At 36.9% G+C, this 60,948-nt stretch overlaps 1 protein-coding gene and 1 long non-coding RNA gene across 3 annotated transcripts; both read left to right on the top strand.

The window, feature by feature from the left end:
- Positions 1–18,211: 18,211 nt before the first annotated feature.
- On the top strand, positions 18,212–21,360 carry LOC117305582 (tripartite motif-containing protein 2-like). Its single transcript, XM_033790462.1, has 2 exons — positions 18,212–19,484; positions 20,747–21,360. Exons 1-2 carry the CDS (start codon positions 18,212–18,214, stop codon positions 21,358–21,360), a joined length of 1,887 nt encoding a protein of 628 aa, XP_033646353.1.
- Positions 21,361–32,553: 11,193 nt separating this feature from the next.
- LOC117305561 lies at positions 32,554–53,294 on the top strand. Of its 2 annotated transcripts, none has more exons than XR_004520697.1 (3): positions 32,554–32,636; positions 51,178–51,425; positions 52,749–53,294. It is a non-coding gene; the product is annotated as an uncharacterized LOC117305561 (long non-coding RNA). The 2 variants fall into 2 exon arrangements; XR_004520696.1 differs by lacking the exon at positions 32,554–32,636 and adding an exon at positions 46,133–46,182.
- Positions 53,295–60,948: the final 7,654 nt, after the last annotated feature.

Raw genomic sequence — 60,948 nt, forward strand, 5'->3', positions numbered from 1 at the left:
GTGTGATTTTGATGGAAGAGTTTTTTAATAGAACTAGCTTGCGCCTTGAACACCCAGCAGGGTGGATACGTGCACATTACAAGTCTTATTATTATTTATTATTATTATTATTATCAGGGATGCCAGTGGCTCTTTCCTTCAGAGCCTGAAATTCTTTTGGTGAAGGAAAAGGGGTCACCGCCCCCCCCCCTCCCTCAGACCAAAAAACTATAAAAAACATAACAGCACTTTTTAAATAAAACATAAAGAAAGAGAAATATCTGACCCCCCCCCCAGCTTTGCTCAAGGCAGTCGCATTAATTGCTCTGAAAAGACGCCGCTGTAAACCCACCCGTATACCCTGTGCATGGTGCGTGCAATCACACCGCATGACCCACCCGTATACACACTGTTACATCGTTACTACAAATGTTTGAAATGATGTAAATAATATTGTGCACAGAATTGTAAATAAGAATACCATGAAACTAAACTGAAATGTTTATTTCCTTTTGTTGCAAGAAGAACAGTGTAGACTAAAATAGACCCACATGTTAGGGCATTAGGCAACGCTAGTCAGTAAAATAACAAAATATCCTGACAATAACGATAGTAGAAAGCTTCCCTTAAAACATTAATTGCTGAGGTGCTGTATTTTTTTAAAATGAGTAAAAACAAGTCAAAAAAAGCACACAGACCCTTTAACCACTTATCAATAATGATGCAATCAATTGCTAAAATTGAAGGAACCCGACTAGTAATTATGAGATCAAGTGTGAGCGCCTCAACAACGACAATCATCGATCGAGAAAATTCACACTCAAAATTCACTTGGGGAAAGTTTGCACCACTTTTAAATAAATAAATAGTAAGAATAATCTAATTTATGAGAAATTCCTTTTTGTTAAAATAGGTGAAAAAGTGGTGGCGCCATACGGAAAGTTATCCAAAATGACTTCTACTCTCTGAATGAAGGGATTCAACTTATTTTATTTTTATCGACACGGGAATGATCCTCAACACACCGATAGCGGGCGCATGTCTACTTTCGTGCCAGACAGCCATGCTTGCAGAGAATGTTTCAGAAATGGAAAGTTTTTACTTTTGTAGCTAACTTTTACGGATAAAACCTGTCACAATTACAGCTTGAATACAGAATGTCAGAGTTTGTTATGTTTTCATGCAATATAAACTGATACAAACATCTATAAATTATAAAGAAAAAATGTGCTTACTTTTCCAGATTTAAGGATTTAGTCGCCATCTTGAAAAGGCCTGGGCCTTAGTGCGCAGGCGCCTTGTGACGTATTGAATTGCGTGACGTCACTGGTTGGAAGTCCATTCAACCATGGAGGAAGAATTTTGGAACTAACTTGGCCTAACTTAGTGATGCATTTATAGAATGATTCTCCATATACAGGTGATGTCGCAAGAACTGGCTACCCGAGGGCATCTTGAGACCTTTGAGGGGGTGTCTTATGGTTTGAGGATGCAAGTTTCCAGGTAAGATGATTTAAGAAAGTAAAATACAGTATATATTGGTCATTTTCTTCCCCAATGGATTCAACAGCGTAGCCACACTATGCTCAAAACTAGGCTACATGCGATTTCCAAGTCTTCTCATGACTATTGAAATGAAAAGTGGAACTTGGCAATAATTGTACCCAGGCAGCGAAATTCACCCAATGCTATTGATAATTTCAATAGTTGTAAAGAAAAAACAAATCTTTGGTAAAGTTTTCCAAATCCAACAGTGCTCCAATCCAACCCATCTCGCCTCTCTCAGTCTCAGGGTCCAATAATTATGACAAAAAGCTGCTGAGCCAAAAAAATTTGCTTTACAGAATTTGATGTTACAAAAAGGAACTTTTTCTGTGTTAAAGATTTCCGGGAGGATTAGCTATAAAAGCTTAGTTCGCAAGACTAACCAATTGTTTCTCCAGTCAGTGCCCATCACAAAGCCGCTAAGCAGAAAAGTTTTGCTTAACAGAATGAGCCCTAACTCTCTTACCACTAGAGCTACCTTCATTTACTGTGATTGTTGTCAAACATGATTCACAACTTAGAGAATAGTTATCTTTGTTTCCCAACATGCAGTGACTGACATTGAGAACCTGGGATGGAGTCCTTCTCATCTACATGCTCTCTCATGACAGACCCTGCAACCACTTTAATCCCGTGGTATTACGGCACAGAGGGATTACGTCCACCTTAAAGGTATATTATTATCACCATTTATTCACTCTAACATCAAACCTGCACCAAACTGCATGATTCAAGCTCACTCCCATCACACCATCACATTAAAATCTACTAAGCTAATTTCCATGCTTGCATGTTACATCTTAACAATCAGGGGTTCGTTATACGAAAGCGAAAACGTACCTCATCTATAACTCCACACCATCCGTTATCAGTCACTTGTCATGTAACAACCACTCACACCATTTATATGCACCTGAAATATTCCCAAACTAAATGGAATAATTCTGTTTGGAGGTGCATTTTCTGAATGTATGTATTTTCTGTCTTTTATTTACTGCAATGGTGAAATGCGGAACCAACTGTCATTGGAATACGTTTTACGGAGTCCATGGAAACTGCGGATTCCAGAGCCATGAAGACATCATCGGAGGTATGCTGTGAGGAAAACAACACTTACACATTTTAAAGTTCAGGAATAGAGCCTGAAGGCAAGTTTATTTTCAGGATGTTAGTAGTTTGAAAGTTCATGCAGGACCGTAATTTGATAAGAATTGTCCTGAATTGATAAAATGTTGTTGATTTTTGTTAATTAAAGAGGGGCTCCCGCAAAGTTCAAATTGAATTGCAATCCTCTATTTTTAAAATTGATAGTAAAATGCTTTCTTTGGGGGGAAAAAGTGTGTCTGACTTCATACACTAATGGCGTAAACTGCCATTATGTATGATGCCCTTTTGTAGAAATAAAAAATTTTGGATGATGTCATATTTTTAAATACATAGTCAATAAATTGTTGTACATAAATTGTTCATTTCATTTTGAAACTCTGATCATTCAATCCAAAGGGCATTACATCTGAGTTAATTTGACTGAAACAGAAATTCCTCTTGGGAATGAACAGACACATTTTATCTGTCGGGTGATTTCATGTTACATTAACTCAATGATTGAGCTAATTTTGTGGTTTGAATGCAGTTATTGAATGATTCTCCATATACAGGTGATGTCACAAGGATAATGGCTACCAAGGATCATGGAAGGAGGACGAGGGTGTCTTATGGTCTGAGGATGCAAGTTTCCAGGTAAGACGACTTAAGAAAGTAAAATACAGTATAAGTTATTACTGTCTGAATGTATCTATTTTTTGTCTTTTATTTACTGCAATGGTGAAATGCGAAACCAACTGCCTGTGAAGTACGGAGTCCAATGAAAACTGCACATCAATGGCGTCTGCGTTCGTGCTGGTGACGTCCATCCGCCGATGACCAAGAAGACAACCGCTGGTTGCCTGGCTTCATAGAGGAGTGTTCCTGTCTCCCTGGTGGATGAGAGAATGCATTGCAGTCTGATGGATCAACAACAGATGTAATAATGGCAACTATATTTGTTTTGACATGAAACTAATTCAGATTTTACACATGTAATAACATAACTTTAAAGGATTGCGCAGAAAGTTTGTTGCGTCAATCTTTTTACAACAATCGATGTCTTTGAGATGACAGAAATAGTTCAAACTTGTTGTTGAAAAGCAGCGACTGAACTCAATTTTTGAACTAACTTAATGATGCAGTTATTGAATGATTCTCCATATACAGGTGATGTCACAAGGATAATGGCTACCAAGGATCATGGAAGGAGGACGAGGGTGTCTTATGGTCTGAGGATGCAAGTTTCCAGGTAAGATGACTTAAGAAAATAAAATACAGTTTTAGTAATTTCGGTCATAAAAAGTGCTTTTGAAAAGTTCATGTGGCTTTTTTTGAAAGCCTGAACAAAACTAGCTCAATAAAACCATGCAGTAAATCCTTGACAAAACATGAACATTCCTTTCTTTCCTCTGGATTGTGTTTATTAAAGTTTAATGAAAAATTCACAAGTTGTTGATGGTTTGTTAAATGCAAACAAATGAGTTGATGAGAAATATTTGACTCTCTACAAATTCAGAGAAAGAAACCCTCACAAATTATGATCGTAAAACTCACCAACCCACTTATTGTGCACTTGAAATATTCCCCAACTAAATGGAATAACTCTATTTGGAAGTGCATTTTCTGAATGTATCTGTTTTTGTCTTTTATTCTGCAATGGTGAACTGCGGAACCATCTGCCTATGAGATATGGAGTCCAATACAGGGCTATGACGACTTCAATGGCGTCTGCGTATGTGCTGATGACATCTATCTGCCGATATCCAAGGGCCTAGATGACAACAGATGGATGCCTGGCTACACAGCAAAGTGTTCCTGTCTCCCTGGTGGATGAAAGAATGCATTGCAGTCTAATGGATCAACAACAGATGTAATAATGGCAACTATACTTGTCTTCACAAGAAACTAAAACAGTTTTTACACATGGAATAACATAACTTGAAAGAATTGTGCAGAGAGTTTGTTGCGCCAATCTTTTTTCAACAGTCTGTGACTTTGAGATGACAGAAACTTAGAAAAGTAGTGATTGAACTCAATTTTTGAGCTAATTTTGTGATTTGATTTTGAAGCAGTAGTCCAGTGTTGTCCATCAGATGATTACATTATATTAGTCTCTACATGGTTTGTACTGATGTGATTACAACTTTCTTTCAGATGGCGCTCCCCTAGTAGTCATTCTTTCTCTTCAGTCTGGTGGTGCAAATTGTGCTGATCTTGATGCAGCTCAAGAAAGAGCGCTAGATGGCGTCTATACAAGAATGCTACCAATGGCCCTTGATGTAAACTTGGAAGACCATCTATGCCCAACATCCAGCTCTTTGATGCCCAACCAAGAGTATCTGTCAAGATCAGGAAACTGAGAATGAGGCTGGCTGGCCACTGTGTCCGCCATCTAGAGCTAGCTGTGAGCCCCTAGTTCTCTTGGAACCCATCGATGGAAACAGGAGCAAGGGTAGGGGGAGACTAACATTCGTAGATCAGCTGAAGAAGGACGCACCACACAACCAGAAACAACTGAGCTTAAGATGCTGATGCTGGACGGGGCGTGGAAGGCTGCCATCAGAGGTTCCCGAGATGGCGTCAGCTAAAGGCAACCTGTCACTCAACTACTACTTACATACAGGTTATCGTGACTTTTCTGCCAACCTGTCAACAGGGACCATGAAGATGTGACATCACAACATAAAGAGAGATACATCAAGTATTTCTACACCTACTTATCAGGATCCTTGAAGGTAAAAGATCTCTTTAAGCTAAAGTGCTATTCACGTGACAGCAACTTAAATGGGGTCTCTTGCTTAATTTTAGCCTGGTTGTAAAATGTAGAAATGTTTGACAAGATTTTGCAAGAGAACTTGGACAGAAGAAAAACATGGTTGTCCTTTCACACAAGGAACATTTTGTTAAGTTTTACCACCAGGCTACAATTTAGCAAGGGACCCTTGCTAAAGTGCTCTTGTGTGAAAGGACTATAAGCTTGCTTTGATATTTGAGAAATCCACTAAGTGCAGAAATTAAACTTTGCTTATACACAAAAATTTTACTTATAAATCTTTTTTCTTTTCCGTTTTGTTTTATATCATATTACAGGATGAACAGAGTGGAACTAAGAGTTGGTCACGTCAAGATGCTAGCCACATTATGCAGCACCAATAAAACTGTTGCTTCAACACAGTCTTTGTAAAGGAGGACTGTTTCTTCATGATGACTGCCCTCATCTAAGGTTGTATCCAAATTGGTGGTACCAGCTTCGACTGTTACTAAGGATGTACTTCGACCATTGAGTAGACGTTCCAAGAGCATGAACAACATTGAACAAATCTTCCAATGGATCTTGATATTACAGCATGATCATCCGGATTCATCTGCAGATTGAACTCACTAAGACAAAGTTTTCTTATTGTGGAACAATGACTTGAATATTAGTATTGTTTGAAGCTTTGCATGGTGTGGATAAATATGAAGAAACTATAAGTATTATAGTAAACTTGCGTGTACAACAATGTGTAAATCTCGTTTGTGTTAGTGTTGACTCTGAAAAGAGCCTGTGTGGTCTTGACATTATGAAACAGTAGACTCTGCTTGTCTTCAGGAGAAAGCTGGAGTAGTAGTGGTGGTGGAGTTTATAAGTAGCACTGGAGGGATGCACAATTGGGCGGAAGGATCCAAGCTGTTCTTGACCTGTGATGCCAGTGAGTTGGAGTGTGAATTGTTGTGGTGAGCTGCTGCTGAAAGGGTTGGCTTGAGTATGGGTAATCAGATGTCGTTGATGAAAAACCTGATGTCTTGTGGAACTGTGTGATGTGCTTGTATCTCAATGGCGTCCCTGACTCTGCATCGGTGCACAACTGGACTGGTGCGATGTGGATATGAATGAAGTTCCTGCTTCAAGCTGCCTATTGGTCAACTTACTTGTAATGATCGTACTTCATTACAAGTTTGTAGACAGAATACATAATAACTTGTAATGATATAATTCCTTACAAGTTAATGTATTGACATAAAAGATTGCATGTTTGTAATGAGGTACTTTATTACACTCATGCAATTATAACATACTTGCAATAAAGTACCTTATTGCAAGTATGTCAAAGTTTCAAGTGCTTAATGAACTACTGCATTACAAGAATGAAACAAGTTAAGTAAATTTGTAATGCAATTGCTCATTACAATTATGAAACAACTTTGTAAAGAGAGGTAACTCATTACAAATATGAAGACAACAAGCTTGTCAGGAAGTGTAGATGATTGGTTTAACATTACAAACTAATAAAGTTAAGTTTTACTGACTTTGAATATTGTAATGAATGGTAACTTTTGTGTGTCACTCTGTTTTTCCATTATTCATCCAAACAATATTATAAGTGTTCTTGGGGTACCCCCACATGGTGGCCACCATGTTCTTTTTATTAGTTATTATTTAAGGACATGTATATTGTGACACACATAAGGTTCAGTAACTCTTATTGAGGTTTTTTATGGTCATGACATTGTATGTATTTGAGTCATCATTCATATGCTAATTAATTACAATGGTCATGACATTGTCTGTTGTATATTGAGTGAATTTGGACCTCATTAATATGCTAATTAATGACAATGGTCATGACATTGTATGTGTACAATGGTGACATTATTTATATTATCTGATGGTAATTATGATGCATTAATGTAACATTTGGATCGGTAATTGTTATACCATGCAAGTTCTATAGTTGAGAGTGCTCGTTATAATGAGGGTATTATTTTTAATACAAAGAACATGCGATTAGTTTATTATCTGGTGTTAATTATTTGGCAAAATGTCACACTAAGATTGGTAATTGATATACCATTCACAACAGTTTTAAAGTTGAGAGTACTTGTTAACCAGGTTTTTTTATTTACAAAAAGTGATGACAAGTTTGATATCTGCCTAGCTATTTCATGCTAATATCAGGGTTTTCAAGAGTACTTTCTCACAAGAGTGTTTCTTCACTCTGCAGACAAAGGGAGCTAGCCAAGTAGTCAAGACTTCAGATACAGGATATTAATTGAAATAAAGTGTATCTTATCTTAAACAAAGGAAAGTAATTAGTTGGTTTTACTGCAAGAAAACGGTATATACAATTTTCTTTAACCGCATAATCATGGTCAACAACTTTAATTGAACAATTGAAAGCATTTCTTAAGTCATAGTTATTATAGATAAGTTTAAGTGGGGTTTTCCAGAGTATTTGTTATCTCTGGTTTTTCACTCCGTAGGCTAGGTATCAAAGGGGGGTAACATTTCAAAGAAGCAATTGTTGTAATGGTTACAAACTTGGATGTATTATGATCCCTTTAACTGTTGTGGGGTGGAAGATGACAACCTTCACGTGGTCCACCCTGTTGTTAACTAATGTCATCAAAGACCTTTTCGCAAGCCCTCACTGTTGAATGAGGTGCATGCTGATCCAGCTCACAATCAAACTTGATCGCTATGCATGCGTACCAAGTATTTGCGATGAGGTCAAAACCAATCTATGTAGCAACTCCTTGTTTTCATACTGGTGTTGTCTTCTAACCTAATTATTCTCAGTAGGCCCTATTAATGCCTATTACCATAACTATCAATCACTTTACTTTGAAATGTTGTTCGCCCGTTACGTGTATAGAAAGTTTAAAATGTTCATTTTATTTTGCCAGGTTTTATGTCCATGGCTTTAGTGTGAAATAAATACCCTGATCATGTGAAACAAGAAACAACTGTGTGATATAGAATTAAAATAGTCAAATATTAAAATTACCCCTGTAAAAGACATTGCATTGTTTTGCCATTAGTGAAACATTTCTCAAAACACATTGTACTTTAACCCAAAACTGCTGTACTTCTTTATCACCAAAACTATAAGAATAATCCTTAGAGGAAGACACAGTCTGAGAAGTGTTACGGCGGTAACGCTTCTTATACTTCTTTTGATTATTGCCAAAACTCTTATCCAGGAAATTTGTTATTGGCATTAAGGAATTTTTTTTTTACACCGCAGTGAGGGGTTTTGTACTGAAACACTACCAAAACCTTTCTTGAGATGAGACTAAAATATTGATGAAGCCCCCATACACATTGTTCAAAAGAGTTGTAGCGTAGTCTGCTACTCGAAACACGGCGACAGCGGCTGCACCCACCCGGCGTTGTTAGTTCTTCTATGAGGGCGCTATATACATTTAGTGGTCGATTTCTGATAATACTGCAACCACTACCAATTGCTGTCTTGAGACGAGACTAAAATGTTGGTGACGCCCCTATACACATGTTCAAAAGAGTTGTATCGTAGTCTGCTACTCAAAACACGGCGACAGCGGCTGCACCCACCTCCGGCGTTGTTAGTTCTTTTATGAGGGCGCTATATAATTTTAGTGGTAAATTTTTAATGCAACGATAACAATAATTTAAAACTATCGACACCTTTTTGAAACAAACTCATACAAAGTCTACTTTTGAATATTTCAAACCATTAATAGTGTATTTATTTCAACTTCTTTTGTGTTGTCCCACTTGATTCTCGGCCGCATTTTGTTTTTACACCGCAGCGAGGGGTTGTATACTGTAATACTGCCAAAACGTGTTTTGAGACGAGACTAAAATGTTGATGAAGCCCCTATACACATGTTCAAAAGAGTTGCATCATAGTCTGCTACTCAAAACACGGCCACGGCTGCAGCTGCATCCACCCACCAGTTGTTTATTCTCACTTGAGGGCGCTAACTTTTCATGCATTTGTAACGTCTTGGTTGAGTGACCGCAGTTAACGGTTGCTCTGACAGTTTCTTATCGCGATATCGTTATAGCGCCCTCTAAATTGAGGGCGCTCTAACAGACTGTGAACAGTTTCTCCCTGTCAAAGTCGTCTGCCCGAAAGACAAGTAAGATTATTAAAGAGAGGTAAGAAATCTTCAATTTTTCCAGTAGTTGTTCGGTTTTCGAGTCTCATAATAACAATATTAGGATCACAATATTATACAAGTCAAAAAGAATTCACCGCATCAGTTCTTTTTTAATGAAGAGAAGTAATTCTGGATCGGAAAAAGGATCAATCGTTTGTTTATTCGATAGTCATATTACATAATTATTTTCCGATTTCGACCCCAAACTTTGATTGCAATTTACCGGGATACTGTGCCAGCTCCGCGGTGACAAAAGCTCTGCTGTTTACTCACGGTCTGTGTTTATGCCAGGCTTTTCATGCTAAGAACAAAGAACAAAGCTTTCTGTCGTAGATTATGTCTTAAACATTTGAATGAATAATATAATAGAATCAATAGATCAACTGACACTACAGACTGACTCTCTAGCTACTGCAGTAATTTACCAAAAATCCAAAGAGGGAATGGCGCCACCACTTTTTTCACTCATTTTTACAAAAAGTGATATCTAATTAAGGTAAATTAGATACTAAATTATTTCGTATCGAATGAAAAAGTGGTGGCCTGGTGCCATACGGAAACTTTTCACAGGAGAGTCAACGAAACAACATCCTTTGAGTTGACCTTGAAAGTTCAAAACCAAACTATCGTTTGGTAGATTGTTTAATTCTCCTTCAGTCACTTGATAGATCACGTGATGTTGTTGCTATTTGGGATTCTATTGCGTGCCGAAATGGGGATAAAATCACAGTACTTGGGTGGGATTCTGACCGACAACCTTTGCAATTCTAGATACGCATAGATGCCAAGTTCAGAGGCCAGCTAGCTATGCGTGACATTTTTTGAACCTGTGCTAAGAACCTTTTATAAGGCAATGAGTGAATAGTTATACCTGTGAGATTTTGATGAGCACAATGGACCTAGCGTGAGATAAACTTGTGCTTAGCACCAATTGGGCAAGTAAGAACTCTGGTGTACATTTTTGTTTTAACACGTTTAACTGCTGTGATTTTATCATAAAATTGTTTGAGACAAGTCATGGCTATGTGACTAAATAATATAAAATACAAGATTGCACCATAATTTTCCCATAGCTGAAAGGTCCGAAGACTTGGGGGCTTGGGAAATCAAAACGACTTCAGGATTGTTGGTTTTGAGGACTTGGAAAATCAATCCTAATTCGTTTTGATTTCCCAAGTCCTCAAAACCAACAATCCTAATTCGTTCTGATTTTCCAAGTCCTCAAAACAAACAATCCTGAAGCCATTTTGATTTCCCAAGTCCTCATAAGCAACAATCCTAAAGCCATTTTGATTTCCCAAGTCCTCAAAACTAACAATCCTGAAGTCGTTTTGATTTCCCAAGTCCTCAAAACCAACAATCCTAAAGCCGTTTTGATTTCCCAAGTCCTCAAAACCAACAATCCTAAAGTCGTTTTGATTTCCCAAGTCCTCAAAACCAACAATCCTAAAGCCATTTTGATTTCCCAAGTCCTCAAAACCAACAATCCTAAAGTCGTTTTGATTTCCCAAGTCCTCAAAACCAACAATCCTAATTCGTTATGATTTTCCAAGCCCTCAAAACTAACAATCCTAAGTCGTTTTGATTTCCCAAGTCCTCAAAACAAACAATCATGAAGTCGTTTTGATTTCCCAAGTCCTCAAAACCAACAATCCTAATTCGTTCTGATTTTCCAAGTCCTCAAAACAAACAATCCTGAAGCCATTTTGATTTCCCAAGTCCTCATAAGCAACAATCCTAAAGCCATTTTGATTTCCCAAGTCCTCAAAACTAACAATCCTGAAGTCGTTTTGATTTCCCAAGTCCTCAAAACCAACAATCCTAAAGTCGTTTTGATTTCCCAAGTCCTCAAAACCAACAATCCTAAAGCCATTTTGATTTCCCAAGTCCTCAAAACTAACAATCCTGAAGTCGTTTTGATTTCCCAAGTCCTCGAAACCAACAATCCTAAAGTCATTTTGGTTTCCCAAGTCCTCAGAACCAACAATCCTAAAGCCAATTTGATTTCCCAAGCCCTCATAACCAACAATCCTAAAGCCATTTTGATTTCCCAAGTCCTCAAAACCAACAATCCTAAAGTCGTTTTGATTTCCCAAGTCCTCAAAACCAACAATCCTAAAGCCATTTTGATTTCCCAAGTCCTCAAAACCAACAATCCTAAAGTCGTTTTGATTTCCCAAGTCCTCAAAACCAACAATCCTTATTCGTTATGATTTTCCAAGCCCTCAAAACTAACAATCCTAAGTCGTTTTGATTTCCCAAGTCCTCAAAACCAACAATCCTAAAGCCATTTCGATTTCCCAAGTCCTCAAAACCAACAATCCTAAAGCCATTTCGATTTCCCAAGTCCTCAAAACCAACAATCCTAAAGTCGTTTTGATTTCCCAAGTCCTCAAAACCAACAATCCTAAAGTCATTTTGATTTCCCAAGTCCTCAAAACCAACAATCCTAATTGGTTTTGATTTTCCAAGTCCTCAAAACTAACAATCCTAAAGTCGTTATGATTTCCCAAGTTCTCAAAACCAACAATCCTAAAGCCATTTTGATTTCCCAAGTCCTCAAAACTAACAATCCTGAAGTCGTTTTGATTTCCCAAGTCCTCAAAACCAACAATCCTAATTCGTTTTGATTTTCCAAGTCCTCAAAACTAACAATCCTAAAGCCATTTTGATTTCCCAAGTCCTCAAAACCAACAATCCTGAAGTCGTTTTGATTTCCCAAATCCTCAAAACCAACAATCCTAAAGCGGTTTTAATTTCCCAAGTCTTCAGGACTGTACTGCTATGTGTCTTTTAAGCATAAACTGAATTTTGTGCTTCCATTTTGACAAGGAAAAACTCTGGTGTACATTATTATTTCAATTGCTGTGATTTCATCACAAAATGATGTTTTGATAAGTCATGGCTTTAATCTGATAGTTTTAAAGTGGGGTTGGAAAACGAGTGATGTGACAGAATAAAATAAATTATAAAATTGCACGGTTGTATTAATATTTCCCATAGCTGCTATAGCTCAGACCTTTTCATAGTAATCAAATAATCTTATTTTTGTTAGCACTCTTTACAAATTTATTGTTGCTCACTCATGGAGTTGTTTACACCATGTACAAGTTCATTGTTAAAACAGCCCAGACATCAAACAGACGTGCAGTATTGCTAGCTCCATGACCTTTGACACTGAAGTTTATTGTCAACACACTGTAGCCTACTACAGTACGTTGTACGTTCACCATGTATTGTTGTACACTCATGGAGTTGTTTCCACCATGTACACTGCCAAGTTCATTGTTAAAACAGCCCAGACAACACAGATACGTGCAGATTCAAACGGCCAACATGTGACTTTCTCAAGTTTTCTAAGGGAGTTTGAGAATTTGATTTTGGAATATCTGCTTCATCCATCGGAAATCATCATCACAGGCGACTTTAACATTCATGTTGATGACATCCACAACACCAATGCAAACCAGTTTAAGCATCTACTTCAGGCTTTTGGTCTTACCCAGCATATCAAGGAGCCGACTCATCGTCTCGGTCATTGCCTAGACCTTGTCATAACTCGTGAAATCTCCCCACCAATTGTCTTAAACTTTGTTATTCTACCTGGATTATCAGACCATTATGCAGTCATGTGTAACTTGAGTCTGTGCAAGCCCAAAGTCCCAACCGTTACTATAAAGAGCCGACAATGGAAACATGTGAATCCTACCGAAGTGTTCCGTGACATAGGCTCCCATTTAGCAAATCTAGAAGTTGATCACGACTGCTTGGATTCCTACGTCAGCCAATATGAGAGTACAGTCAGTGACATCTTGGATAAATACGCACCTTGGAAAACGAGATCAGTCAAGGTCCGAACTGAAGTCTCCTGGTTCAATGATGATATTCGTACAGCGAGAAAGATCTGTCGTCAACTGGAGCGGAAGTGGCGGAAAAATGGCAAATTGGTGATTCAACGACAAGAATATCGCAACCAATGTAAAGTAGTTAGGAATTTGATCAACCAGGCAAAGATCATCCATTATTCATCTCAAGTACAAGAATCTTCAGGAGATCAAAAGAAGCTTTTCAAGATAATTGGTAAGTTGTTGCTCAAACCCAAAACCCCTGTCCTTCCATCCACTTACAATGACCAGGACTTAGCAAATGAGTTCCAGAAATTCTTTGTCACCAAGATTTCAGACATCCGCTCATCATTTTCATCAGTCCCTTACAACGTGTCGCAGACATTGCCACAACTTCAACCAGAGTGTAAACTATCTGTGTTTGAGCCTGCGACTGTTGCTGAGATTCAAAGGGTTATTATGAAATCTCCTTCAAAATCCTGTGAGCTGGATCCAGTGTCAACATCCATGATAAAGCAAAACATCGATATTTTTGTACCCTACATCACTAAGCTTGTAAACGAATCCCTCAGTTCCGGTTGTTTCCCCGATAGCCTCAAAGTTTCCTACATCAGGCCGCTCATCAAGAAACCAAACCTGGACAAGGAGATATTCAAAAACTACAGACCGGTTGCAAACTTAAAATATCTTGGAAAAGTCATCGAACGAGTAGTTTCATCACGTATTTCTGATCACATTCATACTTTCAACCTGTCCGACGTGTTCCAGTCAGCATACAAGCCTTTCCATGGGACCGAGGCTGCACTAGTCCGTGTGAGCAACGATATTCTCTCTGCAATGGACAATGGTAACCTTACAGCACTAGTCCTGCTAGACTTGAGTGCTGCTTTTGACACTGTCGATCACAACATCCTTCTCTCTCGGCTCCAGAATCACCTTGGCATAGAGGACACAGCCCTAGCATGGTGCAAATCGTATCTCTACAATAGAACTCAGCATGTATGTATTGGCACCGCGATATCCGACTCTGTTGTTTTGAACTACTCTGTGCCACAGGGGTCGGTACTCGGCCCGCAGTGGTTTACGCTATACACTTTACCGATTCGTGACATCATCCTGAAATTTAATCTGAATTACCATGTGTACGCAGACGACACTCAACTATACATCACGTTTAAATCTTCTCAAGAAAACGCCAATGCATCTATTGCAAGACTTGAGAAATGCATACAAGAGATTCGACGTTGGACACAACAAAACTTCCTGAAGTTAAATGATGATAAGACAGAGTTCCTTCTATTTGGGTCACGTCAACAGTTAACTAAGGTTTCAGTGCCATACATCTCCATCGGTGATGCTCGGATAGCTCCCTCGCTGAAAGCTCGGAACTTAGGGGTTATTTTTGATTCATCAATGACACTTCAGCCACACATCAACAACATTGTTCGTTTATCATCATATCACATCAGGAATATAGGTAAGATTCGCAAGTACTTGGACAAAAGTGCCACTGAAAAGGTCATTCACGCATTTGTTACTTCTCGTCTTGACAACGGCAATGCTCTTCTCTACAGTCTTCCTAACAACCAGATTTCCAGACTTCAACGGCTCCAAAATACTGCTGCCCGCATTGTGACACTGTCTAGAAAATCGTGTTCTATCACCCCCATTCTGAAACAACTACACTGGCTCCCTATCTCTCAACGAATCATCTTCAAGCTGATGCTCATTGTCCACAAAGCTCTTAATGGCAAGGCTCCCCACTATATTTCTGAACTGCTTCAAGTTTACACTCCATCAAGGAATCTTCGATCAAGTTCTATGCTTCTCCTCATTGAACCCAAGTCTCGACACTCATGGGGTGACAGGTCTTTTTCTTCAGCTGCGCCACGCATCTGGAACTCTCTACCACTTAATCTTCGATCTTGTCTTTGTACTGCAAAATTCAAGTCTCTTCTCAAAACTTATCTTATGTCACAGGTTTTCAATGACTAATTTTGTTGTGTCTGTTTTTCTTTGTGTTGTGTTTTGTTTTTGTTTTGTTTTTGGTTTTTACTGCGCCTTGAACACCCAGCAGGGTGGATATGTGCGCATTACAAGTCGTATTATTATTATTATTTTATTATTAGTATCGCTAGCTCCATGGCCTTTGACACTGACGGTTCACTGTCAACAGTACTGCAGTACGTTGTATGTTGTGTAAATTAATCCAGCAACTGTGGACACACCCCGCACAGTACAAAGTACAAACTTGCTACGTAGGTGTTTTGTGACTGTATTTGTTGCAACATAATCCTGCATTCTACCACGAAATAAGACTGTTGTAAACTCAGTGAACATCCTGACAGGATTGCAGACATATGGACATCTTTTCCAACAGATACATGTGTTTAGGTGAGTACAGATCACAAACTGATTCAACTTTGCTAAATAATACTCTGGCAGCTTATTTAAAACAGGCCTAAGATTGTATACTTAATTTGTGCAGTATAATTTGTTTGTAATTTGCAGCCTAGATGATAATGATTTTATCTTTGGTTTACATTTAAAAGTTTTGTACAATTAACACGACTGCATGGTTTATGAAATCACTCAGGGTAGAAATCTGTTTCCTAGCTCCATGATTGACTCAGATTAGAATGAATTTACCGTTGAATGCAATGGAAGTAATGGCTGGTTATTAAGGGTCATTCTTCTTAATTGGTTGCAACATTTTCTAAGACTTGAGTTCAGTGTTATGAACAAAAAGAGACGATATCCCAATAATTTACCTTTAAGGGAAGGTATTGTTTGATTATCAATCTTAAAGGTAGTGCTGATCAAAACTTGTTTGACATCTTGTGTATTAATAGGCCCTACTTCAGACATTTTTTATCTTTGTTGATTGAAAGGACTTGGGATGCGACTCAACCAATACGCCTCTCTTAATACTTAAATGCATGACGTCATAATTCTTGCCCAAAATGAGGCTATGGGTGCACTTCCCCCATCGCTTGCAGTGGCTGCGCCCATCGCCTCAGTTTGAGTTAGCATTGTGACGTACCTCATGCATAAATATTAAGAGAGGCGAATAGACTTTGAAAATCAATATATTCAGTGTTGTAGCTAGACCAGTTTTAGTGGTGGGCAATAAATCAAATTTTGTTGGAAGTCTACCAAGGGCATGGGGATCAACAAAATTATTTGTGTTTAATTATGAGGCCATTATAGCTGAAGTGGGGCCAGGTTCCCAAACTGTTTACGTTAAAGGTTCTGTGTACTTTTTGTAGGTCCAACGACACAATGTCCACAGATCTACATTAAACTTACACGGTTTAAAGCTAATAATGGTAGAAAGCTCCCCTTAAAATAGTTCTTGCTGAGAATTTGTAGTTTCTGAGAAATTAGAAAAAAATAAATCACAAACAAATTATTTTCAGTTCCGCTTATTTGCAGCAAAATTCAAGACTATTGTAAATGCTTGCACTTTAGTGTTGACAGCTAATTAATCAGAAAGACTCAATTTCACTAGTTCATATTATTATATTTGGCATCCCCAATATTCAGTGCCGAACCAATGAGTCCCAAATCCCATTGGTATTAAACTATTTGTAAACTGACTAAATAGATGCCTATGGTTGTTTCAAAGCTGATTGAAAATTGCTACATCAAAGAAATCTTCATCTTCACTTAGAATGTTTTAACATTCTAAGTGAACATGAAGATTTGACATTGAATGATGAAATATTAAATTGTTTTATTACATTCCCATCTAATGTACAATACATGGTTCAAATTGATGTAGATTAGCAAGAGTAGTTCAGACAAACTGAATGTTAACTATTTTGATTTGGGGTTTGAACAAAGACAAATTTAGGCCTACTAGAGTGGGACTTGAACCAACGACCCCTGGAGTGCGTTTTGGCGACCCCAACCAAAAACTGTTTCTGACGTCACAACCAAAACAGTAACCGAGCTCACAAGTCGGTTGTCGTTCAGTCTGAACAGCAGAACCAACGACCAACAACCGAAACAGTTTTTGGTTGGGGTCGCCAAAACGCACTCCTGGATATATTTGCTGGCGCTCTACTGGCTATGAGCTGACTGGCTATGAGCTGACTGGCTATGAGCTGACTGGCTATGAGCTGACTGGCTTTGAGCTGACTGGCTATGAGCTGACTGGCTATGAGCTGACTGGCTATGAGCTGACTGGCTTTGAGCTGACTGGCTTTGAGCTGACTGGCTTTGAGCTGACTGGCTATGAGCTGACTGGCTATGAGCTGACTGGCTTTGAGCTGACTGGCTATGAGCTGACTGGCTATTAACTGACTGGCTATGAGCTGACTGGATGGCATGGTTGGCTTGTGCGTATAGCGCTCACCTCTCACCAAGATGACTCCGGTTCCATTCCTGGCCAGGGCCATATGTGAGTTGAGTTGTGCGTTGGTTCTCTGCTGTGCCACGAGGGTTTTCCAGACCATCTGGTTTTTCTCCCTTGGGAAAAATTGAACACTTTCGATCTTGGCTGTGCTCCGTGGTCATAATGGGTTGATGTGGCTGGCAGCCAAAGGCGCCCAGGTTGCATGCCAGCTTCTTGAACACGTTGTAGCCGCATCCTTCGCAATTCAGCTCTTAGCTGCGAGTAAGGATGATTATTATCCAGCCCTGTATTGTCAGTCGCTCTATGTTGGCTAGATAGCTCAGTTGGTATACAAAGCACTGCCATGTTAATCTGGAGGTCCATGGTTCCAGTCCCACTCTAGTGATAATGTTTGTTCAAACACAAATCAATTAAAATTTATCCGGTCAGTTTCCCTTGTGGTTTATAATATTTGATTAACGAGTTTGTTATTTTTTTTATTCAGATCAAAATGGCGTTTTCTAAACCAGCACAAGTTTCAGCTCTAGAGAAAATCCGAAAGGATTATCTGGAGTGCAGTATTTGTCAAGAGGAGTACACGGAACCCAAACTACTAGACTGTCTTCACAGCTTGTGTAAATACTGTTTACTTGAATATCACACTACCAACTACAAAGATGCAAAGATGCTTATTTGTCCTTTGTGTCGAAGGGAGACACAACTTCCTGAGACGGGTGTTGAAGATTTCAAGAGTAATTTCATTTTAACTGGTCTTGCAGGTCAACTGGAGCAGGTCAGTTCACTTGAACACAGCAAGTTGGTCTGTAATTTATGTGATGAAAAAAACAACGCAACACATTTCTGTTATGACTGCCCCATGTTTATTTGTGCAAACTGCTACAAAATGCACAAGAAAATTCCCTCGTTGTTAAGCCATACAGTAGCTACTTTGAAAGATGTTAGAGATGGGAAAACTGCAATGAAAAAGACAAAACCCAAACGCCATCCAGAATGCCAAACTCATGAAGGTGAAGTGATGAGGTTCTACTGTGCAACATGTGGTGTGATGATTTGTAGAGATTGTACTGTCATAGATCACTGTAAACCACAACATGAGTATATTGACTGCAACCAAGCCTCATCCATATACAAACAGTCATTGGCTCAACTCTTTAATCCCCTTGAAGAAACCATGAAGAAGCTTAAACAATCTCAAGCAACTGCCTCAACAATGAAAGACAACCTAAACATTGCAGTTAAGAGAACCATGGCAGACGTGAAGAACAGAGCGGATGAGATCAGGGCTGAGGTAACAGCTCAAGAACGTCGCATCATGGATGAAATACAAACCATCCTTAAAGATCGGAACAAGAAATTGGAGGAATTTGAGCAGGCAGTGAGTGTAAACTTGCAGCAAATAAAGCATTCACTGCAGACTGCCAAAGATGTCAGCAAGAATTCATCAGTGCCTGACTTCCTTGCAAGCTATCCAACAATCAGTACAGACTTGATGGGACTCATAGATCAAAATCAACCCAAGATAGATTCGACCCTCGACCATCTGAGATTCAATCCAGGAGTTTGTGACATCTCCCTGGGTAGTCTGATTATGAAGGAGCCAAAGTGGGAGCTTAGTTTGGAGTGTGGTGAAGGAACCAATGTGACTTGGGGTATTGATGCCTCTGTACCTGGGGATGAGATGGCAGTGGCAGACCTCTGCAATAAAAGAGTGGCAATCTACGACACTAAGGGACACCAGAAGAAATCTATCCCACTATCAAGCTGTAAGTTCCCTACAAATCATTTAGTCAGGGGTATATTGTTGTAAATCTCAGATATAACTGTGGAAAAATACTCTTGTTTGGTTTTCAAGGTGACAGTCAAAGAGTATTCAATGAAAATAAGGATTTAATCTACTTTGCAACGCCACAATCAAATCTGAGAACTATTTATAAAACATTGTTTGCTTTTCTCAACTCAAGTCAATCATTAAAATGTTCAAACATCACAGCATTGGTTGTGATCAATACAAGGTTTCCATGGTAGTCAAACTGTATGTAATGAAATTGAATGGTTCTTGCTATTTCACTGTACCTTGTAGACTAGGACTACATTCATCCGCTGCATGATCACTAAATCCACTCTGCTGCAGTCATTCTCAATAATTGACATTCCTCTAATTAAAACCAACAAAAGCAGTTTAATACCAAATTAATATTAAATAAATAAATTAATAAATAAATAATTATTTTGGTGAAAACAGAAAAGAAGAGTTAAAAAGAATGAATTCAATACTATTTTGTTTTTGATTAATAGTAACCTTGCTAATATGAACAAATTGTTGTTTATTGTTCTACTGTATGTCATTGTTACATGTATGATTGTAAATTGTTGTTTATTGTTCTACTGTATGTCATTGTTACATGTATGATTGTAAATGGTTGTTTATTGTTCTACTGTATGTCATTGTTACATGTATGATTGTAAATTGTTGTTTATTTTTCTACTGTATGTCATTGTTACATGTATGATTGTAAATTGTTGTTTATTGTTCTACTGTATGTCATTGTTACATGTATGATTGTAAATTGTTGTTTATTGTTCTACTGTATGTCATTGTTACATGTATGATTGTAAATTGTTGTTTATTGTTCTACTGTATGTCATTGTTACATGTATGATTGTAAATTGTTGTTTATTGTTCTACTGTATGTCATTGTTACATGTATGATTGTAAATTGTTGTTTATTGTTCTACTGTATGTCATTGTTACATGTATGATTGTAAATTGTTGTTTATTGTTCTACTGTATGTCATTGTTACATGTATGATTGTAAATTGTTGTTTATTGTTCTACTGTATGTCATTGTTACATGTATGATTGTAAATTGGAAGCTATACAAAGAGCTTTTACAACACAGGAAACATTCAATTAAAAAATGATCTCTTTTTTATTTTTACAAAAATCAAATTATTGAAAGTTTTTTTTCAAATGAATATTCATTCATTATATTGGTTTCTATCCGTTTGTTTATCTGTTTTCCAGGCCCTCAGGCTGTTGCTGCATTCCAGAATCAGTTAGTGATTGTAGATGGGACCAACTCTGTCAAGATGTACAATAGGAATGGCAACAAGATGTTTGAATTCCACACAGTGCCTCATAGTGAAGTGGGCAAGACATCAGTAGACCTTTGGAGTGTAGCAGTCATAAAGGATACAATCATGGTCGGGGATTGGAATAGGTCAGTTATAACTAAACACAGATCCAGTGATGGTTCCCTCATTGACACTGTTTCAGTTCAGACTAAACCTTGGTTCTTGGCCATTGACAGCAAGGACAGAGTTGTGATCAGTGGTAAGGGGAAACAAGTAGACATTGTTGGAGTCAATGGTACTACACTATTCAGCATCAATCCAAAGATCAATAGTCAACAAGTTACATCCTGCAGAGGTGTATGCTGTGACAGCTCAGCTATCTACATTGCAGTGTGGAATGGGGTTGTTGGCAATTGTCATATTCATCAGTATGACACTCGGGGTAGATTTATCAGCTGTATTGCTCAGGGTCTGTACAGCCCATGTGGAATCTCATTGACATCAGATGGTCAGCAGCTTGCAGTGGCAGACTGGACCTCAGTGAAGATTTATAACAAGGTGTAATGATATCTAATAATGATGATGCTGGTCAAATACTGTCTCATGGATTGAACTGACCACAAAAACATGTCAATCAAATTAAATCACAAAATTATGCATTTTCTTTTATTCAAAATGTTCAAATAACCACTTAATTTTAGTTCTCAATATGATGACATTGAGTTGATTAATTCTGTCTGTATTACCTGGTGGCACATCTTGACATTGTTGACTCATTTTGCATTTTGCAGTAAAATAATGTTTTGAGAAAAAACTATCTCGAGTACAGGCTTGTTTATTTTAAGGAGTTTCTGAAAAACATTTCATCGGGCAGAAAATAGTATTTGCATGAAATAGTAGCAGAAAAAGTATTTGCAAGAAATAGTAGCAGAAAATAGTACTTGCAAGAAATAATAGCAGAAAATGGTATTTGCAAGAAATAGTAGCAGAAATACTAATTGCAAGAAAATAGTAGCAGAAAATAGTATTTGCAAGAAATAGTAGCAGAAAATACTATTTGCAAGAAATAGTAGCAGAAAATAGTATTTGCATGAAATAGTAGCAGAAAAAGTATTTGCAAGAAATAGTAGCAGAAAATAGTACTTGCAAGAAATAATAGCAGAAAATGGTATTTGCAAGAAATAGTAGCAGAAATACTAATTGCAAGAAAATAGTAGCAGAAAATAGTATTTGCAAGAAATAGTAGCAGAAAATACTATTTGCAAGAAATAGTAGCAGAAAATAGTATTTGCAAGAAATAGTAGCAGCAAATAGTATTTGCAAGAAATAATAGCAGAAAATAGTATTTGCAAGAAATAGTAGCAGCAAATAGTATTTGAAAGAAATAGTAGCAGAAAATAGTATTTGCAAGAAATAGTAGCAGAAAATAGTATTTGCAAGAAATAGTAGCAGAAAGTAGTATTTGCAAGAAATAGTAGCAGAAAATAGTCTTTGCAAGAAATAGTAGCAGAAAAAAGTATTTGCAAGAAATAGTAGCAGAAAATAGTATTTGCAAGAAATAGTAGCAGAAAATAGTATTTGCAAGAAATAGTAGCAGTAAATAGTATTTGCAAGAAATAGTAGCAGAAAATAGTATTTGCAAGAAATAGTAGCAGAAAATAGTATTTTCAAGAAATAGTAGCAGAAAATAGTATTTGTAAGAAATAGTAGCAGAAAATAGTATTTGCAAGAAAAAGTAGCAGAAAATAGTATTTGCAAGAAATAGTAGCAGAAAATAGTATTTGTAAGAAATAGTAGCAGAAAATAGTATTTGCAAGAAAAAGTAGCAGAAAATAGTATTTGCAAGAAATAGTAGTAGAAAATAGTATTTGCAAGAAATAGTAGCATGCAAAGGGTTGATTATTACATTATGTGGTTGTTCATTAAGTAGTGCAACCTTTTCCTTTTGATAAGAGAAACATTCTATGAAGTTTAACATTGTATGCAACGAGTTGCTTTGAAAATCATTACTCATCAAAATGTAATAAAACTAACTATTGTATAATTTGCCAAAATTTGCTTTCTAAGGTAGATAACCTTTATTATTCGAAAAATTGTATCAATGTATGAAAATGCCTTAAAGGCGGTGGACACTATTGGTAATTACTCAAAATATTTATTAGCATAAAACCTTTCTTCGTAACGAGTAATGGGGAGAGGTTGATGGTATAAAACATTGTGAGAAACAGCTCCCTCTGAAGTGCTATAGTTTTCGAGAAAGAAGTAATTTTCCACGAATTTGATTTTGAGACCTCAAGTTTAGAACTTGAGGTCTCAAAATCAACCATCTAAACGCACAGAACTTCGTGTGACAAGGGTGCTTTTTCTTTCATTATTATCTCTCAAGTTCGATGACCGATTGAGCTCAAATTTTCACAGGTTTGTTATTTTATGCATATGTTGAGATACACCAACTCTGAAGGCTAGTCTTTGACAATTACCAATAGTGTCCACTGGCTTTAACATTCAAAAGAATGTGAAATGTATATTTTATTGTTATCATCACGTTTAAAGACACTGGACACCTTTGATAATTGTCAAATACCAGTCTTCTCACTTGGTGTATCTCAACAAAAAACCTGTGGAAATTTGAGCTCGGTTGGTCGTCAAAGTTGGGAGAAAATAATACCTTAAAAAGTAAAAACACCTTTGTCACACAAGTTGTGTGCTTTCAGATGCTTGAATTGGAGACCTCAATTGAGGTCTCAAATTAAATTGAAATATTTTAGTGAGAAAATACTTCTTTCTCAAAAATTACGTTCTTTCAGAGGGAGTCTTTTCTGACAATGTTTTGTTCTATTAACAGCTCTCCAATGCTCATTACCAAGTAAGTTTTTGAGCCAACAGATATTTTGAGTAATTACCAACAGTGTCCAGTGCCTTTAAAGGAACATTACACAATTGGTAAGAAAAAAAAAACCTGTCTCAGGTTACAGAGTACAGATTCACGATCTAATGATGTTGGCAGAAAACATCTCTTGAAACATTTCGGTCTGATATGTCATATTTGATGAGAAATGAATAAAAATTTTCTCGCGTTTGGAGTTTATCGCTTAGTGAGCTTTTAATTCATTTTTGTTTCGCATCATTGTCATGCAAAATATGTAATATTTTGTTCACTATTTCTCACGGCCAAAATGGCTGATTGATCTCAAACTTCTACAGGTTTGTCTGTTGATGTATACGGTGGATTACATAAAGTGCTTAAACTGCCAGCAACTGTTTTGTTAGCAAAAACCAATTCTGTAAAGTTCCTTTCAATCTGGGCCTGAACGTTCCTTTTTGTATTTTGGGAGGGATTCAGCAGCCGATTTCAAGAAACGCTAGGATTAATCTTATTTCGAGTTAGGACGAGTTGTCCTAACTTAGAATGGGTTCAATGCGTTCTTATGTCTTTAGATACGGAACATAACTCATTCTGAGGGGTTAGATTAATCCTAATTCGAGTTAGGACAAGTTGTCCTAACTTAGGATGGGTTCAATGCGTTCTTATGTCTTTAGATACGGAACATAACTTATTCTGAGGGGTTAGATTAATCCTAATTCGAGTTACGACGAGTTGTCCTAACTTAGGAAGGGTTCAATGCGTTTTTACGTCTTTGGATACGGAACATAACTCATTCTGAGGGGTTAGATTAATCCTAATTCGAGTTAGGACAAGTTGTCCTAACTTAGGATGGGTTCAATGCGTTCTTACGTCTTTGGATACGAAACATAACACATTCTGAGGGGTTAGATTAATCCTAATTCGAGTTAGGACGAGTTGTCCCAACTTAGGACGGGTTCAATGCGTTCTTACGTCTTTGTATACGGAACATAACTCATTCTGAGGGGTTAGATAAGTCCTAAGTAAGGAAGAGTTTGGTAAAATCGACGGCAGGAGACTCTTGCAACAGAAATAATTTTTTCCATTTAAAATCATTAATTGTTCTGTTAAAGTAAATCATTTTAATGATTTGGGTTTTTACCCAAACTCATTTTGTCTATTTCCATCCATTGTTTGCACAGACTGACTATTTGTAGTAGTTGAATTGTAGTTTTTGGAGTTAGTTTGATCTGTATATAACCAAGATTCACATTGCAGTTGATTATTGCTCATGTAGACATGTTTGGATGAATGCTATATCTGTCTCTTATTCAACTCCCAACTTTAGACATTGTCAATAAATCTAGATTGATATTGCAGTTGATTATTGCTCATGTAGACTTGTTTGGATGAATGCTATATCTGTCTCTTATACTCCCAACTTTAGACATTGTAAATAAATCTAGATTGATATTGCAGTTGATTATTGCTCATGTAGACTTGTTTGGATGAATGCTATATCTGTCTCTTATACTCCCAACTTTAGACATTGTAAATAAATCTAGTTGATATTGCAGTTGATTATTGCTCATGTAGACTTGTTTAGATGAATGCTATATCTGTCTCTTATTATACTCTCAACTTTAGACATTGTCAATAAATCTAGATTGATATTGCAGTTGATTATTGCTCATGTAGACTTGTTTAGATGAATGCTATATCTGTCTCTTATTATACTCTCAACTTTAGACATTGTCAATAAATCTAGATTGATATTGCAGTTGATTATTGCTCATATAGACTTGTTTGGATGAATGCTATATCTGTCTCTTATTCAACTCTCAACTTTAGACATTGTCAATAAATCTAGATTGATATTGCAGTTGATTATTGCTCATGTAGACTTGTTTAGATGAATGCTATATCTGTCTCTTATTATACTCCCAACTTTAGACATTGTCAATAAATCTAGATTGATATTGCAGTTGACTATTGCTCATGTAGACTTGTTTAGATGAATGCTATATCTGTCTCTTATTATACTCCCAACTTTAGACATTGTAAATAAATCTAGATTGATATTGCAGTTGATTATTGCTCACGTAGACTTGTTTAGATGAATGCTATATCTGTCTCTTATACTCCCAGCTTTAGACATTGTTAATAAATCTAGATTGATATTGCAGTTGATTATTGCTCATGTAGACTTGTTTGGATGAATGCTATATCTGTCTCTTATTATACTCTCAACTTTAGACATTGTCAATAAATCTAGATTGATATTGCAGTTGATTATTGCTCATGTAGACTTGTTTGGATGAATGCTATATCTGTCTCTTATTATACTCTCAACTTTAGACATTGTCAATAAATCTAGATTGATATTGCAGTTGATTATTACTCATGTAGACTTGTTTAGATGAATACTATATCTGTCTCTTATTATACTCTCAACTTTAGACATTGTCAATAAATCTAGATTGATATTGCAGTTGATTATTGCTCATGTAGACTTGTTTAGATGAATGCTATATCTGTCTCTTATTATACTCCCAACTTTAGACATTGTTAATAAATCTAGATTGATATTGCAGTTGATTATTGCTCATGTAGACTTGTTTAGATGAATGCTATATCTGTCTCTTAGTATACTCCCAACTTTAGACATTGTTAATAAATCTAGATTGATATTACAGTTGATTATTTCTCATGTAGACTTGTTTGGATGAATGCTATATCTGTCTCTTATTATACTCTCAACTTTAGACATTGTTAATAAATCTAGATTGATATTGCAGTTTATTATTGCTCATGTAGACTTGTTTAGTTGAATGCTATATCTGTCTCTTATACTCCCAACTTTAGACATTGTCAATAAATCTAGATTGACATTGCAGTTGATTATTGCTCATGTAGACTTGTTTGGATGAATGCTATATCTGTCTCTTATTATACTCCCAACTTTAGACATTGTTAATAAATCTAGATTGATATTGCAGTTGATTATTGCTCATGTAGACTTGTTTAGATGAATGCTATATCTGTCTCTAATTATACTCTCAACTTTAGACATTGTTAATAAATCTAGATTGATATTGCAGTTGATTATTGCTCATGTAGACTTGTTTGGATGAATGCTATATCTGTCTCTTATTATACTCCCAACTTTAGACATTGTAAATAAATCTAGATTGATATTGCAGTTGATTATTGCTCATGTAGACTTGTTTAGATGAATGCTATATCTGTCTCTTATTATACTCTCTACTTTAGACATTGTCAATAAATCTAGATTGATATTGCAGTTGATTATTGCTCATGTAGACCTGTTTAGATGAATGCTATATCTGTCTCTTATTATACTCTCAACTTTAGACATTGTTAATAAATCTAGATTGATATTGCAGTTGATTATTGCTCATGTAGACTTGTTTGGATGAATGCTATATCTGTCTCTTATTATACTCCCAACTTTAGACATTGTTAATAAATCTAGATTGATATTGCAGTTGATTATTGCTCATGTAGACTTGTTTAGATGAATGCTATATCTGTCTCTTATTATACTCTCAACTTTAGACATTGTTAATAAATCTAGATTGATATTGCAGTTGATTATTGCTCATGTAGACTTGTTTGGATGAATGCTATATCTGTCTCTTAATATACTCTCAACTTTAGACATTGTTAATAAATCTAGATTGATATTGCAGTTGATTATTGCTCATGTAGACTTGTTTGGATGAATGCTATATCTGTCTCTTAATATACTCTCAACTTTAGACATTGTTAATAAATCTAGATTGATATTGCAGTTGATTATTGCTCATGTAGACTTGTTTGGATGAATGCTATATCTGTCACTTAATATACTCCCAACTTTAGACATTGTCAATAAATCTAGATTGATATTGCAGTTGATTATTGCTCATGTAGACTTGTTTGGATGAATGCTATATATGTCTCTTATTATACTCTCAACTTTAGACATTGTTAATAAATCTAGATTGATATTGCAGTTGATTATTGCTCATATAGACTTGTTTGGATGAATGCTATATCTGTCTCTTATTATACTCTCAACTTTAGACATTGTCAATAAATCTAGATTGATATTGCAGTTGATTATTGCTCATGTAGACTTGTTTAGATGAATGCTATATCTGTCTCTTATTCAACTCCCAACTTTAGACATTGTAAATAAATCTAGATTGATATTGCAGTTGATTATTGCTCATGTAGACTTGTTTAGATGAATGCTATATCTGTCTCTTATTATACTCCCAACTTTGGACATTGTTAATAAATCTAGATTGATATTGCAGTTGATTATTGCTCATGTAGACTTGTTTAGATGAATGCTATATCTGTCTCTTATTATACTCTCAACTTTAGACATTGTCAATAAATCTAGATTGATATTGCAGTTGATTATTGCTCATGTAGACTTGTTTAGATGAATGCTATATCTGTCTCTTATTCAACTCCCAACTTTAGACATTGTAAATAAATCTAGATTGATATTGCAGTTGATTATTGCTCATGTAGACTTGTTTAGATGAATGCTATATCTGTCTCTTATTATACTCTCAACTTTAGACATTGTTAATAAATCTAGATTGACATTGCAGTTGATTATTGCTCATGTAGACTTGTTTAGATGAATGCTATATCTGTCTCTTATTATACTCTCAACTTTAGACATTGTAAATAAATCTAGATTGATATTGCAGTTGATTATTGCTCATGTAGACTTGTTTGGATGAATGCTATATCTGTCTCTTATACTCCCAACTTTAGACATTGTTGATAAATCTAGATTGATATTGCAGTTGATTATTGCTCATGTAGACTTGTTTGGATGAATGCTATATCTGTCTCTTATTATACTCTCAACTTTAGACATTGTAAATAAATCTAGATTGATATTGCAGTTGATTATTGCTCATATAGACTTGTTTAGATGAATGCTATATCTGTCTCTTATTATATTCCCAACTTTAGACATTGTTAATAAATCTAGATTGATATTGCAGTTGATTATTGCTCATGTAGACTTGTTTGGATGAATGCTATATCTGTCTCTTAATATACTCTCAACTTTAGACATTGTTAATAAATCTAGATTGATATTGCAGTTGATTATTGCTCATGTAGACTTGTTTGGATGAATGCTATATCTGTCTCTTAATATACTCTCAACTTTAGACATTGTTAATAAATCTAGATTGATATTGCAGTTGATTATTGCTCATGTAGACTTGTTTGGATGAATGCTATATCTGTCACTTAATATACTCCCAACTTTAGACATTGTTGATAAATCTAGATTGATATTGCAGTTGATTATTGCTCATGTAGACTTGTTTGGATGAATGCTATATATGTCTCTTATTATACTCTCAACTTTAGACATTGTTAATAAATCTAGATTGATATTGCAGTTGATTATTGCTCATATAGACTTGTTTGGATGAATGCTATATCTGTCTCTTATTATACTCTCAACTTTAGACATTGTCAATAAATCTAGATTGATATTGCAGTTGATTATTGCTCATGTAGACTTGTTTAGATGAATGCTATATCTGTCTCTTATTCAACTCCCAACTTTAGACATTGTAAATAAATCTAGATTGATATTGCAGTTGATTATTGCTCATGTAGACTTGTTTAGATGAATGCTATATCTGTCTCTTATTATACTCCCAACTTTAGACATTGTTAATAAATCTAGATTGATATTGCAGTTGATTATTGCTCATGTAGACTTGTTTAGATGAATGCTATATCTGTCTCTTATTATACTCTCAACTTTAGACATTGTCAATAAATCTAGATTGATATTGCAGTTGATTATTGCTCATGTAGACTTGTTTAGATGAATGCTATATCTGTCTCTTATTCAACTCCCAACTTTAGACATTGTAAATAAATCTAGATTGATATTGCAGTTGATTATTGCTCATGTAGACTTGTTTAGATGAATGCTATATCTGTCTCTTATTATACTCTCAACTTTAGACATTGTTAATAAATCTAGATTGACATTGCAGTTGATTATTGCTCATGTAGACTTGTTTAGATGAATGCTATATCTGTCTCTTATTATACTCTCAACTTTAGACATTGTAAATAAATCTAGATTGATATTGCAGTTGATTATTGCTCATGTAGACTTGTTTGGATGAATGCTATATCTGTCTCTTATACTCCCAACTTTAGACATTGTTGATAAATCTAGATTGATATTGCAGTTGATTATTGCTCATGTAGACTTGTTTGGATGAATGCTATATCTGTCTCTTATTATACTCTCAACTTTAGACATTGTAAATAAATCTAGATTGATATTGCAGTTGATTATTGCTCATATAGACTTGTTTAGATGAATGCTATATCTGTCTCTTATTATATTCCCAACTTTAGACATTGTAAATAAATCTAGATTGATATTGCAGTTGATTATTGCTCATGTAGACTTGTTTGGATGAATGCTATATCTGTCTCTTATTATACCCCCAAGTTTAGACATTGTCAATAAATCTAGATTGACATTGCAGTTGATTATTGCTCATGTAGACTTGTTTAGATGAATGCTATATCTGTCTCTTATTGTAATCCCAACTTTAGACATTGTCAATAAATCTGGAGATGATTCCTACTCTATTGTTATTTCTTGTAACGTGAAGATTTATTCCACTATCTCGCTTCCTTATTCAATTTCCTTGTCTTGTAAAAACTGCTCTGAGCTTAGAGGTGTTTTCCAATGTACAAACGTACAAACCTGTAGCATTTTATAAAAACTGGAATGACTGATACTCCTGAACAAAGAAACTGATAAAATAGGAAGACCGCCAACAGAGGGCTAGATAGCTCAGTTGGAAGAGCACTGGCACATTAATCTGCAGGTCTGTCAAAGTGTTTCCATTTTATGGAACTTTGTAAAGTATTTAGTTTTGGCGCGCGGAATTCTTTAGTCTTTTCAGTTCGCGGATAGTTGGTCAGGCAGCCCATGGTCCGTTTTAAGTTGTGTAGTAGTTGTGCGCGTAGTAAAAGTTTGTTTATTGTTCTGGGGTCGAGGTTCAGAGAATTCCTTATTTGGTCATGATATTTGGTTTGGGTTTTGTGAATGGGCACATTATGAACATGGTATGTGGAATGTAGGTGTGGCAATCGTGGGAAGGTTTCTTGGGTAGGGATATAGTTAATGTAGAGTAGTATCGACGATGACTCCGACCGAGCAGGGTTGCTTGTAACGGTAGAGATTTAGAGAGTAAGTGAGAGTGGGTCGATTGTAACCACCCGGCGAGTGGGTTCAGCCCTCGCAGGTTATAGGGCAGACTCCACCGTAGAAAGAGTTTCTGTGAGATAGAAAAGTCCACCGCGGAATTTTGTGATTTTTGGAAAATCTTCAGTGACCGATTTCCATCGGCGCACACAGCCTTGAACCGTGCCCTCCTCCACTGTGAATATCATGGCCACCAAACCCCGGTTTAAATAAGACGCATGACGCCCAACCCTTGGTGACGAAGAGTTCAGTCAACCATCGACCGACTTCATGGGGCTAAAACTAAGGCCGTATACCTGAAGGACGGACTGTCAAAGTCGCCGAGCAGGCAAGAGACAAGAGTCGTGGCAATCGAAAACACGGGTTTATTTTATATTGATTTTGTTATATGTTTTAATGCGAGCTGGCCAAAGATGTGCTCTGAATTATTGATTTAATCGAGTAGACGAACCCTTGAGATCAATCCAAGAAAGTTGTAAATAATTTGTTCCTTTGAGTTAAACATGAACAAGAAAAGTTGTGATTGGTAATTGTTTGTTGTTTCAACCAAGGCTTGAAAGAAGCATCCTTAAGTTATCCAAGAAGAAAGTTGTATATTTTAAGTGATTTAATTAATTCATTGGTTTCCTCGGCCAACAAGGGCGTAAGAAAACACCCCTTGAGGTTATGACCAACAAAACTGTACTATATTTTCTGTAAATTTCTGTAAATATTAATCCCCCGTATATTATAAAAGAACTTGGTTTATTTCAAGAAGAAGAATTGTGTTCATCCTGTCAATTTATTTGAGTTCATTTGATGCATATGTCACTGTATTACTTTCTTTGTAAATCAATGTGACAAGGTCGTTGGTTTAAGTCCCACTCTATTCAGTTTGTCTATTTTCAACCCCAATTCGTTTTTTAAATTTCATAATTTCATACATTGATCGTAGGCTTGCTACATTATTTGATCTTGACAATAATAAAAATAATAATAATAATAATAATAAAAATAATAATAATGAACATTTTCTTAGTGCTGATATTCACCGCAAGCGGCGCTCATGGCACTTTTTTTATATATATTTAAGCAAGTCGCCATTCAAGGTGTGGGCTACAATTATTTTTGTCCAGAGGCCGTTGCCACCTACTCCTAGGGCTGGAACAGGGTTACCCCTTTTACAGTCCATACGGATGTAGGCTTGGGTATCATCAGTCCGAAGCCTGTCTGGTAGAGCAGAAAACACTACCTCCCCAATTTTTATGTAGCAAGTGTCACGACCAGGACTCGAACCCACACTCTGCTGATCAAACACTAGCGCTTGAATCCGGTGCTCTTAACCGCTCGGCCATGACACGCCAATATGGACAGAACAATAGTCTTTTTGTGATGATTCTGAGTCAATAAGTTGTTTATATTTCAAGGTTCTATAATTAGAAAATAGAATTAGCTGTTGCAAACAACTTACCAACCAAATCGACCAAGAGTATAAATGCAAAAAATAGTTAATGGCCTGACGTTTCGACCCTAGCAGAGTCTTTCTCGAAGGCTAAATAATTAATAACAAGAAACTCAATAATTGTAAACATGACAATTCTTTGTGCGTTATCTTGCAGCTCAATCTGGTTTATGGAACCAACAAGACTTGCTTCGAAAGGACTCTGTGGGTGACTTTGATTGTTGTTGCTTGACCCTACAGCCCTGCACCAACCCAGTCATAACGTATGTATAGACCCTATTCACACAACACGCAGCTCGCATACACGGACGTCTCCTGTCCACCATTTTGGGTGTCAAAAACGTGCACAAAAGGATGATACACGTGTTAAGGCTCATCCAAACAATGCGCATCTACCATGTCTGCCTTTTGGAAGTCAATATTGAGAGTTGCGCATATGACACATTTATCTATCCCCCTGACTAAACTTGCTTAGCAGAGTTTACCTGTCCCCCTGACCAAACTTGCTTAGCAGATCTGTCTCTCAACCAAACCTTGCTTAGCTCATGAGTTTATCTGTCTTTCAACCAAAGCTTGCTTACATGTAGCAGATGAGTTTATCTGTCTCTCAGTCAAAGCTTGCTTAGCAGATGAGTTTATCTGTCTCTCAACCAAAGTTTGCTAAGCAGATGAGTTTATCTGTCTCTCAACCAAAGCTTGCTTAGCAGATGAGTTTATCTGTCTCTCAACCAAAGCTCACTAAGCAGATGAGTTTATCTGTCTCTCAACCAAAGCTTGCTTAGCAGATGAGTTTATCTGTCTCTCAACCAAAGCTTGCTTAGCAGATGAGTTTATATGTTTCTCACCAAAAGCTTGCTAAGCAGATAAGTTTATCTGTATCTCAATCAAAGCTTGCTTAGCAGATGACTTTACCATCCCCTACCCAAACTTGCTTAGCAGATGAGTTCACTCGTTTGTCAACCAAAGCTCCTTGACAAAAGCTTACTTAGAAGAGAAGTTTCTCTGTTCCTCAACCTAAGCTTGCTTAGCAGATGACTTTAACATTACCTACCCAAACTTGTTAAGCAGATAAGTTTATCTGTCCCCCTGACAAGCTTGCTTTGCAGATAATTTTACCTGTCTCCAAACCCAAGCTTGCATAGCAAATGATTTAACTTGTTCCCTACCCAAATTTGCTTAGCAGATGAGTTCAACTGCCCCCCAACCCGTTTACCTGTCCCCAACCAAAGCTTGATTTGCAGATGCAGTTACCTGTCCCCAGAAAAACACATGTTTAGTTAGCAGATGAGTTTACTTGTTCCCTACCCAAGATTGCTTAGCAGATGTGTTTACCTGTATCTCACCCAAAAGCTGCTTAGCAGATGCGTTTACTTGTCTCCTACCCAAGATTGCTTAGCAGATGTGTTTACCTGTATCTCACCCAAAACCTGCTTAGTACATGAGTTTACCTGTCCCCCTACCCAAGATTGCTTAGCAGATGAGTTTACCTGTCCCTTACCAAAAGCTTGCTTAGCAGATAAGTGTATCTGTCTGTCAACTTAATCTTGCTTAGCATATAAGTTAAACTGCCCCTAACTTGCTAAGCAGATAAATTTATCTATCTGTCAACCCAAACTTGCTCAGCAGATGAGGTTATCTGTATCTCACACAAAACCTGCTTAGTAGATGAGTTTACCTGTCCCCCTACCCAAGATTGCTTAGCGGATGAGTTTACCTGTCCCTTACCAAAAGCTTGCTTAGCATATAAGTGTATCTGTCTGTCAACTTAATTTTGCTTAGCATATGAGTTTAACTGCCCCCTACCCAAACTTGCTAAGCGGATAAGTTAATCTGTCTCCAAACGCAAGCTTGCTCAGCAGATGAGTTTATATGTCTGCCAACACAAGCTTGCTTAGGAGATGAGTTTACCTGTCCCCTACCCAAAGATTGCTTAGCAGATTGAGTTTACCTGTCCCCCCCTATCCAAGTGGGACCTTTTTCAACCTATTAGCATTACTAGCTACCAATGCAAGAAAATGCAGTCCCCATCTGCCAATTCGTTTTGACAGTTATGACTGGTCTTTGACAATTACCAATAGTGTCCAGTGTCTTTGAGAATGTTGAGATACACCAAGTGAGAAGACTGGTCTTTGACAATTACCAATAGTGTCCAGTGTCTTTACGAATGTTAAGATACACCAAGTGAGAAGACTGGTCTTTGACAATTATCAATAGTGTCCAGTGTCTTTAAGATTGTTGAGATACACCGAGTGAGAAGACTGGTCTCTGACAAAGTACCAATAGTGTCCAGTGTCTTAAAAAAATTGAGATACACCAAGTGGGAAGACTGGTCTTTGACAATTACCAATAGTGTCCAGTGTCTTTGGTGAATGTTGAGATAGACCAAGTGAGAAGACTGGTCTTTGACATTTACCAATAGTGTCCAGTGTCTTTACGAATGTTGACATACACCAAGTGAGAAGACTGGTCTTTGACATTTACCAATAGTGTCCAGTGTCTTTAAGAATGTTGAGATACACCAAGTGAGAAGACTGGTCTTTGACAATTACCAATAGTGGCCAGTGTCTTTAAGAATGTTGAGATACACCAAGTGAGAAGACTGGTCTTTGACAATTACCAATAGTGTCCAGTGTCTTTGGTGAATGTTGAGATAGACCAAGTGAGAAGACTGGTCTTTGACATTTACCAATAGTGTCCAGTGTCTTTACGAATGTTGAGATACACCAAGTGAGAAGACTGGTCTTTGACATTTACCAATAGTGTCCAGTGTCTTTAAGAATGTTGAGATACACCAAGTGAGAAGACTGGTCTTTGACAATTACCAATAGTGGCCAGTGTCTTTACAAATGTTGAGATACACCAAGTGAGAAGACTGGTCTTTGACATTTACCAATAGTGTCCAGTGTCTTTAAGAATGTTGAGATACACCAAGTGAGAAGACTGGTCTTTGACAATTACCAATAGTGTCCAGTGTCTTTACGAATGTTGAGATACACCAAGTGAGAAGACTGGTCTTTGACATTTACCGATAGTGGCCAATGTGTCTTTAGGAATGTTTAGATACACCAAGTGAGAAGACTGGTCTCTGACAATGTACCAATAGTGTCCAGTGTCTTTAAGATGATTGCAACTGTAGTTTGTGACAATGTACCAATAGTGTCCAGTGTCTTTAAGATGATTGCAACTTGTATAGATCAGAGGATTAATGGTATCATACAACTGGATGACGATTGGATAAGGCCATTAACATTGTCAATGTCATCACAATCATTCTCAGTGCTATTTATTCTTTTTGCCATATTCTGTTCTTGCATACCAAGTTGGGGAATGGCCTCCCTGCGCTGTTTTTCTATGCGGCCTGCGAACGCAGGGTTTGCTGGGTTCAGAACCCTTAAATTGCTGACTCAACGCTGGGTATGCAAAGTGATTTGGTCAGACCATGATTTGATCAGACCATGATTTGATTTGTGGGTCCTTTTGTTTACCTCAAGCAAAGATTTTGCGATTACAGAAGCCGGTAACTCTTTGCTCACATCAAGTATTTCACGGGTTAGCAAGTAAATGTTTTTATTGTGTGCATGCTTAGACAGGTGCACAAAAATGGTACTCACACTGTAAGTGGAGGAATGGTGATTGGTAAGCATAGAACTCAATGGTAAGCATGGCCATGAACATGGGCCTGGATCCTTGCACTCAACTTCAATGTTTAGGATATGCAGACTGTTTTTACTGTATTGATGATTGCCAAATGTATCGATCTTGATCTCAAGTCATGTTGTATTTCAATTTGATGTTAAAGGTAGTAGTGTCCATGTTGATGAACTATTTTCCTGTTAGTGCTTCTTTATTGACCTATAATGGTCATACATGTTCAAGTATACTCATCGGATCATGTGAGTTATTCTAAAAGTTGGAGTTGGTGTCAATTTCAATGTTTAGGATAAACAGAAAGGTAAACTTTATTGATGACTGTGAAATGTATCAATCTTGGCATCAGTTATTTTCCTTTGCACATTGATAATCAAAAGTGAAAATCGCACAGCAATGTTTCCAGGAGAGTTGCGTACACTTTTTACTATGTAAAAGCAAAAATATATTTCGGAACCTGAGACAAAATTGTTTGTTGTGACATTTTTTTTATTCATTTCTCAAAAAGCATCTCAGTAAGTAATATTTAAGAAAAGATTTCTACAATTATTATCTTGTAACTTTAAATTGTTAATTTGTGGACATAGTGTTTTGTGTCTTACAAATGTAGCCAAATCCTTTAAAGGCAGTGGACATTAATGGTATTTACTCAGAATAATTATTAGCATAAGACCTGACTTGGTAATGAATAATGAGGAGCTGTTGAGACCCCAGAATTACATTTTGAGGTATCCAAACCAAGCAATTGACAGCACACAACTTTGTGTGACAAGGGTGTTTTATCTTTCATTATTATATCGCAACTTAAATATGACCAATTGAGCTCGAATTTTCACAGGTTTCTTATTTTATGCATATGTTGAGATACAGCCAGTGAGAAGATTTGTCTTTGACAATATTACCAATAGGGTCCAGTGTATGTAAGAATGTTGAGATACACCAAGTTAGAAGACTTGTCTTTGACAAACACCAATAGTGTCTAGTGTCTTAACGAATGTTCAGATACACCAAGTGAGAAGACTGGTCTCTGACAATGTACCAATAGTGTCCAGTGTCTTTAAGATGTTTGTAACTGTAGTCTCTGACAATGTATTATCAGTGTCCAGTGTCTTTTAGAATGTTGAGATACACCAATTGAGAAGACTTGTCTTTGACAATCACCAATAGTGTCCAGTGTCTTTAAGAATGTTGAGATACACCAAGTGAGAAGACTGGTCTCTGACAATGTACCAATAGTGTCCAGTGTCTTCAAGAATGTTGAGATACACCAAGTGAGAAGACTGGTGTCTGACAATGTACCAATAGTGTCCAGTGTCTTTCAGAATGTTGAGATACACCAAGTGAGTAGACTGGTCTCTGACAATGTACCAATAGTGTCCAGTGTCTTTAAGAATGTTGAGATACACCAAGTGAGTAGACTGGTCTCTGACAATGTACCTAAAGTCTCCAAAGTCTATAAGATGTTCGCAACTGTAGTCTCTGACAATGTACCATCAGTGTACAGTGTCTTTAAGAATGTTGAGATATACCAAGTGAGAATAGTTGTCTTTGACAATCACCAATAGTGTCTAGTGTCTTAAAGAATATTCAGATACACCAAGTGAGAACACTGCTCTCTGACAATGTACCAATAGTGTCCAGTGTCTTAAAGATGTTTGTAACTGTAGTCTCTGACAATGTACCATCAGTGTCCTGTAGTCTTTTACATCATACCAATAGTGTCCAGTGTCTTTTAGAATGTTGAGATACACCAAGTGAGAAGACTTGTCTTTGACAATCACCAATAGTGTCCAGTGTCTTTAAGAATGTTTAGATACACCAAGATACACCAAGTGAGAAGACTGGTCTCTGACAATGTACCAATAGTGTCTAGTGTTTTTATAAGATGATTGCAACTGTAGTCTTTTCCATCATACCAATAGTGTCCAGTGTCTTTAAGAATGTTGAGATACACCAAGTGAGTAGACTGGTCTCTGACAATGTACCAATAGTGTCCAGTGTCTTCAAGAATGTTGAGATACACCAAGTGAGTAGACTGGTCTCTGACAATGTACTAATAGTGTCCAGTGTCTTCAAGAATGTTGAGATACACCAAGTGAGTAGACTGGTCTCTGACAATGTACCAATAGTGTCCAGTGTCTTTAAGAATGTTGAGATACACCAAGTGAGTAGACTGGTCTCTGACAATGTACCAATAGTGTCCAGTGTCTTTAAGAATGTTGAGTTACACCAAGTGAGAAGACTGGTCTCTGACAATGTACCAATAGTGTCCAGTGTCTTCAAGAATGTTGAGATACACCAAGTGAGTAGACTGGTCTCTGACAATGTACCAATAGTGTCTAGTGTCTTTAAGAATATTGAGATACACCAAGTGAGAAGACTGGTCTCTGAAAATGTACCAATAGTGTCCAGTGTCTTTAAGAATGTTGAGTTACACCAAGTGAGAAGACTGGTCTCTGACAATGTACCAATAGTGTCAATAACAAAGTCCTGAAAGTGGGCCGGCATACGTCTGTCACGAGAGGACCGAGAACGGGATTGGACGGTAACAGCACTTGTCTGTAGTCCAACTGCTGCAGCTGTAGCTGTGCTGCAAACCCCGGTAGAGGAAGGTGAGGTCTAGACGATGGTGACAGTAACTGGGACTGGATGTGTACTGGTAGCTGGAGTTGCAACTGGAATAGTAATACCGCCAATGGTAACTGCATGGGTATCATCAAGAGGGGTTGTCTGGTTAATGTTTTTGGTCTCCATTTCTTTCGTAGCCATATCCATAGGTCGCTGGTTCGAATCCGGCTCGAAGGACCATGAAAAGAAGGTGTACTTGAACTTTGATTTATTGGTGATCATATACCCGTGGTTGATTAAGATGCACGCACGGGACTTTGGTGATTAATAGAAGTGATTCGATGATTGGATTAACCTGGATATTTAGGAATTATTTGAGGAATTTACGTGATTAGTTTGGATTTGGACTTGTAAAATGGCGATTGGTATGATCATGGAAACATTGGAGATTTTGATTCAAGAGAGGGCGCTATAACAAAAACTGTCCTGATGCGGAGACTTTCTGACAAATAGTGTCCAGTGTCCAGTGTCTTTAAGAATGTTGAGATACACCAAGTGAGGAGATTGGTCTCTGACAATCACCAATAGTGTCCAGTGTCTTTAAAGATAATTGCAACTGTAGTCTGTGACAATGAACCATTAGTAACCAGTGCCTTTAAGAATGTTGAGATACACCAAGTGAAAAGACTGGTCTCTGACAATGTACCTAAAGTCTCCAAAGTCTATAAGATGTTCGCAACTGTAGTCTCTGACAATGTACCATCAGTGTACAGTGTCTTTAAGAATGTTGAGATATACCAAGTGAGAATAGTTGTCTTTGACAATCACCAATAGTGTCTAGTGTCTTAAAGAATATTCAGATACACCAAGTGAGAACACTGCTCTCTGACAATGTACCAATAGTGTCCAGTGTCTTTAAGATGTTTGTAACTGTAGTCTTTGACAATGTACCAATAGTGTCCAGTGTCTTTAAGATGTATGTAACTGTAGTCTCTGACAATGTATTATCAGTGTCCAGTGTCTTTTAGAATGTTGAGATACACCAAGTGAGAAGACTTGTCTTTGACAATCACCAATAGTGTCCAGTGTCTTTAAGAATGTTGAGACACACCAAGTGAGAAGACTGGTCTCTGACAATGTACCAATAGTGTCCAGTGTCTTCAAGAATGTTGAGATACACCAAGTGAGAAGACTGGTGTCTGACAATGTACCAATAGTGTCCAGTGTCTTTCAGAATGTTGAGATACACCAAGTGAGAAGACTGGTCTCTGACAATGTACCAATAGTGTCCAGTGTCTTTAAGAATGTTGAGATACACCAAGTGAGTAGACTGGTCTCTGACAATGTACCAATAGTGTCCAGTGTCTTTAAGAATGTTGAGATACACCAAGTGAGTAGACTGGTCTCTGACAATGTACCTAAAGTCTCCAAAGTCTATAAGATGTTCGCAACTGTAGTCTCTGACAATGTACTATCAGTGTACAGTGTCTTTAAGAATGTTGAGATATACCAAGTGAGAATAGTTGTCTTTGACAATCACCAATAGTGTCTAGTGTCTTAAAGAATATTCAGATACACCAAGTGAGAACACTGCTCTCTGACAATGTACCAATAGTGTCCAGTGTCTTTTAGAATGTTGAGATACACCAAGTGAGAAGACTTGTCTTTGACAATCACCAATAGTGTCCAGTGTCTTTAAGAATGTTTAGATACACCAAGATACACCAAGTGAGAAGACTGGTCTCTGACAATGTACCAATAGTGTCTAGTGTTTTTATAAGATGATTGCAACTGTAGTCTGTTACATCATACCAATAGTGTCCAGTGTCTTTTAGAATGTTGAGATACACCAAGTGAGAAGACTTGTCTTTGACAATTACCAATAGTGTCCAGTGTCTTTAAGAATGTTTAGATACACCAAGATACACCAAGTGAGAAGACTGGTCTCTGACAATGTACCAATAGTGTCTAGTGTTTTTATAAGATGATTGCAACTGTAGTCTTTTACATCATACCAATAGTGTCCAGTGTCTTTAAGAATGTTGAGATACACCAAGTGAGTAGACTGGTCTCTGACAATGTACCAATAGTGTCCAGTGTCTTCAAGAATGTTGAGATACACCAAGTGAGTAGACTGGTCTCTGACAATGTACCGATAGTGTCCAGTGTCTTCAAGAATGTTGAGATACACCAAGTGAGTAGACTGGTCTCTGACAATGTACCAATAGTGTCCAGTGTCTTTAAGAATGTTGAGATACACCAAGTGAGTAGACTGGTCTCTGACAATGTACCAATAGTGTCCAGTGTTTTTAAGATGATTGCAACTGTAGTCTCTGACAATGTACCAATAGTGTCCAGTGTCTTTCAGAATGTTGAGATACACCAAGTGAGTAGACTGGTCTCTGACAATGTACCAATAGTGTCCAGTGTCTTTAAGAATGTTCAGATACACCAAGTGAGAAGACTGGTCTCTGACAATGTACCAATAGTGTCCAGTGTCTTTAAGAATGTTGAGATACACCAAGTGAGAAGACTGGTCTCTGACAATGTACCAATAGTGTCCAGTGTCTTTAAGAATGTTCAGATACACCAAGTGAGAAGACTGGTCTCTGACAATGTACCAATAGTGTCCAGTGTCTTTAAGAATGTTCAGATACACCAAGTGAGAAGACTGGTCTCTGACAATGTACCAATAGTGTCCAGTGTCTTTAAGAATTTTGAGATACACCAAGTGAGAAGACTGGTCTCTGACAATGTACCAATAGTGTCCAGTGTCTTTAAGAATGTTGAGATACACCAAGTGAGAAGACTGGTCTCTGACAATGTACCAATAGTGTCCAGTGTCTTTAAGAATGTTCAGATACACCAAGTGAGATGACAGGTCTCTAACAAAGTACCAATAGTGTCTGGTGTCTTTAAGATGATTGCAACTGTAGTCTTAGACATCATACCAATAGTGTCCAGTGTCTTTAAGAATGTTGAGATACACCAAGTGAGAAGACTGGTCTCTGACAATGTACCGATAGTGTCCAGTGTCCAGTGTCTTTAAGAATGTTGAGATACACCAAGTGAGAAGACTGGTCTCTGACAATGTACCAATAGTGTCCAGTGTCTTTAAGAATGTTCAGATACACCAAGTGAGATGACAGGTCTCTAACAAAGTACCAATAGTGTCTGGTGTCTTTAAGATGATTGCAACTGTAGTCTTAGACATCATACCAATAGTGTCCAGTGTCTTTAAGAATGTTGAGATACACCAAGTGAGAAGACTGGTCTCTGACAATGTACCGATAGTGTCCAGTGTCCAGTGTCTTTAAGAATGTTGAGATACACCAAGTGAGAAGTCTGGTCTCTGACAATGTACCAATAGTGTCCAGTGTTTTTAAGATGATTGCAACTGTAGTCTCTGACAATGTACCAATAGTGTCCAGTGTATTTAAGAATGTTGAGTTACACCAAGTGAGAAGACTGGTCTCTGACAATGTACCAATAGTGTCCAGTGTCTTTAAGAATGTTGAGATACACCAAGTGAGTAGACTGGTCTCTGACAATGTACCAATAGTGTCCAGTGTCTTTAAGAATGTTCAGATACACCAAGTGAGTAGACTGGTCTCTGACAATGTACCAATAGTGTCCAGTGTTTTTAAGATGATTGCAACTGTAGTCTCTGACAATGTACCAATAGTGTCCAGTGTCTTTCAGAATGTTGAGATACACCAAGTGAGTAGACTGGTCTCTGACAATGTACCAATAGTGTCCAGTGTCTTTAAGAATGTTCAGATACACCAAGTGAGAAGACTGGTCTCTGACAATGTACCAATAGTGTCCAGTGTCTTTAAGAATGTTCAGATACACCAAGTGAGTAGACTGGTCTCTGACAATGTACCAATAGTGTCCAGTGTCTTTAAGAATGTTCAGATACACCAAGTGAGTAGACTGGTCTCTGACAATGTACCAATAGTGTCCAGTGTCTTTAAGAATGTTCAGATACACCAAGTGAGTAGACTGGTCTCTGACAATGTACCAATAGTGTCCAGTGTCTTTCAGAATGTTCAGATACACCAAGTGAGTAGACTGGTCTCTGACAATGTACTATTAGTGTCCAGTGTCTTTAAGATGATTGCAAGGCCATTAACATTGTCAATGTCATCACAATCATTCTCACTGCTATTTTTCCTTTTGCCATATTATGTTCTTGCATACCAAGTTGGGGAATGGCCTCCCTGCGCTGTTTTTCTATGCGGCCTGCGAACCCAGGGTTTGCTGGGTTCAGAACCCTTAAATTGCTGACTCAACGCTGGGGTACGCAAAGTGATTTGGTCAGACCATGATTTGATGTGTGGGACCTTTGCAAACAAATTATTATTTTTCTAAATAGTAAAACAAGTTCCATTTATGGAACCAAACAAGTGAAATAGTAAAAATAAGCCTGTATCTATAATGGATAAGATAATTGTTTTGAGTTATGTCTCTAATCCTCTGAGATACACAACATCTATTGACAGCACAAGTTGGATTGTAATACGTTTATTAAGGACTTAAAGACGCTGAACACATTTGGTAATTGTCAAAGACCAGTATTGTCACTTGGTGTATCTTAACAGTTGGAATTGTGGGTTTGAACCCTGGTCATGACGCTTGTATCCTTTAAGGGGTATAAATAGGCACCTGCGAGCTTAGCGGTTAATATTGTGTTTGAAAAAGCTTTAAGAGTGCACAGAACAGGGCAGTTGTAAAGCTCATTGACACATTATTCAAAAATGCTTGTTATAATAAATATTCATAAATACCTCAGACAGTTTTGCTATTCCTATTGGTGGAGAGCGCATCATGTGGGTGTGTATAAACTTTTGTTTGTGACCAGTAAAAAGTGTTGAAACATGGGCATGACACACGAGCTTGCACCTATGCTTATAAGACAATTTCTTCATTCCTTTTGGTTGAGAGCAACGGCCGAGACAGTTGTGCCACACCACATCGCACAGCATTCCCTTATAAGGAGTTGTTAACCCGAGGGCGGCGGAGGGCCTTACCATTTTCATAGCTGGAGGGATGTTGTGTTGAAAGAAATCATTGAACAATTTTTGCATTTATTTTGTTTTTTGACCCAAAGTGTTGATGTTTTTTGACCGAAAGAGTATTTATGACTGGGAATCAAAGTGTGTTGAATCAGTTTACAACTAGTTTTCAACGAGGCCTGGTTCTTGATAATTTACCTCCACTTCGTCTTGGTAAAATTATCAAGAACCAGGCCTTGTTGGGATTAAACCACTAGTTGAAAACCTCTTAACCACACATTGATTCCCTTATTTAAGGTTTTTATATGATGGGGGGGGGGGGGGTTACAAATTGCCTTAGTTTGTATTTTAAGCCAAATTGGCACTGCGCCATGTGTAAGTTAAGGGTTGAATAATATCTAAGACAACAACTTGATGGTCTTTCATTAGTGAACACGCAAATTGGATTGACAAGAAGATAGTGTTGCCCTGTTACAAAGGGGGAGCTTTATAGACAAAAGACAACCTCCAATTTGTCAAAGCCTTGTACCATTATGACAGGATTGTCTATTTCTAACAGTGTAATACAGTACTAAGTCCCTGGACTTAACTTGTTTGTGAGTCACTAGACTGCATACATTGTGTGGTATGCAAATGAGGAAGCATGTGCTTGTGACTTTTAGCCAATCAGTGACAAGCTTGCTATGACATCATCAGACATGCAGATAATTGTATTGTAAAGCTTTGTACCATTGTGTCAGGATCTTGTGTATTGTCAGCATTTCCTGTACGTTATAAACCTCCACAAAACCTTGCCCTGAGCCATGTGACATAGCAACTCTCTGCTGTCTGAAGAATTCAACTTGTACTCAAATCCAGATTCACTAAAAGCTTTTTGAAAAACTAGAAGTATTTTATTTTATTTGTTTGTTACTGAATGGAATGAAATTAACAATATTAAAAACATGTTTACTTTCGTAATCAAGGCAAATGACATGAATGACAAGATCCTTTATCTCTTTAAAAAGATCAAATTATTTAAACCAACAAAAAGTACGCTTTTTAATTTGGCTTACTCAGTGCATTCTGTATAGGATTCTCTCAGAATGTACAAATGCTTCAAGCAAGGGTTTTTGTAAATATGCAAAAACCCTATGCAAATGAAGATGAAACTTGTAGCCAATCAAACTGCATGAAAATATTGTGTGCTGGGGCATCAGTGCACAGAGTATGTTGGTTTGCTTGTTCAGTTTTCAGGGAAGATGTGTATTTCCCTATGGATAGGGAAAGTTGGAGCAAAACTTAGACATTGCTTTTTCAATCAAAACAGAATGGTACAAACATGATGACACCTTAGGTTTTAGGAGGTGTATTTGCTTTAAAATTAGACAAATTATAAGGCTTGCTAGCAAAACCATGTGTACGTTGGTATTTGCCATTTCATGACTAATGCTTATGTCGCAAGGTTCACCACAATACACCTGTTGGCACCATACCATTTGCAACCTCACAAATCTAATGAGTCATTTATGCAAAACTTTAGTCTAATTAATGTCCTTTCAGCAAAACCCAAAAAAGAAAAAAAAAACAGAATAAACACAGTAACACTGAACAGGGGCGCTCTAATTTGGGATTTTTTCAAAAGTTTTGCAGCGGCTAGTCAGCAAGTATTTATTAACTGCGACCACACAGATATCAAAATATAAAAGAAAACAGCACCCCAGCCCAGTTACCTGCTTATTCTTAGCAGGTTTAGTGCGAAGATTTACAACACTTTAAATACCACCGCCCCCACTCCCCCCCCCCCTCCGCATAAAACAGCTACTTTGCTGAGATATGTCGCATTTGTTGTATGAAGGTTTTATAAAATAAAGTATTATAATCTAATGAGTTTTTCTTTTCCATCCTTTTTTGCCGCTTGTGCTGTGGCTGTTGTATGAAAATAAATAAATAATATAGACAAATAAATAAATAAATGTACCAAAGACAACAGAAACAAGCAAATGTTAACTGAAAAAAAGTCAAAGATTGACAAAAGTTAAAGTTTTAGCAGACGATAGATGATTATTTATTTATTCACTTTTTATTTATTAATTCGATTATTTTGTATAGAAAAAATACTATTAATTCTCGAAATATCTCGAGAGATCACAGACCTCCTTAAAACAAGTTATCTGAATTTAATTTTAAAAAGTTGATCCGAAAGAGGGCGCAAGACCGAGGTCAATAAACTTTTTGGTGCGTTCGTTTAGCTTCCCTGTGTCGACCCTGGTGTGTGACGGGGTTTTTTTCCAGGACGAACGTGGGTAGTTATCTGCACACGCTCGTCCTAGAAAAAAAAAACGCTAACAAAGAAATTGGGTCTGTCCTAACTAGTCGCCATTCCTTGCCGACTCAAAAAAGATTCGATTCTTGCTAAGAATCGATTCCACTTCTGTTATCTTTCTTCTACTTTTGCCTATAGATTAGCGTTATGTTTCCAAAAATTAGTGTTCTTTCCATTATCGACTTTAGTAACCGGCTAGAGTTTCGGTTATTTGGAAATCCGCGCCCTGACTGCGTTTGCTGGGATGCGAAAAGAGCAACCGAGGCCGAGGTAAATGTCCATTATTTATTCATTAATCAACACTTTTCCTTCATTTAAATGCATGTATCATAACTTCTGGTATTTCGTGGTTGAAAATTTGAGCTGATATTCTTGCGTAGATTGTAAGACCTCCACAAATTACGAGTTTATTGTTAAGTAAGGAGCGAAATTTTATTTTAAAATGGCGATTTTACCCGCCGTAACGTTACACATGTGTTAAAGGAACACGTTGCCTCGGATCATGGATCGGTCGAGTTGGTCTCTGAAAAGCGTTTGTAACCGTTTGTTATTAAATGCATATGGTTGGAAAGATATTTTTAAAATAGAATATAATGATCCACACAAGTATCACTCGAAATTGCTTGGTTTTCCTTTAGTTTTACCTCGTCGACTACCACGGTCGGCCATTTATGTATCCTCTGCTTACCAGTTTTCACGCTATTTATGCCTTTTTCTTTGAATTGGGAAAAAAATAATGATGCCATATATCAACCGATGCCCTAATTATCTTTTTTTTGTTAATATGAAGTATGCAAACATATATTAAAACTTGATGGACATTGAAATGTTCACACCACACACCAATCTTCGATGACTTCAAATGGCCCCATTTGTTTTGAATTTTTCCTGTTTTCACAGCAAACAAGAAAGCATGGTTTCCCCGTGAAGCCATACATGGAAGAAACATCTACAGTGACTGCAAGTGTTCTTTGAGACTCTGTAGACTCTTTGAGACTCTGAAGCCAGCAGTTGTCTTCGTTTTATTCAAAATATTTTTTAATGAAATTTTAAAATTACCATGGTAATTTGCAAAAAAAAAAAAAAAAAAAATGGGTGAATAATCATTGGCTTTCAAATCTGATTTTTACTTATTTTTTCCCGTTCTTTTTTCTCTTAAAATTTATAATAAAGCGTATAAATAAACAGTGATAATTGAATCAACAAGCTGATCGTGTAAATTTTAATATTAATAATAATATTGATTGGAGGGTTAAAAAAAAAATCTCCAAAAATATTAGAAAATGATATAAGGCACATGGCTTCTTTAAGCCTCTGTATTTTTTCCCAGAATGCTCAGCAAAATATTCAGTCACATGATTTGATCATCATGAATTGTGAATTGAAATAGTGTTTGATGAAACTTTTTCGGTGTGCAATTTTTTTTTATATGGCCTCAACATTATGACATATTTTTGTACCTTGTAGAAATGCCTAAAATACCAAACTTTGTGCATTTACACGTGCAAATATCCAGTGGAGCCTTACGTGTTTCTAAGTTTTGGTCAAGGGAGAGGAGACTCTTTGCTTGGCAAATAAAACCACACAATTTGTATCTAGGGACTGTTTACATTGCGCACAGAGAGGTAAAGATTTGCCACGATTTTAGGGACACCTCGAAAACAGGACCTCCTACGATACAAAATTTAATGTTTGACTCCCATAAATGGCCGACCGTGTTAGTTTGCAAAGTAAAAGTAAACCACGCATTTTGTAACACCCCTTTCACAGAATAGTTTTGTCCAACTCGGTCGTGGCTTGACAGTTCGGCGAGTGGGCTGGTGTACAGCGCTTGGTGGACAAGTGACCAAAAGATAAAGCGTTGAGCATTATTGAGAAGTCAAAAGATGTGCGATGCAGCAGAAAAACAACAGTGACTAAAAATAACAAATCTGTGAAGATTTGAACCCAAGCCATTTGCAAATTAGATTTTAATAACACGTCTGGAACAATATGCTTATTTAGGGCCTACCGCTTAAACTTGAATTCCTCAGACTATAGAGACAGTTGCTATGTGATGTCAAATGGTTCGGGCAAGCTTTTGTATAACATCCTCCAGATGAGCAAACCCTGGTACCATTGTTCCATACACATCCATTGAGAGTCCCGTAGGGGTGCTCAATCGTCTCTTACATAACTAACCTCAAGATGAGCAAACCCTGGTACCATTGTTCCATACAATCAAGTGATGTGCAACATGCTCACACAGTTGGTGGATTTCTAGCGCTAAGTATGAAATAAGAGTGGGTTCGAGGGAACACTTATTTGACCAACTGTCCAACTGCCTATAATAAACTAAGCATACCCAATTGTATTTTTGGAAGATGGCAACAGAACTTTGAGAAGATGAATATTTTAATGTCACCAAGGTATAACCTGTATAACCCAATAATTACTGCTCTCTGTGATTGGGGTCCATGTGTTTTGTACCAGAAAATGACACCCTCAGCTTCGCCCTGGGTGCCATTTTCCCCTTCCTGTGTACAAAATGCCATGTACCCCGTCACAGCGTGCACACGCAAAATGGCTTATTGGTCGTTGAAGTTTGGCATGGTGTACTTTTGAGTTATAAATATAATTACAGACGTAGATAGAATGTGATCTCAAGATGGATAACAGTCTAAAAATAGCATATTGTCCACCATAAAAAAATGTAAGGTTCAAAATTCGGAAATCATTTCACATTCGAACAACGCATGTACATGTAGTGATGAAATTTGGTATTCGGTTAACCACTGGCCAACTATCCGAAATTAACCGGATATTCAAATATTTGTTTTCCGCAGCTAGAGGGCGCTATTAAAAAAATGATATTAGTTTTAGACAGTGTCACTCGGTTCCTTCATCAAAATAACCGGATCTTATTAAAAGATGGCGATTTGCTTTCTCTTTTGATCGTGATTGACTCTACGTGAAAAAAAACTTTCGTAATCTTTGAACAAATTACATCATTTTTTTTTAACTCTTCACGGAGGTGAGCATAGTTAAATACTTAATTTATGCTGTCTAAATAGCAGTTTCAATAGGATTCAGACAAAACATTCTTATCGGTTGTCGCCCCAACGGTCGCGGATAATAGGAATCCGGTTTCTTGGTTGTAATTTGTGGACTATCGGGTTAATTAAAAGTTTTCAAGTTTGTGTTAATCCCTCTTATGTTTCAACCTGAAAGCTTAAATTTGGTGAGTTAAACAAAACAACTGTGAAAATCTTTCAAAAGATATTTTCATCCTCTGCAAAATAAAGTAAACTTGTGACACAAGAAAATAATCACATTGACAGTAAGCCTATCCGATGATTTCTGGATACGGCCGTAAATGGATTGAATTTTTATGGTGCAGTGAGGAGCGTATGGCGCTATGTTTATCTTGTGTGAGTGCTAAAGGGTTAAACTGTAATGTGCCCATCCTTAAAAAGTATACCCCCTGGTGACCACAACATTTTACACAGATGGTGTGTGTGTGTGGGGAGGAGGAGGGGGTGGGGGCGTGGGCACGAACTGTGGTTTCATCATTTGGGATGGTAGGGCCACTGATTTTTCGCGATAGCGGAAAACGGACGGAATTCGCGGAATCCGCCCTCTGAAACGGAAAACGGGATTTCAGAAAATTTGATCATTTTTTTAAATTTTTTTTTTCTTGACGCCAAAACTATTGAAATTGCATCCTTTATTAAGATTCTTTTTGTTAAACTAAAAAAGCATCCGAAATCAGACCATTAAAAAGTACGAGATCGTAACCGTGGATCATTCTGTTCTACATGGTTCTACTTCACACCACCATCCATGTTTACACACACCATGGAGGTAGAATTAGTATGCACACACCATGTACACACGTTGTTATAACATGGTTCAGCGAAGGGCATTATTCGCGGCACGTTTTTAACATTTTTTGTTCACCCAAATTGCATTTTCTCCCTCTCTTTTACCAACAATAATACACAAACTAGCTTACCTATGATCTATAAGAACACATACAATGTTTTTTCATCTCGGAAAGGTCTAAAATAAAACCGTAAACTGTCAACATTCTGTCGCCAAAGCGAAAACAAAATGGCTGACATTTTGTTTGTGGATGGAGAACGGTCACGTCCATAGACTTGTTCCCAAGTCTTTGATCATGCTGAAACAGCGCCCTCTTGTGGACACACTCCTGTCATTAGCCTACGATGTGGCTGATGCAGAGAATCAACTGCAGTTTTAGACTTGGAATCAAGTCTATCACATCATGTGCATTGATACTGCAGTCACAGTGCAACCTTTTTACCCTGACTACATGTTTTTGTTTCATCGAAAAGCAGTATACAAAATAATCCACAATTAAAAAAAAAAAAAAAGTTAAAGTATTTTTTTGAAATTTGTCATTTCAAATGAACATTTTACGAAGTCAGCAGTGTAACTTATCTCAAATTGATTTTTATAAGTGTGTCCCTGGGTATTAAATAACCTTTTATCTAATTCAAAAAACATGAAACGGAATTTTTTGTGCCTGAAACGGAATTCATGTTTTTGCCAAACGGAATTTACACTTTTCTGAAACGGAAAATCAGTGGCCCTAGGATGGGATCAGAGAGTACACACGCACACAAGCTTAAATTCCCCGCTAATCTGTGCAATACGGTTGACCTAAGCACAGAATTCCCTGCGTATGCAAACGCTGATTCTTCACTTCTGGTAAGCAGAGTCATGAGATTGGGCCCAATTGGTGCTGTATAATTTTTCAAAAAGCAAGACTGTCAGACTTGTTCAGTCTTTAAGCTATTTGACACTTTCCATAAACAGTATTGTCCAAGGCCCACACTTCGTGTATCACAACTTTTATATAAAATAACAAACCTGTGGAAATTTAGGCTCAATCGGTCATCGGAGTTGGAGAAAATAACGGGAAAACCCACCCTTGTTTCTGCATGTTTTGCCGTGTCATGACATGTGTTTAAAATAAATTTGTAATTCTCACTATCGAGAATTTATATTGTTTTAATGTTTTCTCAAAAAGTATAAAGCATTTCATGGAACAAAATTTCAAGAGAAGCCTTTCACCATTACCTTCTGTAAACCCTGTAAGTTATTTGTAAATCTGTGAACTTTTTTTTTTTTTCTGTACCGAAAGTGTATAATGGCTTTAAGTTTGAATTAAAAACTCTTTTACTCAATATTGCTTGTATTTAAACCTTTGTGGGGGTACATGCATAAAAACCTCAACTTGTTTATTTTCCTTTCTTCCAGATTGACTTTTCAACATTCCTCATGACACACTGAGCATCATGAGGTGGACTCAACATACAAGCAACATGTGACAGTAAACTGAAGATGTAGAGGCATCACAGAAATACAATGAACTCCTTGGCACTATTGGACCCAGACAGATTCCTAACATCTACTGCTATTTGAAATGATCAAACCATGGAGGAGTACATTGAGTGGTAGATTCTAATGATGGCCAAGATGAACTGCTCATAACACAAACTCAGAAGGTAGGTACAAAATGTATACTGCACTTAAAACTCAGATTGAACTCAAGTACAGTAGAGACTGCTCTCAATGCTTAAAATATGTAAACGACTACAGACCAAGTGACTTAATTTAAAACAAAGGGTTTCTCTCTGCTTACAGTCAATTGACAACCCCACAATGGTCAGCAATGCAAAGGACACCATTCAGAAATATGTAAAAGACTACAAGACCAAGTGACTAAATTTAAAACTAAGGGTTTTTATTCATTTTTTATTTATTTTAATTCTTCAGACAATACAATTCAAACAAGCACAGGCCGTCCAGGGGAAGGCAAAAGTTAAAAAAACCTCCCAGACCTAGCTCATAAAAAGTAAAAAATGTATATGCTATACGTAACACATTTTAAAATTGCAGTGACAATTTAAACAAAAGATGGCAAGTAAAAGCAATACACACTCCCTAGGACTCCCTCTTGAAAATTCCAACACTTTGAATGTCAGGCATATTGATGTGGCTGGGTGCTTAAAAATTTTCAGCTGAAAGTAAAGCTGACAAGCCTCCCAAAAAACTATTCATCCAAGCTGGACATAGCTTTACTCAGCACATTGGTTTACATGGATCTATTTTTAATCAGAAACATTAAGAAAAACCGAGTTGTTCTGTTTAAACAGTGGCTACAGGATGACCTCAATATTTCAACTAGTAACTTTTTATTGCCAAGTAGACATCGTAGATGCCGGTTAATAACCATTTTACTCTAAAAATTTGCATTTAGTAATAAATAATTCAAATAAAAAATGCACCTCTCCGCGCGACTTTTTTAGCCGAGAATCAAAAACAGCTTATCTATGATAGGGATATGCAATGACCCTTTGACGTCATTAGCGCTTTTTCCCAATAGCGTTTGTGCACGGGTTCACCAGCTTTGGCAAATTGAGGGCGCTATTTTCCACATCAAATAGCACTGGTGATGCCATAATTCCTTTGTCGTGTGGGTTTGTTTGACCTCACGATTTTTCAGAATTTGGCTTGAAGTGTTTCGGAGAAAAAAAACATTTTAACCATGTTTAAGCGTGAGGTAAGAGATTCATTATTTGTTTTCTGTTTTCTATTTACTGTGACATCTATTACAAAAGTGTAACAACTAATATATCTGAGCTTTCTGTAGCCGGCCTTTAAATAAGATCTAGATTGTCTCATAGAACCTGTGCACCTTTCAGTGGACAAGGGGTTTGGCCTAATTGAAGTTAGCACTTCCTCATTAAAACAAAATGTGTGAAGTTTCATTACATGAACATCACATAAAAGGTTCAAACTTATGACCTCTCCTTTCTTGTGTTTAGTGTGAAGTTTCCAACACAACCTTAACTGAAGCTCTTCGATGTCTGTTCGCCCAGCGCCTTGCCATGAACTACTGCGTGTTGTTTCAACTCAGGGAATTATGTGACTACAGGGCGACTACATGTAACTGGATCGCTTTGATGTCTGTTCACCTCTCGTTGATAACACTCACCATGAACTACTGTTTGGTTTTACCAACCCAGGGAAGTAGGCATCTACAAGACGTCAATGCTGGAACATTTCTTGACACTGCAGACAAACACTGAACTAAGGATCTTGGCCATCAGACTGAGATGGCAATTGACAGAGGAGGTGATTTCTACAAGGACTCTTGGAAATCCAACCAGTGTTCATCATTTTCATCAAACAGTGTTTAAAGCATGGAACGTTTCTTTGTTGATACTAACAATCTGTGAATGACTTCTTGGCTTCTTTAGGCCAAGTATTATATGTCATCAATTAATGGAACACTTAAGTGACACCATGATGACATGATATGAGACTTTGCTCTTTGTGTGGAGATGCAGAACATTTATAGATAACTTTTTGACCCCAGAGTGACATGAGGTCACCTGGGGTCATAGTGAAGCAGAATATGGACATTTATCTGGAGGAATTGAACAGGATAATTTTGAATTATTTACTTTGTATGAATTGTATTAGCCCCTCACAAAAAATACTAAAAGGTTAAATTTAAGAAGATGCAATGTAGGACCAATCATCCTATCTGATGAATATCAAATCCAATGATATAAGTTGTAAGGACAAGTTGGGATGTTTTACTGCAATCTCCTAAAACGTAAAACCAACAAAAATTCAACCATGAAGTACACAAAATTAGCATTTAATGTGCTCAAACAATTCTATTCCTTAAAAAAGGTAGCACAAAATGCGATCTTGACAAAAAGTTCAATATAAAACCATAGAACTAATAAATGAGCAACATGTTTATTTGTACATTTCAATTTGTTAAAAGGTAGCACTACTTGACATAAAATCAATTTATACATACAAACAAATTCTGAGGAATACACTTAAACGATTTCACTTTTCCAGAAAGTGGTACATTTGAAAGCTGATTGACGAAAAACAAAAAGTACATTATTTGATACAAGCAATTATTGTGAGGGGCTTATATAATTATAAGACTTGTGACCGCATGTTTACAAATAGGTCTTGAGCATAGACTTCTTGCTGCACAAAAAGTGTAGATGGGTTAAAAAGAAAAAAACATTCAATCTTGCATATTATGAAAACTTGTTTCAGTTTTTTGTTTGGGGAAAAGGGGAGCAACTCACATTTTGTCAGCTGTTGTCTTTTATCAAATGTTAGGTTTTTGTGTTGAAAATCTGGTACAAAATGTAAACTTGCGGGAAATGCCATACATTGCTCAAGATCCATCATTTTGTAAGCATGTGGTATGTATAAGATAAATGGTACAGCATTGGTTACTTTAGTTAGGATTTAGCTTTTTAATGAACTACATACCAAAGTCAGCCTGTAATTGATTAATGATATACTCAAATATTTTAAGGGAAATTACTTGTTGAAATTATTACCCAAAACCAATCTCCAATGAAAACATACACAAGTTTTAAAACTGTTTAGTTTTCTTTTCCTTGACACCAATCTACAGGCGTACACTTTTGAGATAAGTTACCAAAACCCATTACAATGAATGGAAATAGAAACAACTTTTACTAAGAACAAATTTACAAAGCAGATTTGTTTTTGGACAGGTTCAACTTTTGATGACGTACATTGTATCTTTAAAACTGCCACTTTTGCCAGATAACAATAGATCATTTCAAAAGTGAGTCCAAAACTATGGAACATCATTCCCTTTGACACAAGGGTTGGCGAATCTCTTGCCATTTTCAGAAAACATCTTAAATATTTATTCCATGAAACCCAGGTATTTCCTTTTCAAGTAATCTCTCTATTGTTTGAATTTAAATTTAGTATTGTTATTGTAACCAATGCTGTACCTTAATGGTTTATGTATTTAAAATAATAGTCCAAGGGGAAACACAAAGAGTGCATGTTGGTAGCTGGATACAAGATTGGTGATACATGAACTGTCCACATTTCTGAAAACACAAAGTATTTAAATGCATGTACACTAGTTGTATCTGCTGATGTGACAGTGTTCATACATGCTCCTATACATTGTTACAAGTAATACTCTCTTTAATTACTCTACTGACTTTGTCAGATGACAGGTCAGAATGAGAAGGATAAGAAAGAAACTCTCCGTTTTTCACAGTGTTTTAAATACAAATCTGTATGATAAACACAAAATGTGAAAGTGAAAAAAACCTTGAATTACTTACTTATTGCGTTAAGATGTGGAACTTATTAACAATTATTGACGCTGATTCCAGCTGGAAAAAAGCGTCAATTGACAAGAATGCAGCACTCTCCCAAATGCATGATGACTCCATCTACATATCCAAACAATGCATTCTTGACACTTGTAGCCTAGTGGTTAGGGGAAAACCCCTAAATGACACACACTTTATGATTTGTCTTTCCATTATGGCCAATCTTTGCAGTGAGATTGGGATATTGGTAAAAGGTAGTGAGATGGTCACTGAAACTAACAGGGCCCTCCTCACATTTGACTAGGCAGACATCGAGTTGTACTTTACCAAGTTTGCTATCCAAAATGTTTCATATTGTGGCAGTTCTTGTGTTAACCAGTCTTGTACCCTAAGATTGTTTCATATGTGCTGCATTTCAAAATGATTGCCAAAACTTTTTTTTTTAAATTCTGGATCTTCCTTTTACTCTCCAATTTCCATATTTTATAAGCAACATTCCACTTTTTCGAATTTTTCAATGAAATCCAATGCAGTGTTACTAATGAAACATTTAACTGTGTTCTACCAACAGCTTATGAATATATCCCCTCCCCTTTTTGGCACCCCGGTGCATGCAAGCCATCCTGGTACTCGCACGAGTGTTCCTCGCCCGCAGGCTGGTCGGTGGGTTGCTCTCTGTCTGCATTTAACTGGCGTTTGGCTGTTTGTGATGTGTCATCTTTCCCGATCATGTAGTCTGGATGAATCAAGGACCCAAAGTTGGCTACAACATGGTAGGGTCTTTTGAACTTTAATAACCAGTTCTTTCCATAGAGGACGATGTGTCTACTACTACTCCAGGCATTGTGCATGGACAGAACACCTTCAACACCTACTCTGAAATTGTCACTGTAACTTCTGGACTTGGAGTTGTCTCATGAGTCTACGATCAATGACGGTGAAATATGAACCTATGGTGCACATTTAGAGTTGGTCTGACATCTGTGTGATAACAGTCACTACCTCAGCTTGCCAAATCATGTAGATAATGTCTCCATCTTATTCTCTCTGCTCTGCATTATATATTCAACCCCCAAATCACTTTTGATCTCTGAAAATAAGATTCAAACATTTACCTGATCTAAAACCTGAAAATCTAAAAAGCCCAAAGAAGCTAGTGCATGATTTAATTCAACTACTTAGAAAATGTTCCTCAAGAGAAATACAAAAAACAAATCTACTTCATGAGCACAAATAGTAATAAATTACACTATCTAGATTAAATTCATCTTAGCTAGTACATTCAATGAAATCAGAAAATGCTACTACCTTTTGGAAAACAGAAAATCAATTCTTGAGAATCGCTGTAGGTCATGTAATGATCATTAAATAGGCACTTGTCAGTAGGCAGCAAAAAATACTGTAAACAATAACAAGTTTAAAATATTAAAAAGGAAACTATGAAGCACAAAGTTGCAATCTGAAGATTTTATTGAAAAAACTGAAATTGTTTAAATTGTTGCCATTTTAACGACTCTGCACAAAAGATGTTGCCAACAAAATATATAAACCTTATGCTAGGAAAATGTAAGTTTAAAATCAAACTTCAAAAACAAATCCTTAGAGGAGGCAATTATAGAAATACAAATTGGATTCTGAACATCTTTATGATGTTCAAATAGTTCCAAAGCTATAAAGGATATCAAATAAAATAGACATTTTGTCCACAATTGTGAAGATGTACATTCACAGGAGATTAAATCAAAACAAGTTGGTGAATTTAAAACCGACTATCTTGTGCTAAATCTTTTCACTCAAAAAGCTTTTGCCAAAAGCATCAGCTTGAACAAAATACCTGATGAAGGTTTCCTGCACTGTTCCACTGAACAGAATTGAAAAAGGTCAACATTGTCTGACATCCAGACTCAAAACTGACTAGTATAGAGGACACCATATTATGAGGCACCAGTCTATGTTAGACATCAGCCTCATTTTGGTTGTCATGAAGTTGTGTGTTAGAAAACCAAGATTAAAAACCAATCTTTAAAAAGAGGCCTTTTAAACTGTATTTAACTTGTAGCCCTAAAAATAACAAAATTGTTAATAGAGTGTTGCAGTCATAAATCAATGAAGTTTTAAACAGGGATATTACTTTACAATTGGAAAGTAATAAATCAACAATTGAATATTGACCTTTCTGGCTAGACTGCAACACAAGGTCCCACATAGGGGATAAAATAGGATGCCAAACTCTTCAAACATCTGTAAAACAAAATGACCTGGTGTGTAGATGGAGAGCACCATACTATAACTAGGGCTGTAAATGGGGCGATGTGGTGGAGGTCTGTCCCCCCGTAGTCATGGAAACTTTGGTGTCCGATACGGGGGTCCCAGTCCTGTCAGATAGGTCCATGGTCATTTTAATTGAAGTTTTAATTCATGTACTGTAACTATACATCCTCAATAATGTGTATCTAGGAGTAGTATGCATAACAGATAGTCTTCAATCAAAGGCAATGTCAAGCATTAAGGGTCTTAGGAAAACAAGATTGTATGAAAACAGCAAGAGGATTGTTACAGCCAGAATGTAACAACCTTAAAGATGGAATCAAGGCATGGTCATATCTGAAGGTTACGAATAAAATCTTTTAGGCATCAGACAAAAACCTGCTTTTGAATCACATGAAATTATTCAAAAGTAACAGTTGTTTACAGCAGTGAAGAGACCAGCTGATATTTCTTTGAAATGAATGGAATCTTTCAGAAAGAAACAATGATGAAATAAAAACCATCATGGCAGATGCTGGTTGTTATTGAATGAGATACCAGTCCAAACAAGAAGATAGAAATCATGGGCTGTAGCAGGCACTGAGCCCTTGTAAAATCACACTCTGTGAATAGTGAGTGCTTTCTGTGAAGTTTAAAAAAAACAATTCAAGCTCAAAATTATACAAACAAAATCCCTTTTGCTAGCCACTGAAGTCAAACCATGAACAGCTAATCATTTTCTCTTGGGGAAACTGTTCAACTTGAGTAGAGTCTATCTAGAGTACATGTACTCAACTACATGTACTATCAATCCTATCCTGCCATGCCTTGAAATTCTCATGAAGGGTCACAAACTTTCTAAAAGTTTCTGATGAGGCCTGGTTGAGTGATCATCTCAATTTTTGTGGCCATTGAATGACCAAACCACTGTTTGGAAGGATAAATTTGGTCTACATTTAAAGTTAAGCAAAGGCCTCACGTTTTCCAAAATGGAAACATGTTGGACCTAAAAAAAATATGCAGTCATTTTGATAAAGATGTCCTGGAAGTCCTTCAAAGTGTTTGTTTGTCCTTTTTTTTCCCAGACATAATCTGTTTTTCACTACCATCTTAGAGATAGTCGCGGATTTAAACTAAATTGTCGCTCTTTTTGTTTCATTAAATTACAAAGACAAGACTCAATTGTTAGCTCAATTTTGATATGATGCTGAAAGTGCCTTACCCCTGGTCATCTCAGCAACATCAATTCCTGAATCTCATAAATTCACCATTATCTGAGCTTCTCATACTCATCCTGGAGCTGCAGTCATTCTAAGTAGCCAGTACTTTAATACAAATGACTAAACATTTGGCTCAATCTTATCTGGATGGCACACTGCTAGGGTTGACTCTCCCCACAAAGTCAGAATTTTAAAGATGAAGGACTTTCAGGACATCATAAAAACCCTGCTTGGTATTGTTCCAACCTTGTTCCCTCCAACAGCCCATATTAACTAGAGTGGTTTGCAAAGAAACAATGATTGGAATTCCTGTATGGGTGTGAATCAATCTACCTTCTTATGGCATCACACCTACTGGTGCAAGAGTAGACTCTTTGGACTGAGTGTGTTCTCTACACAGATAAGACCATAACCAATTATTGTTTGGGTGAAGAACTCTAGAGAAGAGATTGGTAGATACAGTTGGTTTACTTCCCAACACTAGTCAATCTATCAATAGATTACTTGGTCTACCATCGTGGAATGCCATAAAGGTATCCCAAAATACCATGTATGTATACTTGAGGTCAAACCTGACAAAATGAACTTGCAAACCACATTTTGAAGTGTCCCATGTTTATAAAGTAGAGAGGATTACAACTGGAACAAGGTTGGTATTGACCTATTGTCATTTGCATCTTGACCCTATTCCGAGGGAAACCATTTGCGTCTTACATAGAACACAGTAGATGAAAGGTTGATGTACATATCAACATGTACATTAACAAAGCTTTACATTGTCCGTTAAGCAGCTTGCACAATATTGAGCATCAAAACATACTAATATATGTCCACTTACCTACATGAGAGTGTTAGTGTATACACAGTGCATTCACATGTACCATATTCAAGCAGTCATATATCATAGATGACATGATCTTAAACACCAATTGTCAATCAAAATAAGTCCAGGTTTTAGTGGATGGCACCATTGTAAGATTTGTGCTTTAAATCTTCTTGACAACTGAAACATCTTAAGGTAAACATACCCTAATATCTAAGTGTTTGTAACTGATGAAGTGCAAACCATAAAGCTCAAACTGTGCAACTACTTTCTATGAAAACAACAACCTTTGCTCAGCAATGACCTTATGCAGTAATGTCATGACATCTGAGAGGTAAAGCAATGATGAAACAATAACAACGTCAAATAACGTCATGTGCATAAGGCCTATAGCAAGAGTTGTATAGAGGGCTTAAGAAATGTAAGCTTGTGTCACATGGTCTAGACTTGGGAATGTCCCTCTGTCTTAGATCAGGCTGTTCATAATGAAGACGCATAGATAAATGACAATAGGTCAATATCCTTTAATTGAAGACTATCAACTAAGCTCCATGCATTTTAGGGCTGTATACACCATTGGTCTTAGCCAAATCAGAAAGGAACAGCACAACAGTTTTTAAGAGAGAAAGATCACTGCTCAAACAGTATTTGTTAAATGTTTTTCAAGGAAAAAATAAATGGTTATCAGTTAGTAATTTTGAAGCTGAGTAGCTTGAACAAACAGAAATAGTCCAGTAACTCATAAAGGCTGCCTGCAAAAGAAATAATTATGAATTTTCATAGATTTGAAGGAGTACAGTATTTGATGTTGAAGCCAAATTTCTTGATCTCATAGAAATAATCCAAGAACTCATTAGAAAGGCAGCCTGTAAAAGCTTTAAGTTATGATGGGTTTTTATGTTAGAGGAGTCAAGGAAAGATCACAGTCTCACACACTCGAAGGGGAAATATTTACTTTTAATTGCAATGTAGAACCATATCAAACACAGAAATGAATTGGATTCTGAGCAATGCTGTGCGTCAAACTTGAGAATTCCTTGTAAAATCTGAAAACATAACATAGAGGGATTAGGGGATGTTTGTGGCGACTCAATACCAATGGTGTATACAGCCTTTATTCAGACATTCTAATATTCATAACTAGCCACTTGTTGTAATTTAGTAACAAGACAGACAGTGATAATTTATCAGGTCAGTAACAATTAGATTGGAATCGCTGATGAAAATAGGAAAACTACAGCCAGTTAAATATGGTAGATGATGGTACTTAATACTGCCTGTATAGGACTCACCTTCACTAACATGTAGCTTCTGACTTTCTTTTAGTGTTGTTGAAGCCGTTGTCATCAAGCAGGTTGTGGGTGGTATAGCTTTGAAGTTAACAAGGTAGATGAGAAGTAGAAATAGCTCACTTAGGATTGTTAAGTTGATACTTGGTATTCAATATTATCCTACTGGATAAATAAGACTTGCATTCACAAGGTTGTGGGTCCAAATCCTACCAGGCTATTCCCTGATGATTATGATTTTTCAATAATAGTTTTAAGCACAATCAGGAAAATGCTCAGTTCATAAAACCCACACCAGG

The sequence above is a fragment of the Asterias rubens genome, assembly GCF_902459465.1.
Source record: "Asterias rubens chromosome 8 unlocalized genomic scaffold, eAstRub1.3 super_scaffold_89, whole genome shotgun sequence".
In the NCBI taxonomy this organism is placed as follows: Eukaryota; Metazoa; Echinodermata; class Asteroidea; order Forcipulatida; family Asteriidae; genus Asterias; species Asterias rubens.

What these genes read in the sequence shown, in the direction of transcription:
- LOC117305582 (XM_033790462.1), top strand. Translation starts at nt 18,212, where the DNA reads ATGGCGTTTTCTAAACCAGCACAAGTTTCAGCTCTAGAGAAAATCCGA. An exon ending in ATCTATCCCACTATCAAGCT is followed by an intron (nt 19,485 to 20,746) that starts GTAAGTTCCCTA and finishes TCTGTTTTCCAG; the next exon opens with GCCCTCAGGCTGTTGCTGCA.